Source organism: Pinus tabuliformis, chromosome Q (genome assembly GCF_031772625.1).
Source record: "Pinus tabuliformis cultivar Carrire ecotype Pingquan chromosome Q, CPIR1, whole genome shotgun sequence".
Classification (NCBI taxonomy): Eukaryota; Viridiplantae; Streptophyta; class Pinopsida; order Pinales; family Pinaceae; genus Pinus; species Pinus tabuliformis.
Window position 1 is genome coordinate 589717758 of NC_142296.1, and position 72089 is coordinate 589789846.

Here is a 72089-nt window from a genome sequence, read left to right on the forward strand (position 1 = left end):
CCTTGGGATAATCTTTGAATTATCCAAAGGAGAATTGTAACTGTGTGATTTTCTCTTCTTTAGACTTAATCTCTTTTTGATGTGTAATTTTAAGTTGCTCAAGCTCTTGAGATAGTTGGTGTCGTCTCTAAATGTACTGTTGGTCAATTTTTTGCTTTTCTAGATTGAATTATTCTTCGAGCTGCTCATTCTTCTATTTCTCAACTGTTAATTGTTCCTAAAGCTGATTAACCTTTTGCTGTTATGCTGCCAATTGTTCTTCAAGATGATTAATCTTTTGATCCTTTTTTTTGATCAATTGATTCACTTTAGTTTCCTTATCAATTGTAGCAGCTGTGTATGCGCTTGCAAATTGAGATAACTTAGTCAAATCCTCAAAAGGATTGACCTCTAAATCTTTCCATATGACATTCATAAATTCAGATTGAGGAGCTGTGGATGATGTTTGATCTATTTTCCTCTTTTCCCTCTACCTCTTGACTATAGCCCTATGTTTTGGGTTGTAAAACACATCCAAGGGTGGAATCTCCTTAATATTCAATGTAATATCCCCTGAAGGATTTTCAGGGATTATTTCTATCTCTTTTCTAGTTGTTTCTTTGTTGGGCATATTTTCAATCACAATATCAGGAATAATGGGCCATTGTGTTTCAGGAGGTGTAGATGTGATAATGTTTCAAGGATCATTCTGACTTTTGATATGTTGATCAAATTGCTCCCACTCTTTAATCAATATGGGATCAATGTGAACATCAATGTTTAGTTGTTCACTGGCCTTATCACTTGTCTCAACTTATTCAGAAACCTTCTCAATTACCTACTCTTTGCTGTGTTCTGTGTGTTGAATAATTGGTGTAGTACTTAAAAAATCCATAGGTACTATCAGTAACCTTTGTGTCCTGTATTCAATGAATTTGCTTATTTTCTCAACACTCAATTTGAATTTTTCCAAATGACTTACTGTTGAGAATAATTTTGCTGAAGCAAACAAGTCATCAAACTCATCTTCCTCATGTAAGAATTTATTAACTTTCATCTAAGTGGTGAAATCGAAAGCAACCTTCTTTGGGTCATATTGTCTTTTAGGGATAACGGCTAGTCTTAGATCCTTTCTCTTGTTTGCTTCTTTCTCGGCCTATTTAAAATCATGTAATGAGTAGGTGCCACAATGAAGAGGAAAGGCAGGCCAAAACTATTTCTTGGAGTGTTTAAGATTTCTAGTCATCCCTTTTTCTACTATCTGGTAGGCTACCTCCCTGGCTAAAAGCTTATATGGAATGTAAAGTGGAAGGACATGAGGATATGTAATACTACCAAAAACCCTAACATAGGTAAACATATCTTCCCCGAACCAAATGCCGATTGAGGTTAAATCAATGCTAGCCTCGTTAGACAACCGAGGAGTAGGTTTATTAAAGATGGCTTGATGGACGGGTAAAATGAAACCATGGAAACTCTTGTATAAATGATTCTTATATTTAGACTTCCATAAGTGTTTATGGTAAATATGAATGGGATTTGGGTCCTAAACGGTCCATTTCTAACCTAGTATGGGAAAGTCGGAATTAAAACAAATTTTGTCAACTATGTGAGCACTCATATGGAATGGGGGCACGACTCGAGTAGTGACAAATCTGTTCTTTCCATAATTTAGTATTTGACTAGCTATTTTGTCTAATAGGATAGTTTCCCAGTCCATGACAAAGTAGTTTATCACTGCTTCTATCAATGGAACCATCTCAATAGAAAACATAGCAGAATTGGGGCTTCTGAAGAGTCTACACGTCATAACAGCAACATAAAAATATGGAGATGCCAAGGATTCCACAGAACACATACCAGATGATTCATGTTCGTGCTTGTTAGGAAAATGTCTCCATTGCTTGATAGGGTTTGATTCAATGGCATTCTCCTTGGCAAAAGCTTCTAGGAATTCTTTGTTGTAGTGTCGTTGGGGATCTGGTAGGTGATACATTCTCTTGACATCTTCTGGTTTGAAGGATCCAAACATCCTTCCATCAGCTGTGAAGAAAGCTCTATCCATTATGTTAATGCTCTCAATTACCCATCTTACCATATCATTATATGGTAAAATATTTGCACGGGCCGCTATTCAATGGAGGAAAGAGTTGGCTAAATCATTGAGCGTGTTTTCTGATTTATTAGTTCCATCAGCTGTTGCTTCTTCCTCTATCTCTTTCGGATCTTCATTTTCAAGCAAAGTATATATGCCTTCCCACGAGGTCTTGCCAAAGCCTAGACAGGTGGTATCTGAGATTAACGCCAATTTTCCTTGTCCTTCTTCCACTGTAAGGGGAACCTTTGCCTTTCGAGTTCTCTTAGACATCTTAACTGCCTACGTGATTCTGGATTTACACTACAAAATGAGAAAGAGGAGCATGATAGGTGAAAAACTCTGAGAGGAACCAATACTACTAATTACAGACTAAAAGCAGTTATGCGCATCAAAAGATCTCATATAGTACATAGTCACAAAGGATGAAATCCTTAAAGGATTGTAACCATAACTGCCTCTAAATGCATTACCGTATCCTCATAACGTGAAATTTAATTCCAAATTAATATATGTCACATCAAAAGTTTTCCAATGGTCCTTTTAGAATCATTGTCACAACCCTGCGATTTTGCGATTAGCAATTGTATTATTTTAATACGTGTATAGCCATCGTATATCGCAAATCAGGAGTTATAAGCGCTATGTGCAAAAGAATTCCTTGTATTGTTGCGATTGCGATGAGTAATGAGCTGGCATGTAGAGTTGGCGGGTTGGTTTCAAACTTGGAAAATCATGTTTTTCTTTATACTTGGTTTAGCATTATATCACAAGTGCTCATAGTATATGTTACTTATTTCTATTGGGAGCACGGTATGTGATATGCGATTGAAATAGTCACATTGCATCGCAAAATTTCAATGGAATCGTTTCAACGTTTTCCTATAGATTGGCATGATGCAATATGCGATAGCCTTATTGCATCGCATGGTTTCAACAAAAAGCCTTAAATTACCCCTCAGAATTACTGATATGCGAAATGCGATAGTTATATCACATCGCATGCTAATAAATGGATTTTTCAATTTAAAACTTTGCGATGAGGCATTTTTGATGACTTTGATCGCATCACAACTTTTCAAATGGATGTTCATTGGTCTTAACCAATTGTGATTTGCGATGAGCAATTCCAAACACTCATAAAGCAACTTTTATATGAAAAGTATGGGAAATATATTTTACTCAAAAGGTTTTATTACTTTTTTTTATATCCTAAAGGGGGCCTATTTATTATTTACCATATTTATACTAAGATTCAAAATTTGAAATGTGGGGGGGGGGGGGGGGGGGGGGTTTGTATAGCACAACAGGCCTCAAATCAACTCTGTAAGTTCAGGACCTGAAAAACTTCCAAAAATAGTAAACTATGCTACCATTAAGGAAACTGAAAAAAAAAACTAACTGAACGATGGGGGGGGTCCAAGTGGAATAGGTGGATGGCCACCAATATCCACCTAGATTAGTGCAGCCAAAAATAGGGATGGCATGCTTTCATCCCTCTTCTCATAGTACATTTCCCACTAGTCCTTGACATGGATGCGGCTTTGAGAAGAGAAAAAGCAATCTTTTCCCGGCTGGAAAAATCATGAACAGAAAAATATCCTTCTAGTAGATTTAAAAATTTATCTATAGGATACGCATCTATCATACCCTCAAATATGGGAATGTCAAAGTTAACTTGTACCTTAAAGGTTTTGGCACTTCCAGAGTAGCTACTGGAAGTATGTACGTTTCCCTTGGGTAGTCACTCAAGGATCTAGGAAAATTTGTCCATCATCGCATTCCTTTTTCGCTTGAGGGACTGTTCGAGCAAGATTTTGAAAGGATCTCCTACCCCCTCATCTTTATTTTCTTCCCCCATGCGAGGCTATCGGGATTTACAAGGCTGGTCTTGCAAAGGTTTGACCAGTTCAAGCCCTAACTCCTTATATCCCGACCTCGTTGGAGACATGCAAAGAAAAATAGACAAAGAGCAGAACCCTCTAATACCACTATTCTGAATTTAAACAAGAACACAACAAATTAAATATATAACCATAAATACAAATATGCACCAGAAGCAACACTTCATTTCATTAATATCAAATACTGAAATATGCTTACAAACATAATGGAAATAAGACTAGCTCGGGTGATGGTAACTTATCTCTGAGAAGATATGTGGTGGTTACATGCCTCTAAATTGTGTTACAATGAGGGTCTAAGGCCTATTTATTATTGAATAACAATAGAAAACCTGAATGATCCAGAAACGTAACCCTAGGAGATGAATTGCCAAAACTATGGGCCCTATTCGGGTAAATTGGTACATCAATTTCCTGGGGTCGTAACTTTGGCATACGATCTCCATTTGGCTATTGTTTCAAAGATCTAAAAGAATAGGTTGGAAGTAAATGTGTTACACAATTTGGGACCTTTTTTCATCTCTCCATTTTCCCTAAAAAATGTTGTTTTGGGCCTCAAAATAGATTAGGAAGTTCAGGACCCAAAAAACGGTAAAAATAGTAAACTGTGCCACAATTAAGGAAATTGAAAATCCGTAAGAGATAGTGTTGGGGGTCCAAGTGGAATAGGAGGGTGGCCACCTATATCCACCTAGATTAGTCCTTCCCCCTTAGGAAGCAATGGCCCCGATTGCGTTGACTGCCTCCATGAGAAGGGGAAACTTCTATTGAACTTGGTCCCTAGTGAGCCACTTACCTTGGTGCAGGGGTTGGCCATCTTTGACAACTTGATACAGTTGGATACTCTATTAGTGAGTGTTCTTAACTTGTGTGTCCATAATTTGATCAGCTATGGCATGTTCCATGCAGTCTAGGTTTAACTTTGTTTGTGTGCATTTTTCTGCAATGTCTAATGTGTCCACCAATTGTGGGAAGTATGGTTGAAGGTGGTCCACATTGAACACTAGGTGGAGACCAAGGAATGGGGGAATTCTGAGCTCAAAATCATTTTCTCCCACAACCTTGTTAATGGTGTAAGGACCATATCGGAGTGGTCTGAGCTTCTGATGGGTTCCTATAAGGTGTTCTTTCTGCAAATGCAACCAAACTTTATTGCCTACCTAAAACTTGTGTGGCACTCGATGTTGATCACGTTGTTGTTTGTACTTGGAATTTGACTTCTCCAAGATGTCATGAACTTGTTGGCGAATGTGTTGGATATGTTCAATAAATATGGTCACTTTATGAACCTTAGATACTACATGTGTGGATTATGTCTGCGTAGTCACATGAGGCATGACAACATAAATCAGACACAATGGTTGAAATCCTAGACCCACTTGAAAGGGAATGTGACCAATCAAGCTATGGAGAGATCTATTATAAACTGTGTTAAAAATATGGAAGACTCTCATCCCAGGTTCGAGGATGCTTATACATGTACATGCAGAGTATGTGCACTATCATATTATTGATGAACTCCATCTGGCCATCATTCTAGGGATGGAAGGTAGTCGATTTCATGAGCTTGGTGTCCAATAATGTCCAGAGGATTGACTAGAATTTGCTTAGGAACCTACTATACTCATTTGATATAATGGTCTGCCAGATACCAAAATGTTCCCATACTCATTCAAAGAAGAGCTTGGAAGTGTCCTCTACTACAATACTCTTCTTGTAGGCCACCAATATAGCCATCTTAGAAATTATTTCCATGACCAAAAATACACAGTCATTACCATACTTGGTAGAAGGGAGGCCAGACATATAGTCTATGGAGATGGATTCTCACAACTGGCTCGGAGTAGGCAGAGGAGTGTACAAGCCTTGCTTCTTGATGGTTGGCTTGATGATGGCACAGGTAGTATAGGATTTCATATATTTCCTAACATCTAGTCAAAGTATGGGCCAATAAAAATACTTTTGTAGTACAAACATAGTTTTGTCCAAACCAAAGTGTCCTGCAACCCAGCTGTAGTGCACCTCCAAAATCAGCTTGGAATGCTTGCTTGAAGGAGCACAAAGGTGGCCAAGGTAGCATAATAATGCATCTTGGAGGTGGAAATCAGGAACTGTCTTTCTAGATGCTAGCATCTGGCATGTCGAGATGAAATTTGGATCATTTTTGTATAGTTGCCACCATCTGGAGGTCTTGCAAGCACAAGATTTGAGAGAAATAGTTAGTGTTGCAACTGGGGGCCGACTAAGGCAGTATAATTATTGGTGCTACCCTTTTTGCATTTAAGGTTAAATTGGAATTGTTGCAAATATGTAGACAATTTCTGATGGTGATAGTTCCGCAACTTCCCTTGTGTCTGTATAAACTAAAGAGGTCGATGATCAAGGTGGATGACCCTCTCGTTCACCATAATGTAGTGCTTCAATTGTTGGCAAGCCTGCATGATGGAATACATATATTTATCATAGGTGGGGTACTTACGAATTGTATCAGAAAGTGCCTCACTATGATAGGCCACTGGATACCTGTGTTGGGTGAGGACTACACCAATAACATAATCTAAGGCATCTATCTTGATTTCAAATGGTTGTTGCATGTCTGGTAGTGTGAGTACCATTGCAGAGCAGAGGAGGTTCTTTACCACAAAAAACACCTTCTATTGGGAATCGGACTACGAAAATTTTTCTTTCACCGCGGCCTTGGTAATCTGACTCAAAGGCCAAGTGATATGGGAGAATCCCAACAAGAACCTCCGATAGAAATTTGCAAAGCCCAAAAAGTTGTGAAGCTTTGTTAGAGTGGTCGGGGTTGGCCAATCTCAAATGACTTGGAACTTGGTTAGGTCCACATGCACGCCACACTCATCTAAGATGTAACTCATGTATTGGACCTGACTCATTCCCAAGGTGCATTTCTCTAAGTTGGCACACAATTTCTGATGTCTAATGGTTTTAAGGACATGCCAAATGTGTTGCAAGTGTCCTTCCCAACTCTTGTTGAATATGAGGATGTCATCCAGATAAACCACCACGAGCGAGTTGGTGAAGGGATGCAAGATGTCATCCATTACCCTCATAAAATTAGAAGGGAAATTTTATCATCCCAAAGGGAATAACCAACCATTCAAAAAGGAATTCCTTGGATTTAAATTCGGCCTTCCATACAGCTATGGGCTCTATTGGAACTTGGTGATAACTAGACTTCAAATCGATCTTGTTGAAATAATTTCCCCTTTGAGTTGGTCCAGTAGTTCATCAATCCATGGGATTGTATACCTATTCCTGACAGTGATTTTGTTTGGTGACCAATAATCAATGTAGAGCCTCTAGGACCTATCCTTCTTCTGTACAAGTGCAATTGAGTTCCCACAGGGCGAGGAACTTGGTCAAATGTGCCCTTTTTGTAGGAATTCCTAGATTTTCCACTCGATCTCTTCATTTTCTAGAATGGGGCAGTGATATATCCGCCCGATGGGTACAGGTGCTTCGGGATATAGATCAATTGAATGATTGACCTAAAAATGCAAGGGTACCCCTATGGGTGAGGAGAAGATGTCCCTGTATTCTTCCATGATTGTATCCACCTGCTTTTGTTGCTTGGAGGAACCCTTACCAAGGGCCATGGATGTTCCTACGACCTTCCCCTTACTTTGAGAGAATATAAGAAAGAAAACAAATTTCTAAGTCTGGAAGATGACCTTACTCCATTACTTAGCAGAGATCAAAGAGATAGCAGCAAGTGCGGCTACCTCTAGTATCCTGTATAAATTAGTAGCCAAATAAATAATAATAAAGTGAGTTATAGACTCATATATAGCATGGTGCTTCCATAAATATGTTTTTCCTAATAATACATCACAAAATTCAAGAGGAGAAACAACACAATAACTCATCTGTGAATGGCTTGATGTTGTAGGGAAGGTGACACTACTCACTGACGCAGAAATCTTGTCCTTGGTGAAGCCACCTAATTGTATATGTCTATTTATGTGATGTAGTCGGTAGGCCTAGCTACTTCATGACCTCTTCTAAAATGAGGTTATTTTGGCTCTCGTTGTTGACAATGAACTGGATTGGAGAACCCTTCACCCACATTTGTGCATGGAATGGGCACTCCCCCTCTTTTGGATCTTCAAACTCAGTCTTCTAGATCTTGGTTGTGACCCTAGTGGCACTGGGTTCTGTGTAAATGATATGCTTCCCTTTGCCACTACCCTTGCTGGGTTCTGATTGAGAGTTGGAACTTGTGTTGGACTCGGAAGCCTTCAACTCGGCCATTAGTGACTACCTGGTCTGACACTCATGTTTTGAGTCAAGCTCTTATGGAACTCACACCAATTTTCCATGTCCTTCTTTATCTTTGTGGTATTGTTCTTTTATTGTGGCTTCAGCGAGTTCTCCCGGGTTGCTTGGCCTTGGCCTTGTCCTTTTCTTTGTGGTTTTGGGGTGCCTTTCCCTCGCTCCAGATTCACAAATCCAAATTCTCACTTTTTTTGTTTAAGTGTCTGCTTGATCTTGACAGCTTATCGGTATGCCATGCTAAGAAAGGAGATGTTGAGGAACTACATCTCATCCCAGATGTACCTATGTAGGTAGCCACAATGCTTGAGTACCAAATGTTTCTCAAAATCCTTGATACCCAACTTCATGTGAAGGGTATGAAAAAAATCGGTAAACTCCAACACGTCTTGGTCCCTTCCTTGTCGCAGTGTGGCCCATTTTATGTATTTATCCCCATAGCTCCTGATAGTGTAGTACTGATCCTTAATGGCATCGTGGAATGAACCCCAAGTTGGTGTGGCTAAAAATAGGGAGGGTGTGATTTCATCCTTCTTCTCATATTAGGTTTCCCACCAGTCCTTGTCATCGGGGGGGCTTTGAGAAGAGCAAAAGTAATCTTTTCCCAGCTAGAAAAATCATGAACAAAAAAATATCCTTCTAACAAATTTAACCATTTATCTATGATGTCCACATCTATCTGACCCTCAAATATGGGAATGTCAAAGTTAACTTGTACCTTAAAGGGTGTGGTGCTTCCAAAGTAGCTTGTGTAAGTAGATGTGTCGCTCTTAGGTAGCTGCTGAAATATTTGGGAAAGTTTATCCATCTTCGCATTCCTCTCTCGATCAAGGGTTTCTTCAAGAAATATTTTTAAAGGATCTCTTGCCCTCTCATCTTTCTTTTCTTCCCCCATGGGAGGTTTTTGGGATTTGCGAGACTGGCCTTTTCAAAGGTTCAACCAGTTCAAGCCCTAACTCCTTATATCCCAACCTCATTTGGGACATGCAAAGAAAAATAGACAAAGAGCAAACCCATTTGATACCATTGATCCAAATTTAAATAGGAATGCAAAAAATTACAGATATAACCATAAATACAAATATGCAGCAGAAATAACACTTCATTTCATTAATATCAGATATTGTAATATGCTTACAAACAGAATGGAAATAAGACTAGCTTGGGTGATGGTAGATTAACTCTAAGAAGTGATGTGACAGCTACATTCCTATGACCTTTGTTACTATGAGGCTCCAAGGCATATTTATTATTGAGTAACAATAGAAAACCCTAAACATCCAGAAACCTAACCCTAGGAGATGAAGCACTGAAACTGTGGGCTTCATTTGGGTAAATTGGTACATCAATTTCCCAGGGTCATAATTTTGGCATACGATTTCCATTTGGCTATCATAATACCTGGTTTCTGTTAGGGTCCTATAATTTATAGGATCTCAAGGTGATTGTGTATTTTATCCTAGAAATCTCATACTATAAATATTTTTCAATCTACAAATGATTTTCGAAACAAAAAAAGAAAAATTGAATAAAATTGAAAAGAGGGTATAAAGAGAAAAAAAAAGGAAAACAAAAAATATTGAAAAAGATTAAAAGGCTAAACCCCATCAAAAGAAAGAAAAACAAAAAGAAAATAATACTGAAAGTGTTGCAAATATAAATGCCAGTACTGATAGATATTTTTCTTCATGATTGATAAATAAAGGTTGTGTGCGGCTTGTTTAAAATGCCACAATGACTAGTTACTTGTTTAATCATATAGTATAATCATGGCTAAACATGTTTTTAATTTCTGTAAATTAGACTAGAAAAAAAATATTTTCCAAATAGTTTAATCTTCGCAAATCAATATTTAGGTAGAAAATGACATTGATTCAACTGTTTAATTTGAATCCATAGGAGAAATAAGTGATAGGATTTAGGTAGTTTTTCATTTTTCATAAAAGAAAATAATTGTGGGTTTGCTAGTCTAAATGTACCCCTATAGAAGAATAAAAATGTTAGTTTAGTTTAAGGGTAGGCATAAATAGTTGGTTTATAAATATACTTATGTGCCCTTTACCCTAAGTTTTAGTGACTATGTAAAGGAAAGGCACGATGGGGATAAAGTGTTTCTTACATGTTTTATATTTCAAACTTTATCCTAAGTTCAAAAGAAAGAAATCAAAGGCACATATGGACAAAGTTTGTTTTTTCGTATATGGTTAAGGGGGACCGCACTTAAAGCTTCAAGATTCTCCAATCTCCATAATCGATGACCCTTATCTTTTTTTGTCCCCCCTCTCCATCCTACCTTCACCAAAAAGGGGGGTGGTTTGAAAAGATGATATTCTCTGCTAAGTCCCATCGATATGTGTCACCTTCCCCTCATTTTGCACCCCCCTACCAATAACGCTTACCACCTTCTACGCCCTCTGAAATCCATCATCCCCTCATCCACTTTACTATGTCCCTACCCTGACACTTCTACCACTCATATCGTGCCACATTTCGTTGTCGTTTCCCAATTAAATGCTTTCTTGGTAGAATTACCATTAGGAATTCAATTTTCCTTCTCGGTTGACTGTTACAGATCCATTTGGGCACATCAATCCCATCATCTAGATCAGTGTTTTAGGTCTCATCAAACCCTAATTTCAGTTGCTACATGCCATAAATAAGTCACCCCTTTGAATTCCTCCTTCCCAGATAGTTTCATGACTTGAAGACATCCAGAAACGGCCTCTAGGGGTACTAGCGCAGGTATGCCCATGTAAGGGTGCATTGCAGAGGAGTTAAGTCCATGCTAGGGTTCTCTTTAGAGCACTTAGGCTTCCTTTCACCTGCGTTGGGTGAGTTTGAGCAAAATTCACATAGGGTTTGGGGAATATTCTTATCTTTTGGAGTCATCTAGAAGGTTCCCTCACTTATCAACTCCTTTGAGCTCGAAAATGGATGAGGAATGTGTTAAGATGCATCCTATAATCTCATCCCTTCCTCCATTGAACTAATTCTAAGTATGGAGGGCCATTCAATGCCACCATTTATGACAAAACCTCCTTCATATCCCTATAAATTGACCACTCATCTAAGTGATCAGGGGTTGGATTATGTTGAATTTTAAGGAGATAATGTTGTTGTGAGATTTGGCTTTGAAGCAAGTATTGTAATGCTACAAGTTTTTCATGCTTTTGATTGATGTGGATGGGATCCAAGCTGAAGGAATGACTTTGAATCAGACACAATGGATGTAATTCCTTCTTCTATTTAATAAAGTGTTTGAACCTTTCTCCCATATGTTTGTATTGTTTTATAATTCTTATATGTGTGAATGTGTATGATTCCATTCACTTATATTCAATAGATATTTTCCTTTGATCGATTCCTTGTTTTCTATTGTGTTTACAAGTACTTATCAAGAGCATTAAATACATTAAAGAGTGACAAGATCGATACAAAGGAGACGAGAGGAAAGCGGAACTACAAGTAGGTATTCCCATCTTCGCATCTTATCTGTTGCTTATAGGGAAAGACTAAAATAATTTAAACTGTTGTTCTAGATATGGCTACTTATCTAGGGAATTAGTATTTATCCATAGATACCAAATTATCCAAAACAAATTGGTGACTTTGCTAGGGAATATCCTCTTTCCTAGCAGCTTATCCACCTCCTAAGACATCCTTGCAGACCCTACTTGTGTTCATAGATTGTAATTCAGCTCTTTTGCATTGAAAATTTGGTCAAAACTATGACAAATTTCCTTTTGGAATGGCTCACTATCACCAACGCAGGCTTGTGAGGGACACAATGTGCTACAGAGCAACCTTGTCTTAGGGAAAATGCTCTGAAGTGCACTGTCTCCCATTCAGGGCTGCGTTGATCCTCCTAGGGTCTGTTTCCCACCTTTGGAATGTGTTTTTGCCAACTTTTCTTTGTTTTTTGTTTATTGATTGATCAATGAATGTTATGCATCAAAGAACAAGTTTCTATCTCCTTTTCTAGCCCTTCTTTGACTTGATTTATTAATGTTTCATAAAAAATTTCTTTGTCATTATCAGTCTATATTCAAAGTTAGAATATAGTTGATTAATCTTTGTTCGAAAGAAAGTGTCGTAAAGTCTTCTTTTTCTTTGAAACAAAACTGTCGTAAAAGTCTTCATTATTGTTAAATATTGATTGATTGTATGTGCATATTTCCTTTGTTCATATTCACATTAAGGAAATCGAAAAGAAATATATGCATGTTGCATTGAAAAATTTTGTGTGTTCTCATAGGAATAGTGTAGGGAAATTGCATTAGATTGTGCTCTTTTCTCTTTGATCAAAAGAAATATGATTGCTCTATCCTTAAGTAGCGAGGATTTTCATCATTAAATTGAATGGAAGGAATGCTTATCATGATAGTTTCATTCCTAGGAATTTCAGAATACATCATGTCGTGAACTTGAAAGGCAAATTCCTAAGCAAGCTCAACTTAAATTAACATCAATTTACCAAATGGAGCATTGTCATTAACGAAGACATTTAGTGTTTCTAGGCTAGAGACGTGTTATGGTGTCATAAAACAAAGCAGTTGTCGCTAACTTGTCTGTAATACATCCCAAGTGCGATACCTCATTCCACGTAGCTGAGTATATTGTAGCTCATCCACGTACCTTTAGGAATATAGGGCAGTGTTAGAGTACATAAAGTATATGGGAATTCTCTCACTATGCGGTTTTGCATTAGGCAATGCTTATACAGACTGGGCCTCTACATACCTTTGGGTATATATGGGAGGAAAACACTAGGTTGCTATCCATCCTTAGGTAACGAAGTCGGCCATCTCGTACACTGTGATACACCAAACACAACATTCAGGGAGATTGCCTGCCCGTACTTCTTGGTTTGCCAGGAGGTATTCTGCAGTTCATAGTTGCTTGGTAAACCTTTTGCCTAGCTTAACCCTTTTTGTTTATTTATTTTTTGAAAATAAAATTAATCAGCAATTGTGGAGGAACATCAACCCTTACCCCATCATTCGTGGAGAAAAGCGAGTAAACCGCCTTTACTGCCCGAAGCTACACATATTCGGTCAAAGTGATGTCACTTAACTGAGTCAAGTACATCAAGAACTCCTATTTCTTCATATGAATTACCTGAATCATCTATTTCGGTAAGTACTGAGACTCCAGTTACTCCAACCATTTCTGGTACATCCGTTTCTGAATAATAAGTTTCACAATTACATGAGGACAATGGCACTGATCCTAGTGAAACAGTAACCGAAGTCATTCAACAACAAGTTGATCCTCAACTTGAAGTTGCTCAACAATAAATTACTTCTGAACTTGAATCAATTCAACCAGAAGCTAATCCAGAGCCTATCATAGTTCAAACAGAAGTTACATTTGAACCTGAAGTTGGTCAGGAACCTCTTTCCGAAACTGTTGTTCTTTTACTCAAACATCTGGACTTCGAATTTGAACATTCAAAAGTTGTTAGTTTACTAGAAGACGATCAATCGGTTAGCCCTTAGACATAACTAACTATTGAAACTTCCACTTTATCAAAACTAGAAGTATTTTACATACCAGATGGTGAAGTTCTTCCACCTGGTTTAATTGTTTTCGAGGAAGAATTGGAAGAAGATTCTACACCTGGAACCCCATTTCACTTTGGAATTGGGCTTTATCTTTACCCTCATACTCCTCATTTACTGTTCCGTTTCATCCTGCTTCTTTTCAAGTACCCATCAATTCTTTAGGAAAACTTTAGGGTTAGTTAACTATGGAAGAAAAACCATCAACATCACAGACTGTATCATCTGATGCAGCTACGGTAGAATCCTTTGTCACAACCTCTTCAATGTTTTCTACCACCCCTGAGTCACACCTATATGGTGAATCTTCCATCTCGGTTGGTTACCAATCTTTATCTAGAACCCACTCAGGGGTTGTTTCTACACCATAGTCATCACCCATGTCCTCAACCAGAATTTTACTTGGTGCTTCTTTAACGGGAAATCAACAGTTTGATCGTACATATCAATATCAAGCTGGGAAATCTAGTCAACAAAGACTATCCATTAAATACTGTATTGTCGCCATATGGAGAGAAATATCCTTATTCACCTTATCCTCCCAATGGAGGACCATCATATGGTAGTATCCCGTAGTATTCAGGTCAGCCTAGAATTTGAGTTTGTCAATGGAAACCAACAATGCCAGTTCAACCAAGGCTTGTGTATCCAACACAACCAATGAAAACTGCGTCAGCTATTCCTACTACACCTATTGTTACTACTGTACCACAGTCACAAGTTCAAATTGTTGTATCTCAACTGGTACAAACTAGTCCTTCTACCTCGCAACCACAAGTTTCGGGTCAAGAAGTTCAAGTTGCTCAGGTTTTTGTACAAAAATCATTTGTGTCCAAGGTTCAACAACCTCATGTTCATATACCCTTATCTGGATTGACTCAGGCTTACACTGGTATAGTTATTCACAACCTGTCCAACCTTTCATTGCTGGGCAACAACAACCATTAAATCAACAATAGTTGTACCAACAACAACAACAGTTTATTCAACAACTGTGGCAGCCCCAATTTCAATAGCCTTAATTCTAGAAATTCCACCCCAATTTGGACATTCCCAATAGGCTAAACCTGGGTTTGGATAGTATCAATCTTACCAAGGTCCTGGTCAACAAGGTTTTGTAGGTTATGGACAACCACAAATTAAACCTAGTTATCAACAACCACCTTATGTCGATTTGTTCAACAACAACCTTATCAAGGTTACCAAATGTAGATGCCCTATGTTGGCATGCGAAGACCTATTTCTTAGGCAATTCCATCATATCCTAGGTATGCTCAAGCTGACCTGAATCAATAGTTGTCGTTTGTAGCAACTTTAGAATTACCAAATTTAAATCGGCTCACTAATGATCCAATCTTATATGCACCTTAGTTTTCGATGATTCCACATAAGTTACCTTTTGACATTTTGAAATTCAATGGAAATCCTAGAGAAGACCCATCAAATCATGTCATGACCTTTCATTTGTGGTGTTCGTCAAACTCCTTAAATGATGATTAGGTTAGACTCCGTCTTTTCCAAAGAATTCTTACTGTTCTTGCTGCTAAGTGGTACATTTAGTTACCACGAGCTTCTTTCAACAACTTTACGACTTTAGCCACCACATTTCTGACCCACTTCTAGTTACCTATCAGATACGAGACTGGAACGAAACTCCTAACCAACTTTAAATAGACTATTGCTACCCATATATCAAAACATATTCATGAGTGGTGGTGTCGTCGTTGAATGGTTAAATCATATGTTCCCGATTAGCTTTTGGCTGAGTGGTTCATAAAATTCTTGTTGCCATCAATCAATGAGGATGTGGCAAAAGGTGGAGTTTTCATAGAAGAGCAAGTAATTGCTCGTGCCCAATATTTGGATTTAATTTACACACAATCTAGCACACTCTATGACAAAATTCCCAATGCATCCTGACTATCTTTCATTGTTCCTCCTCCTCTACAATCGAGTAAGGACTCTCATGCCAGAGACTGTGTGATCGGTTCTTTGAGCATGCAAACGTCAGGAAGACCATCTGGTCAAAATATTTCCATTACCAATCAAACTACCAATGCATCAGAGAACACTCTTTCTTCTGAAGTTAATGTCGTGTCATCTGATAAAGGAAAAAATCAAAAACAACTAGGAAGCAAGAAGAAGGGGGAAAACAAGAAGAAATAAGATAATTCACCTCAAGAGAAATCATCTGATTCCTCTACTTCGGTGAGGAAACCTCGTTATCCATGTCTAATTTGTAATGACGAGCATTTCACAAGCGATTTTCCACACCACTCAGAAGTCTCTAAACTTCTAAAGACTTCTAACACATCTGCAGTGTTGACTGATCTGTTTCCAAACCTGGAGACACATTTGGTTGCGACAGACCATGCTTCCACATCCCAAGTACTCATGTTATCCATCACAAAGCCACAAAACAAAGTTTTGGTGTCAATGAGAAATAAATATTACGAAAATCCATCGTTATCGTCGAATAATCAGGCCACTAATCAACCTAATCCTTTGACTTCGACTTCATTAGAAAATATTCCACCACCTATTGCACCAGAATTGACAATAAAACCACATAAGGGAGTTGTGCATAAATCGACATTTAACCATCAAGCTCAAGAATATAAGAACTATAACATAGTGGAACATATTGCTCAATCACCTTTTGCTATTTCGACACTCGAGGTGTTACAAAGCTATCCCTCATAGAAGTAGGCTTTACTGTCAGCAATTGGCAGAATAGACCCTACAGATTCCAATCTTGTGGTTTTTAACCATGTGGGATATACACCACAGTTACCAGCGCAGTTAGCTTTCCTAATACAAGTAAAATATCTCAATAAGAATATTCACCGAACTATTATTGATGAGGGGGCATCTACTTGCATTATGTCAATGAGCTGCTGGAAAACACTTGGTTCACCGTCATTGTCACGATCACCAACCACATTAAAAGCTTTTGATGGACGAACATATACTCCTTGTGGGATTTTGAGTAACCTGCAAATTGAACTAGGGGGAAAAACAGTTACTGTTGAAGTTGAGGTAGTTGACGGAACCCATGATTACAACATTTTACTAGGAAGGCCATGGGTATATGTTATGGCTACTGTGGTTTCCATGTACTTTCATACTATTGCATTCCCTCATAAGGGTGGAATCACAATTATCGATCAGTTTGCCTTCTTTTCATCTAGTTCACAGGCTACCAAAAGCATTATGTTGGTACACAGACCCCCACTGTCACTTCAAAGTGTTGGAGTAGGTCTCTTTAAATATCCTTCCCTAATGGGTACTTTTACGCTACCGTCACCATCTGATTTGGCAGAAGTGGCAAGAGTAGAGACTGGCAACATGATTTCCTCCACCTCATTTGATTTAAGGAGGATTACCAACAATTCTGAAGTTTGTAGTAATACTGAGGTTATGCCACTAAGCCCCATTGAGCTAGCATAGCAATCAATTTTTCTGGCTGGTGCAGAAAACCCAAATCCACTTTCACCAATTGTATGGGTAGACCATTCATTAGAATATGGTACTTCTTCAGATCCTTGCTCACATATACATTCCACAGATGAAGGAATCGTCCAATCAATGATGATAGAAGAAGAACCTTGTGAATATTATCATCATCATTTCCATATTCCAAATGACATCAAAGATTATTCAAATGAACTAAACCACCGTTTAGTTGTTGATTTCCTTTCGAATTCAATTTTCATAGACATAATAAAATCTGAGCGTAACTTGTCAAATATTGAGGAAACAATTTATATTAATATTTCGACCAAACCTAATGTTGTAGAGAGCATTCATGTCGACAGATATTGTTCTCCATTAGAACTTGATAGTTACCGTACTCTCTTTCGTGAATTTCAAGATATATTTGCATGATCTTACGAGGAGATGCCAGGCATTGACTCTAGTATTGTTGAACACGAAATAAAAATGTACCCTGATGTCAAGCTAGTACGACAACAACTTTGACCTGTTCATCCAAAGAAAGCCACTGCAATTAAAGCAGAAGTTGAAAAACTTTTGCGTGTTGGTTTCATTTACCCTGTACCTCTTACTGACTGGGTTTCCAACATTGTTCTTGTCATGAAGAAACAAGGGACAATTCGAGTGTGCATCAATTATAGGGATGTAAATCAAGCATGTCCAAAGGACAATTATCCTACTCCTTTTATCGACCAGATTATTGACGAATGTGTCAGATGTGAAATATTCTCATTTATGGATGGTTTTTCCAGCTACAAGCAAATCAATATCCACCCACAAGACCAATCTATAATAGATTTTATTTGTCCATGGGGCACATTCACATCTAGGAAACTCCCTTTAGGTTTGAAGAATGTAGGGTTCACATTTTAGAGGGCAATGAGCTATGCCTTCCATGACATCAAGCACATTCAACCTTATCTTGACGATTTACCTGCTCATTCACGAAAGCGGACTGATCACCCACAACATTTGAAAGCAATATTTTTACAGTGCTGACACTACAAGATATGAATCCATCCACAAAAATGTGTGTTTTCTGTTGGTTCTAGTCGATTTCTTGGATTTGTAATGTCTAGAGAGGGGATTCAACTCGATCCATTAAAGGTTCAGGCAATAATTGATTTGCCTCCACCTTCAAATATTTTATAGTTACAAAGACTCCAAGGGAAGGCTAACTTTCTGAGGAGGTTCATTCCTAATTACGCTAAGATGGATAAAAGTTTTACGTGTCTTTTGAAAAAGGAGATACCCTTCCATTGGGAATAGGTTGCACAAGCTTCCTTTGATGCTCTTAAAGATACCTTGATTAGAGCTTCATTAATGTATTCTCCAAATTATCAAAATGACTATTACCTGTATCTCGCCACTGTAAATACAACCATTGGCATGGTTTTAGTCCAAGAGGAAAATGGGATTGAACATCCGATTTATTATTTGAGCTGCAATCTCAATGATACAGAAAGTAAGTACCCTGATGTCGTTAAAATAGCTTTGGCAGTTGTGCAAGATGTTCAAATATTTCACTATTATATCTTGCTTCGGAAAACCACTGTCATTTTGGATTGCAACCCTATGAAATATATTTTGTCACGTCAATTGCTGGGGAGAAAATACTCAAAATGGATAGTCATTTTGCAAGAGTTTGATCTAGAATTCATCAAGTCCAAATCAAAGAAATCTCTAGTTTTTGCGGAGTTACTTTGCGACCTTCCCTTGACCTCCATTGATTCAACATCTGAACCATCAATTTTGGATGAGTCTCTGTTTCTGATATTGTCATCTGACCCGTGGTATGGAGATATACTGATCTATCTCCAGACCCAAACTTTCTAGCCTGATACCTCTCACTCGCAACAATGATGTATTTGATACCAAGCTAAAGATTATCTGATCATTGGCGACACTCTTTATGATCGTGGTATCGATACGATCTTACGGAGGTGCCTCATGCATGAGGAAGCCGAGAAAGCATTGAATGATTGCCATTTAGGTGCCTATGGTGGACACTTATCTGGATATGCAACTGCACAGAGAATTCTTCGTGCCAGTTACTTTTGGCCAACTATATTCAAAGATTGTATTATTGCTGTCAGAAGCTGTCATGCATGCTAGATATATGACTGAAAAACCAGATTACCACCTGCACCATTGCATCTAGTCATTGTTGTTGGACCATTCGCCAAATGGGGCATTGACTTCATGACATGTAACCCCAGCTCGGCCAGGGGGCATGGATATATTATAGTCACTGTTGACTATTTTACCAAATGGGCTGAGGCGATGCCAACATTGACCAACAATGGTGAAATGGCTGCTCTTTTTTTAACCATGTGGTTTCCCAGTTTGGTGTACCACAAGCCATAGTTATAGATCATGGTAGTTACCGATCATGGGTCACATTTTCACAATCACATGACAGACGAGTTGACTACTAAGTTAGGACTGTCACATGATATTTCTACCCCTTATTACCTGCAAGTGAATGGACAAGTTGAGGCCATCAACAAAGTCCTGAAGTGGATGTTGCAGAGAATGATAGGGGTTCATAAGTGAAACTAGCACTTAATCCTATACTTTTCCTTGTGGGCATATCGAACCTCGGTGAGAAATGCAATTGGATTCACACTGTTTCAGTTGGTGTGTGGTTTGGAAGCAATCTTACCGATATAATGTGAAATTTCATCTCTCAAACTCGCAATTGACCTGTTACCCGACACTTCTGAAGAAGAAGCATGTTTCTCAGAATTAATCCATTTGGATGAAACCCGTCATAATGCCACATTAGCTAACAAATCACATAAGAAATGAAGCAAGGCACAATATGATAGAAATGTCAAGCCTCATATCTTCTCAGAAGGAGATCTGGTCTTACTTTACGATTAGGAAGTTGATAAACTTAGAGCAAGGAAATTCAAACCAATGTGGATGGATCCTTATATTGTCAAGCGTGTTCTAGAAAATGGTGCCTATGAGTTAGTAGATTATGATGGGACTCCATTGTCGCAGCCCCGAAACGGGTTGTACCTCAAGCGTTACTATGCTTGATTCGGTGTAGTAAATCTCACTGTATATATGCTTTCATTTCATGTGTGTGTGCGTCTTTTAGAGTTTTTATCTAGTTAGCAATCTGCTTTGCATTTGTTGCAGATGTCAGAGTCTTCGGAACCTTTGGTTGGTTACGTCGATGGTGCTAGTCATAGTACACAGAACTTGTCTTCTACAGCATGGCCTTTTTTCGCTCCAAGTGGCGAGTTAGTGAGTTTTCAAGGGATTTGTATCAGTCGATCGAAGAACAACGTCGTTGAGTATAGCACGTTTATTGAACTTCTCTCTGATCTAATTTCACTTGGCATTCGCCAAATCATCGTTAGGCTAGACTCACAACTTGTTGTATTACAACTAACAAACATTTATACTATCTGAAATCCAACAATTTTTTGTATGTTACTTAGAGTTCGTATTTTGGAAAGGCATTTTGAACACATTCATTATCAACATATTTCCAGAAGTCTTAACACATTAATTGGTTCTCTAGCGAATTGTGTTAAATAGACATTTACGACACATGTAAAAGTAATATTTTCAATTCACATCATCAGTTGAATAGGATTGCATATAGCCACAGAAAACTCTGAAAGTAAAATAGATAGGTGTTTTAATTTTGTTTACAAATTTTGTGTCCAGGACACATTTGGTCATCTGACCCAAAACCTCAAAGTGCATGCAAAACATCCTAGGTAGATCTAGTGGTGCTTATGACAATAGGTCACAACATGTGCTATCATGCGCAAAAGCCTCACCCAGCCACTAGGAACACTAATAGTGTGGTGCTACAACATCATAGGTAACTCCTCAATCCGGACATCTGGAATACCAAGGGTTAATCCCTCTATGTGATCCTCCAACTCTACTAAGGTCTCGACCAAATCTAAGTCCTGGAGAACTACTCTCCCAATGTTTCTCTAGATTGGCCCACCTGCACCCTGTTGGTGCCCCACGGGTTGAACAGTACCCACATTTGCATGCATAAGAATGATTTTAGTTTAGTCTTGGAAACATTAAAAACACAAAAAACATGTAGAAACTTGAAAAAATCAAAAAACACTTTTGGTCAAACAATTTACCCATAGCACCCCATTGTGCTCCAATTGGTAGAATCAAATTCAGATCTCCATAGAAATCCATCCCTGAGTATGGATGCTCCTCGATGACAAGGTGTTGTCGATCAAGCCAACTGAGGAATCCAGTGGAAAAAATGATTGTCGACTGACCCGCATGTCGAGCCATCAATTCAACCCACCTCTACATACGTGGATCTCTAGGACTAGCTATACCTAGTGATACATGTTGTGGTTGCATCAAATGGATTCTCTCTAAGGTACAAGTGATTAAGATCAAACCATAGCAAAAATTCTTCACCTTACCACTTTTTACCTTAGTTAGTTGTTCTTTCAATGAAGAAAGAATAGCCTCACACTAGTTGAAAACTTTTGGCTCTAGACACTCTAGTGCATACTGCATATATGATTTGTTCGCTAGATGTAGTGTCACACTGCCAGCCAATTTTTCGATTGTGAAGAGGATCGTCTCAAAGGAAAATCACTTACATCCCTGATGTTTATTTTCCCATCCTTGCTAGGCTGTGTACCTCACCAAAAAAACTATCTAAAATAATCTCTCACTGATTCACCTCCACGGGCAAATCCAGAAAGTGAGATGGGGGCACCTCGCCTCGACAGTCCGCTAAGAAAGTAAATATCATCAAAAGTAATAGGGACCATCTTGTCCCTAATGTGAAAAGTATGATTTGTTAGGTCCCATGCATGAACAAGGAAATGCAGTAGTTCTATTTCTTACCTCATTCTGGACAACTTGAAGTATTTGAGTAACCCACACTTTTTGAGGGCCTCAACTGTACCTAGATTGTTTAGGGCAACCATGTCTTGTTCTTCGTTCTATCTTTCTTGCCATGTAATTTACATTTTCATCCGATGAAAGCCTAAAACACAATAATAATCTTAGTTAGGATCCTTTCCATGCAAAAACAGGACAAATTTTGGAGCAAACAGCTAAATCAAACTTGGGAAATTCATCCAGCACAGCCCAGGCACAGAGAGAGTGCACTACAGAGCATGTAGCCTTCTATCTGGGTGCTCTTCAGCATAGTTTTCGATGTGAAATCCTACACTGATCCCAAGGCAAAAAAATGAAACCCCATAGGGCCCCAAAAAAACCCTAAAACTTGCATGGAATGACAAAGAATGACCTGAAAGGAAAGAAGAGAGGTTAAGCTCCTACCTGGTCTGGACGGCTCAAGAAATGGTCCACAGAATCTCCCGCAATCAGTAGTTGATGTTCAAGGCAAAAAACTAGCTCAGAGCACAAAACTGAATGGTAAGTTCCAAATGGTAAAAATGTCATGGTAAAAACTTGTTTTTATGTTTATTTCATGTTCATTAATAAAGTAAAAATTAGTATTTGCCTATTTTTACCTATGAAATAGGTATTTTTATTCCATTTGGTGGTATTTTTTTGAGCAGGTTTATAGCTAACTTAGAGAATTTGGCGTGCTCAATTGTAAATTGTACCTTTGACCATAGAGCACACTTTTATCTCTTTTTCGAGCTCTGTTAAAAACGAAAAAGGAACCCCCTTAGATTCCTCTTTAAGCTCTTTTCAGACTCTCTAAACATGAAAAGATTTCCAAGTGCTTGTCCTTTCTAGCTCGTTAATAGATTAGAAACAACATCTCTCTTGTATTATTTTACGCTTTTTCAGGATTGAGAGATTAATTTATGAAAAATAACTTGTGGAGTTTTCTTTTTGTCCCGTTTCAAACTCTCTAAATATGAAAAGGACCGAGTTATCTTTGTTGTTAAACTCGTTAAAACATCAAATAGTGACAAACTTGTCCATCTAGACAAGACCGAGTTTCACCTTCGTTAGACTCGTTAAAACATCAAATAGTGATGGATTCACCCGAAGAGTGGAATTATATGACAAGAATATGTTATCCTCCTCAAGATTGATAAAAATAATGAGGTACTGGTCAAAAATGACTAGGGAAAAGGGGAAAAAGGGGAAAACCACTTTATGGTAGCAAGTCGCTCTTAAACATGACACTTTCACTCCATCATCATGAATATTTGGGTTGGGTTATTAGCTTGACGATTATCATACCATTGGTCTATCATACCATCCATCACTTTATTTTGGGTCAATGCTACCAATTCATTTCAGTGTCGCCGACATGTTCAAGAGAAGTCATCCAGTCAAAATTCATCCTTTGCAATACCATAAACCTTCATTTTCATGACCAACATTCCTAAACCTTGTGTTGTTACTCAAATTCCATCTCTAAAATCACTACACTCGTTTCGTGTCGTTGATGTGGGATACATCAAGGCCCTCCTGCGATGAGTCGCTTCTTTTCGACATGATAAAATTATCCAAGAAGTTAACATAGAAACACCCTTCCAGTACCTTGAGGCTTGCATGCATCAATGGTAGGTTTCTTACTTTCGGCAATAGGTTAGCATCAATGGCCTTCAACAGAAAGACTTTGTATGGTGTTTGACATCAAATCATCCATTCACACCGTGCAGAATGTACTACAGTACCTTGAGGATCATTATCGTTATCGGTGATTTCTCTTGCATCTGTTAATAGTTTACATCATTGGCTAGTAATCATATGGTGTCTTCCCATGTTCGACTTTAGATCACATATTCACATGGTTATAATTGTACTTGAGCGAATGATTGAACGAGATAGAAGACCCCCAATCTAGTTTCATCCATACAGGCTGCGATTTTAGGAGTACTAAATCATATATACAATAGCTTTACATTGATAGTCATTCCAAATCATGGGTCTATATCTGTAGACGAATATTTATGTACATGTAATGAAAGTTTATAAGCTGAGCATGGGTATGAATTCCCTCAGAAATTCATGTAAAAATAAAAAATCATGATATATGTATTGTAATTGATGCAAGTCACCTTCCACTTCGATACCTCCTCATCAGATCATAAAGCATTTCATTCAATATTGGCATTTTTCTGACTTCATGCTTTAGGGGGAAACTATTATAGATCCATTTGGGCTCAGTGTTTTGGGGCTCATCAAACCCTAATTTTAGTTGCTACATGCCCTAAACAAGTCACCCCTTTGAATTCCTCCTTCCCAGACAGTTTCATGACTTGAAGACATCTAGAAATGGCCTCTACAGGGACCAGTGTAGGTAGGCCCATGTAAGGGTGTGCTGTAAAGAAGTTAAGTCCATTCTAGGGTGCTCTGCAGAGCACATAGGCTTCCTTTCACCTGCGCTGGGTGAGCTTGAGAAAAATTCGCATAGGGTTTGGGGAATATTCTTATCTTTTGGAGTCATCTAGAAGGTTTCATCACTTATCAACGTCTATGAGCTCGAAAATAGATGAGGAATGAGTTAAGAGGCATCCTATCCTCTCATCCCTTCCTCCATGGAACTAATTCTAAGTATGGAAGGCCATTCAATGCCACTATTTATGACAGAAACTCCTTCATCTCCCTATAAATTGACCACTCATCTGTGTGATCAGGGGCTGGATTATGTTGAATTGTAAGGAGATGATGTTGCTATGAGATTTGGCTTTGAAGCAAGTATTGTAATGCTACAAGTTTTTCATGCTTTCGATTGATGTGGATGGGATCCAAGATGGAGGAATGACTTTGAATCAGACACAATGGTTGTAATTCCTTCTTCTATTTAATAAAGTGTTTGAACCTTTCTCCCATATGTTTGTATTGTTTTATAATTCTTATATGTGTGAAATGTATCTTATTCCATTCACTTATATTCAATCGATCTTTTGCTTTGATCGATTCTTTGTTTTCTGTTATGTTTACAGGTACTTCTCAAGCGTATCAAGTACGAGAAGGAGTGACAAGATCGATACAAAGGAGACGAGAGGAAAGCAGAACTACAAGTAGTTCTTCTCATCTTATCTATTTCTTATAGGGAAAATCTAAAATACTTTAAACTGTTGTTCTAGATATGGCTACTTATCTAGGGAATTAGTATTTATCCATAGATACCAAATTCTCAAAAACAGTAACCGTTCAACCTTTGATGGTCTCGCACGAAACATCCAACGAAAATTTCCTCTCTATCTTTAAAAGATTTGGAGCCATCCTCTTTCTCCCTTTCATGGGATTATTCTCCATAACTCACAGTTTTCTATAAAGCGACTAGTTGCAAAACAATTGTTGAACCATATCGGAATTGTCAATGCTCTACCTCCTTTCCCCTGATAATTCATTACCTCTAACTTTTTCAGGTAATATTTCCCTTCAATTACTATTGTCATTCACTGATCTAAATATGCATCCAAAGAGTAGAAAATAAGATAACCTCGTTAATCCATTAATCCCTCCATCCATAGACTTAGATCATATTCCTTTAGCTGATAGGGATTATAGGACTAGTGAAACACAGTGCGAATATGAAATTTTAGAGCTCTAATATTGGTTGGAGGACAAACATGCTGACAAAATAGATGATATTGGACTCTGGGATTCCAATCTTCCTCATTATATTTTCCCTCTAACTTTCCATGCCCATGATTCAACGGGAAATGCCAAGCTTGCTATGTCCCTAGCCAAAGAGCCATTATGACCCCATCTGGTGACATCCTTTTTACAATTACTGCCCAATCCATAAACCAGATGATGCTAGCTCTCCATGTGGAAAAAAATGCCCCATTTTCCTTAGAATCCCTCACCCAACTCTATCAAAAGCTCGATTTTTCTACAAGAGCCAAATTTTTTGAGATCTTCTTACCAGAAAATGCCCAATTACCAAAGAAGAACCCTCCATACCCTTCCTCAATCTTCCCTGATTAAGCTAAACATATTATAACCATAATTTCATACATTTTTGGTTATTATTCTGACCAGTGGGTAGATGAACCCATTATAGGCTTCGTTTCCATCTTTTCCACAGATAGGAAACCATCCATTTTGTTTAATTTTAGTCAATTCTTCGTTGATAATGTCCATGAGCAGTTTCTGAAATTTCCAATAGAACAGGTATTTAATTACACTTGAAATTTAATTTATATGTTTATTATCAAGCAAACAGGTTCAATTTTTCTATACTATAGCTAGATGAAGAGGGAAATCAACAACTTGTGATATTTTGGACTTCATTAGTAATGAAAGAGCAGTAATAATTCTCATACAAATAGTTTATTAAAGAGTTTTTTTACCCAACCATGAATGTTTTAAACAAATCACTACAGCCAAGAATCAATGAAGAAATCAAAAGGGTTTCACATTTCACAGATCAGATCAAGGCTATAGATTGGTATTTATACCAAAATTATACAAAAATCAGAGTATATGGATGTGAACTAGCACCATATAAGCTCCCAAAATACCTCACCATGAGGGTTTTTCCCTGGAATACATCAAACAATGGTTAAATTCAGATGATATTAACTTTGTGGTGGCAAAGAAGAAGTCTCAATTTTGGATAAAGAGACAGGTGGGAAATTTCATATGCAAGACCAAGTCAGTAGGACAAGAGGCAGACAAGTTCCTTAAAGAGACGAAATTTAGCTTGAGTTTTACATGGTCTTATGACCCTTCGTGTATCATTTCCAACTTGAGAGTAGAAAACAAAACTAATCCATATATCCATACCTCAAGACTTGAGATAGAAAATTATTCAAATCAGTCAGAGTAGTAGAGAATACATTGCAAGAAGCTAAAGAACAACTATTTTCTACTTCAAATTTATAGACTCCCACTCCTTAGGAGAAAACAAGTAAAAGACAAAGAGAGGATGGATCATCATCAACAACATGTAGTGAGGCCAAATATTTTAGAATCATTTACAGGAAAAGAGCAAAGATCACTCCTAGGATAGATGTAGAAAAGGAAATAGAAGACCAAGTTGCCATCATAATTGGAGATTCACCACCTACAAGTACCAAGTTTTTTGCATCTCTTACTAGACCTTCAATTTCACATGGTCAAAAGAAAAACAAAGCTATCTTCATAGAATGTCCATGAAGAAAAGGAAAAGAGTGTTTTTTATAGGTACCGAGAGATCAAACATAAGAATGAGATTCTTAAGAACAACACCTACAATCAGTTTTGGAAGCAGACTTCCAATTTACCGAGTATATTGTTATCAGTTTTTGATACAGAGCAGGGAAATATGCAGATGGCCTTCCTTTAGGCTCAAATTCCACATCCTAAAACATCAACAGATTACAAGAGTACTACATTTGAAATCAGCACCAAAGATATCCATCCCATTTATAAAATGGAGATGCATAAATAGACTGGTGAGATGATTTCTTATACGTTAACTAATTGTTATAGACATTTTTGGGCACTGCAACCCCAAGCATAAAATGTCCATAAACCAAGGGCTCCTAAGTCCCTAAAAGTGTTGTTCCAACCCCTAAAGGAACAAGGTCAACTGATTACAGCTTCTTCCAGAAGTTCTCCATGAAAAACTACTCAGAACTGGTCAAAACAGGATCATTTCACCTGCTCCATAGGCAAAGTGCGTTGCATCTCACCTAAGTACACTCTGTGGGTGCATTGCATTTCAAAAAGCCCTTCTATGGGGTGCGATGGGCGAGAAGAGACAAATGGCAGTGTCAATCTGCGAGGTGGAAAAGCATGGAATCTTCCAGAAACTTCTCCTGTGACACTTGTCATTCTGAATTCGACCAAGGATGAGTAAGAGATCATCAATCTCCAAGTGTAAGCAAGAACTATTAGAGGGAAGACACTAATCAAATCACAAGCTGACTCATCTCCTTGATAGATATCTATATATGGATCCCTCATCCCAGAGATCCAGAGGCTGGAATTCTGCATCTTGTAAGGAATTGCTGTTGGTTTCCTGAGGCAACATCGTAGTGTTGGGTGATCTAAGCTTTGCATGAAGTGAAGAAGGGCTTACCTGCTGAGAGGATGATGCTGGGCCAGAACAACTGGTTGTAACTCTCTTGGCTCTTTCTTGATTATCAATAAAGCTATTCAAGTTTTCCTCCATACTCTTGTGTAATCTATGTTTTGTGCATTTGTATGGTCAATCTACATCTGATGCTAGATTGTTTATGATAATAGATCCATGTTCTTGTATAGTGTTATGCTGCTTTGATTCTATAGGTACTCTGTGAAGCTGGGTATACAAGGGAGCAAGTAGCAAAGGACTATCAGAAGAGAGAGGAATCGAGCAAGGAACCAAGCGCAAGACAGAGGTTGGTCTCCTTTATCCTTCTCTCATCTATCTTTCATAAAGGAAAACGAAAGTAGTTTTACTTTGTTTGTTTCTAAGGTAGCTACCACACCTTAGTGGGATTAGCAGTTCTGCATAGACACTTTTCCCTGTAACAAAATGGCGACTCTGCTGGGAGCGACTAGTTTGTTTGTTTATCTACATTTGTTTATTTTATAAACTTACAGACGGAGCCTGAAGTTGAGCCAGGTAGCTTTCGAACTGCATTTGATATGCAAATGCAAAGTAGATAAATGCTGCTTCAGTCAATCTCCAGGTTTTGTTTATGAATTAAAAAACAGATTTACAAACTCTCTAATTGCCCTTGTGGTGGCTCTAGTAACCTCCTTAGATCTACCCCTGTTGTTGATTTACTGATTACCACTTGCTCAGCCAAAATCCCTAAACTGAACTGCAAGCTGTGACCCGGAGCCCAAGAAATGTCTCGTCTCTGGCCCAGCGCACTCTTTGTTCTGTGAATCTGAAATTCAGCGCACTTCCCGAGTGTAGTAGGTGGGCTGCGTTTCAAATTCACTGTGTTACAGGTGCACTGATCAGACTAGGCATTGTTCCTGAAAGTGGGTTTTTGTTCACTCTTTTCAAATCTATTCAAGAATTTTGCTGCCTGTAGTCAGTACACCTCTGTTTGAAACCCCTTTCCTTAATGATATTCTGCCTCATTTGTGCAAAGAACTGTAAATTTTTTGTGTATTTGTTGAGTCATTTTCGGTTCTCCTTTGCAAAAAAGTAACGTAATTGTACTGTCGTTTCTTGATTTGAAAGTGTCGCAAGTGTCGTTTTCAGTCATAGAAAATAGTTTGATTGCTCCTGATAGTCGATTACCTTGTTACTATTGTATTTGATCTGAATTAGTAGTTTTTCTAGTGTCGAAAGCAAGTCTTCATTTCCAAATTGCAAAGTGTTGTCATTTTCTTCATTTTGATTTTGAAAAGAAACTTGTTAGTAATTGTCACTAGAAAAGTAATTTAGATTTGCGCATTAGCTTTCTTTTTATCATTTACATATTAAGAAGGCTGAAAACAAATACATTCATGTGCATTTGCATTTAGACTATTTGATTGGTTTGATTTAGGGCAGTTCATATAGTGTGTGCTCTATGCTCTTTGTTGAAATAATTCTGTCTTTCTTTCCTTAGTAGCTAGGATTTTCATTGCACAAAGAAGATAAAAAGATTGTTTATCATCTTAGATTGCATTTTAGGAATTGTGTATATACATCACGCGGTGAACCTGAAAGGAAAATTTCTTAAGCAAGATCAACTTAAAATAAATTTAATGAACCTAACAATGCTTTGGAACCTAACGCACAACATCTAGAAGTCTAGGCTAGAGACGTATTCCGGCGTCGTAAAGCCTGGTAACTGTTGTTCTCACTGTTGGTTGGGTGATTCCTCCACTTTGAGACGATAAGTGCCAGTACGGACTTGTGCTCCCACGTACCGTCGAGTATATTTTGGGAGACCATAATAGGCTTAATCCTTTATCCATAGGAAGCCGTGTCTGCCGCCCTATCAATCGCAATGCACTGAACACAACATTCGGGAAGGTTGACTGCCGTACCGTAAAAAGTATTCTGCGGTTTTGCAATTGGTTTGGTAATCCCTCTGCCTAGATTTCCAGAGCAGTCCCTTTCATTCCTTTTCAGACTCCTTAACGAAAAAGGTCCATCTGAGCACTTGTCACTTCAGGCTCATTAAAAATCGAAGGCGACTAGAGTCATCTTTTGTTTTTTCTCGACTCTTTAAAATTGAAAAAACAAGTTGTGTCAAAGCGTCTAAAATTTATTTTAAATAGAATAATCATCACCTTTCCTACGTTGGTCTTAGGTTGAGAAAATGGAATCCACCAACCAAGGAATTCCCCTTGGAGGAAATCCTAGTCCCTTCTCCTCTTGGGGAGATGTTGGTGCACCACATATGGCCACATTGTCGCTTGCAGGATTGACAATCGGCTTGCCCGTATGGCTCTTCTCAACCTCTGTCGTTCAGAACACCGTAATTCCTAAACAATCAAGTTAGCAACTAGACGATTCCAGAGTTACCCCCCAACCCTCTACTTCCTCCAATTCTTCCTCTCCTCCTTCCTCTTCGCTTGATGAGGCTGGTAAAGCCAAAAATCAAGTACCAGAGAAGAAGAAGGAAAAGAAGAAGAAAGAGAAGAAGAAGAAGGAGCCAAAGGCAAAAAGGGGCAACCAAGCGTCATCTAGCGAAAATCCACACAGTGCACCGACCAGGCCTAAAACGCCATGTGTCATTTGCAAAGGAGACCACTATCATAGAGATTGTCCCTACATCCCTCGGATCTTAAGGGACTGGTCTCCTCGTTTGCACAACCCGGTGTCGTCAACCTCTAATGATCAAGTTGAAAACACACCGTTGACTAGTGAAAGTGAAGCCCATGGACAAAAAGGAAAATATAGATTTCCTTGTAAACTGTGTGAAGGCGATCATGCCGTCCACCGTTGTCCCTTCTTAGACGAGGCTAAAAGAGTTTTGGACGATCATCCGGTTTCACCATTACGACTTCCCCCTGGATATAAAAAACTCTTGCCAAGTCCGTCACTAGTTGAAATTCTGGCTGACCCGCCCAGGTGGTCGACCGAAGCGTCTATCATTGAAGACAAACCATCTGAACCCATACCAGATGAAAGTCAAAAGGTCGAGGCAGCAGTTGACTCGGTCTTGCCTTCAGAGGTTCCATCTTCAGATGATATAGTCATCGAAGAGAACAAGGATGACACCGTCCAAATTGTTTTCGTAAGCACAGACTCCGATGAACATGGGGGCAATTTACCCGTTCCTTTATCGTAGGAAGGAAGTTTGTCAGAGTCATACCCGGCCATCTATTCGGTCCCACCTCCAAGCAACCTAGTTGTTTCCTTTGACTAGAATCAACTAGGCAGACCCCGTTTACCGGATAGTGTACCATTCTGAATCATTGCTCAAATATGTAGAATGGTCATGGCCGGCACCATCATAGATGAAGGGGCTTCTGTGAGTATCCTTTCCTCGATTGCTTGGAAAGTGCTTGGTTCGCCATCGCTTTTGCCTGAGATGAGAAATCTAATAGGCTTTGACAAAGGAACCAGTCGACCGTTAGGGATCCTTCCCAATGTGCCCATAACATTGAGAGGGAAATCCGTTCAAATGAATGTGATGGTAGTCCAAGGACCCCTAGATTATAATCTACTCCTTGGACGAGACTATATTTATTGCATGGGAGCAATTGTCTCCTCACTCTTTAGAGTAATGTGTTTTCCGCACGAAGGAAGAGTGGTCAAGCTCGTAGACTAGCTTTCATTTCCTAGATCACACATAGCAAATAGTCATATACCATCCCTAAATGGTATTTTCACACAAGGAATGTCTCATCATTCCCTAGTCCGTCCACCTGATGAGTGCGAGTGATTCGGAGGAAATGACTGAAACCTAAGGGGCATGCACCCTAGTCTGCTTCGGCAGGAAAACTTTGGGTATAGGGTAGGTTTCCGCGAGAGATATATGACTAGTCTGTACTCCCATCCATGATTGGAAAAGGGGGTTAGACTGGAATAAGATTCCCTCGTCAAAGTTATGTGAGTGGAGGTGTCTGCACCGCTCACCTTTGTCTATTTCGGTAGACATCACCGAAGAAGTGTTTTGTTTGCAGTGTGAATAGAACAATCTTTGGTAACCTGAAAGAGGTAGACCTTTCCTGATAAAATAAATGTCTTGTCGGTAGATTTGAAGGGTGACCTTGAAACTCTATTTTATACCTGGGGGCATGCAAACCTTTTGGCGTGCAAGCGAAGAGCGATCATTTATCTTTTTTTTGGATTGGTCGTTTCCTAACTTGCATAAAGAAAGGATGTGGGGCAAAGATTTGAAAGTTGCTGTTTTTAAATGAGACATTCTTATTATATGACTGGATTAATTGAGCAGTTTTAACGCGGACTTCATGCTCGTTAAAAAATAAGCATAAGCAATGAGCAAATGTTTCCCCCAGCGTTTAATCTCAATAAAAAATGAACCAATTCATGGTAAATAACCATCGCGAATGTAGTACTTCAGCCTTTAAAGCCTTGGTCGTGTTCCCATTATCACCTCCACTCTGTATTGGCCGATCATTCACCTCCATTTGATTGTTTACCCCTTTTGAGGAACAGCTGCGAAGAGTGATCCTATTAGCCATCCTTGTAACACTGCCGTGATTGGAAAATTCCAAACCTTACCTGGAATCAGCTGCTACCTAATTTTATCACTCGTTCCTCAAAGACGAGTCTCCTTTAAGCTCTTTTCAACTGACTTGTAAAATATGAAAAGATTGCCGAGCCATTGGCCTCTCCCGCTCGTTAAAGGGACCAAAAGTGCTATCCCTCCTTTAGATTTGAATCTTTTTGGACCTAAGGGATTATTACACAAAAAGATCGAGCGATTGTTTTGTTCGGCTTGTTAAAAGTATCGAAAATTCATCCCTTCTGTATTGTTTTATACTTTTTCGGACTTAAGGGATTAGATGACTAAAAAGGATTTTTAGAGTTTCCTTTACGTTCCTTTTCAGACTCTCTAAAATTGAAAAGGACTAAGTTATCTTTGTCATTAAACTCGTTAAAACCTAATAGCGAAAAACTTGTCTATAGACGAGAACGAGTTTCACTATCGCTAGGCTTGTTAAAACATAGCGATGGGTTTGCACGAAGGGAAAACTATAGAACAAGCATATGTTATCCTCCTCAAGCTTGACAAAAATAAAGAGGTACTGGTCAGCAATGACTGGGGAAAAATTGGGAAGAAAACTTGAAGAAACTTTGCTGGTAGCAAGTCGCTCTTGAACATGACACTTTCACTCCACATCCAAGTCGAGTTGGGTTGTTTCATTCACCGGTCACATCACCATGGTCCCATCACACCATCCACATTTGGGGTTAATGCTACCAATCCATCACGTCAGTGTCACCGATATGTTCAAGAGAAGTCACTCAGAGAATTCACCTGTGTCTCACCCGCTGCAATACATTTACGCTCCATTCTTTCATGACCGCCACCCTGAACCTTATATCACCAGATCATTTTCACCTCCATTAAAATCATTTGCTCCGTTCTGTGTCATTGATGTTGGATTCATTAAGGCCCTCCTATGATGGATCGCTTCTTGTCGACATCAGCTCATTATCCAAGAAGTTGATCTAGGGACACCCTTTTCAGTACTTTGAAGCTTGCATGCCTCAATGGCAAGTTTCTCACTTCCGGCGACAGGTTTACATCAATGGCCTTCAACTGAAAGATTTTTTGTGGTGTTCGATGCCAAGTCCTTTATTCACACCACGTGAATTGTACTGCAGTACCTTGAGGGTCATTATCATTATCGGTGATTCCTCTCGCACCTGTTAATAGCTTACATCATTGGCTGGTAATCAGGCGATGTCTTTCCATGTTCGACTCCAGAACATCTCTCACATGGATCGACTTGTACTTTGAGTGAAGATCGAACGAGATTGAAGACCCCAGATCTAGTTTCATCCATCCGGGCTGCGATATATATTCAGGAGAATAAAGATATCAAATGTACATCATTGCTGCACAGGTAATCATCCAATCAAAGGGATGATAGCTCTACCAGAATCATCAGTCTACACTCAGACGATTGTCTGTCCTATGTACATGAGAATGAATTTATAAAGCTGAGCATGGGAATGCTCGCCTCAGCTAGATCATGAAAATATCATGAAGATAATGTATTGTATTGTATCTTATTACAGGTCTCCTCCCAGCTTGAAAGACCTTCGGATCCTCATGATAAAGCATTTCACCCGACATCAAAAAAAAAAAGATTAATGACCTCATGCTTTAGGGGTCAACTGTTATAGACATTTTTGGGCACTGCAACCCCAAGCATAAAATTTCCAAAAACCAAGGGCTCCTAAGTCCCTAAAAGTGTTGTTCCAACCCCTAAAGGAACAAGGTCAACTGATTACAACTTCTCCTAGAAGTTCTCCATGAAAAACTACTCAGAACTGGTCAAAACAGGATCATTTCACCTGCTCCATAAGCAAAGTGCGTTGCATTTCAAAAAGCCCTTATATGGGGTGCAATGGGTGAGAAGAGACAAATGGCAGTGTCAATCCGCGAGGTGGAAAAGCATGGAATCTTCCAGAAACTTCTCCTGTGACACTTGCCATTCTGAATTCGACCAAGGATGAGTAAGAGATCATCAATCTCCAAGTGGAAGCAAGAACTATTAGAGGGAAGACACTAATCAAATCACAAGCTGACTCATCTCCTTGACAGATATCTATATATGGATCCCTCATCCCAGAGATCCAGAGGCTGGAATTCTGCATCTTGTAAGGAATTCTGTTGTTTTCTTGAGGCAACATCATAGTGTTGGGTGATCTAAGCTTAGCATGAGGTGAAGAAGGGCTTACTTGCTGAGAGGATGATGCTGGGTCAGAACAACTGGTTGTAACTCTCTTGGCTCTTTCTTGATTATCAATAAAGCTATTCAAGTTTTCCTCCATACTCTTGTGTAATCTATGTTTTGTGCATTTGTATGGTCAATCTACATCTGATCCTAGATTGTTTATGATAATAGATCCATGTTCTTGTATAGTGTTATGCTGCTTTGATTCTACAGGTACTATGTGAAGCTGGGTATACAAGGGAGCAATGTTGGCATTATGATGCATGGGAGATTGTTGGCATTATGATGCATGTGTTGTACTTGATGGCAAACAACTCATAGAAGATCAACTCACTTATATATATATAGATGAATCTACGGAAGAGATATCAGATGACAATTCTCAGTATGACAAGTCCAAAGGGGGAGATTGTTGGCATTATGAGACAAGTGTTGTCCTTGATGGCAAATCACACAACTGATAAATTATAGTGCAGCAAATTTATTTGATAAATTATAGTGCAACAAAGTTTCCTTCATGTAGAGAAAAGTTCACGCACTTTTATGCAGAGAAAAGTTTATTCCATGTAGAGAAACGTTCACGCACTTTTATGCAGAGAAAAGTTTATTCCATGTAGAGAAAAGTTCACGCACTTTTATGCAAAGAAAAGTTTATTTCCTGTAGAGAAAAGTTCACGTACTTTTATGCAGAGAAAAGTTTATTCCATGTAGAGAAAAGTTCACGCACTTTTATGCAAAGAAAAGTTTATTTCCTGTAGAGAAAAGTTCACGCACTTTTATGCAGAGAAGAGTTTATTTCATGTAGAGAAAAGTTCACGCACTTTTATGCAGAGAAAAGTTTATTTCATGTAGAGAAAATTTCACGCACTTTTATGCAGAGAAGTGTTTATTTCATGTAGATAAATGTTCACGCACTTTTATGCAGAGAAAAGTTTATTTCATGTAGAGAAACGTTTACGCACTTTCATGCAAGAGAAAAGTTCACACACTTTCATGGTTGGTTCATGGTATTAGTCCGATAGTTTTTGATTCTATGGTTTTGGTCCGTGGTATTGCATCCAAAAGTGTTGATCTCACGCACTTTCATGGTTGGTTCATGGTATTAGTCCGATAGTTTTTGATCCTATGGTTTTGGCCCGTGGTATTGCATCCAAAAGTGTTGATCTCACGCACTTTCATGGTTGGTTCATGGTATTAGTCCAACAATTTTTTGATCCTATGGTTTTGGACCGTGGTATTGAGAAAGGACTAAGGCTATAAAAGAGGAAGGAGATCATTTGGCAAGGCATATTTTGATTAATTGAATATCTGATAAAGTGCTAGATATGGAATACAGTGATTGGGTTATGGTGCAGATCTAGATCTGAATAAAGAAGGAACCTGTGTTGGCATTATGATTCAAGTGTTGTCCTTGATGGCAACTCACTCAGAGGATGGTACAAGTGCTCAGAGGTTGGTACAAGTGATGACATCTTAATCAGAAGACAGATCTCAGTACAGCATGCCAAGGAAGCTCATACACGCCGTTTCGTTAAGCCCAAGTCGCGTGTACACGCTAGTTCGATTCATAAAAAGCGCGTGTATGTGGAAAGGTTCCTTTGGTCCATGGTGGTTAGTCCTTGGAAGTTGTGCCTATGATTTCGGACCATTGTGTCTCGACGGGCGTGTCGATCCCTAGTTTTGAAGTTGATGGTATTGTGTTACTATGGTTTTGGCTCTTGGTATTGAGCTAGGCCTAAGACTATATAAGGAGAAGAAGATCATTAGGCAAAATCATCTTTCGACAAGGGCTTGAATATCTAAGAGTGAAAGAGATCTGATTTGCAGGTGTTGGGTTGCTTGATCTAAGCCAAGGAGAGATCACATTGGTTGATGGAAGACTAGATCTAAGGATAGATCGGGATCTAATGGTTTGAAATGCACTATCATGATATGGTTGATTATGCTTATTTCTAGATCTGCATATTGTCGCAATGCTATGTTCTGGGTCTAACTAATGTCTGGTACAGCTGCAAATTGAGAAAGTTTATTTTTAGATCTGTACGCAGGTTGGCTTCGGTAAAAGTGCGTGTATACGCGGGTTTGGCTCCTTGAAGTAGCGTATATCTTTTGAAGCTTGTTTTTGGGTTTACAGTGGGGTCTGACAGTTATTGCAGAGTTCTGTAGTCTGCTCTGTGTTCTGGTAACTGGTGATTGACAGGGTTCAGTGGTTCAGTGATTCAGAGTTTGGTTGTTTTATGCTTCAATGATCTGTTGTGGAAATTGAATGAATTGTGGTCTTCAGATTGTAATGTTGTGCTTCAGGAATATTCAAGTCTGAAAATGTATGAAAGGTGATACCTGAAGAAAAGAAGATTGTAGGTCAGCACCTACGTACTAGTATCTTGGCTAGTACAAGAACAAAGGGGGTTGGAGCTCCCTTCCAAGGAAGTTTGGAGAACGAGAGAAGGTTGTAGCCTTCTGCAGGTTGTAGCCTGCGTACTGGTATAAGGCTGCACCAGTACAAAAGATTGTAAACTGAAGTTTCTTAAAGAAAGATAGAGATAACTTGCAGCAGGTGGTTTTCACCCACATTGGGTTTTCACCCACATTGGGTTTCCACCTTATATCTTGGTGTTCATGTGTGTGGCTTTTGATCCGTTCTGTTATACTGCATCTGCTTACTGTTAATGTGCTGAATAATGTCCTGATGAACTTAACTGAAGAATAAACTAACTAAGTTATGAGTTTTCTGCTTATATGCTGTTTTATTTAGTCACAGTAGCGTGTACACGCTGTTTTACTTAACTGAAGTAGCGTATATGTTTCTGAGCATTGAAAAGGTTTGATTGATCTGATAATACTGATTCACCCCCCCTCTCAGTATTATTTCCAACAATTGGTATCAGAGCAGGTCCTTCAGGAAGCTTGATCGCTTGAAGGTAGATCATTCATCATGAGCAACTACGAGAAAGAAGCATCAATCAGGCCACCGGTTTTTGATGGAACAAATTTCAATTATTGGAAGGTAAGAGTTACTGCATATCTTCAATCTCTTGGTACAGAAGTTTGGAACATTGTAGAAACAGGCTATGCTTTTCCTTCAGCTACTCCTACAGATCCAGCTGAGAAAAAGACATATGAAACAAATGCAAAAGCAGTCAGTACTCTATTAGGAAGTATATCCCAAACAGAATTCATGAAGGTCATGCACTTCAAATCAGCAAAAGAGATATGGGACAAAATGATCACTAGCTATGAAGGAGATGAACAGGTAAAGGAAGCTAAACTTCAAACTCTCAGGATTCAATATGAGACTCTCAAGATGTATAATGATGAAAGTGTGGCAAATTATTTTCTTCGGGTAGACGAGATTGTTAATTGTATGAAAAATTTGGGTGAAGAAATAAAAGAGACTATAGTAGTTTCAAAGATTCTAAGATCATTATCCCCCAAGTTTGAATCTAAAGTATCTGCAATAGAAGAAAAGGAAAATCTCAAAGTTCTCACTATGTCTCAGTTACATGGAATTCTAACTGCTTATGAAATGAGAAAGGGAGGTCCATCAGACAGAAGGGAAGCTGCTTTTAAGGCATCAGGAAAAGAAGATTACTATGAAGCAAGCCATGTTCCAGAAGAAGAGGAAGAAGAATCAAATTTTGTCAGAAATCTTCAAAGGGGTGCTGGAAGGTTCAGAGGTAAGCTACCTTTCAAATGCTTTGCTTGTGGAAGAGTAGGTCATTATGCTGCAAAATGTCCTAATAAAGATAAAGGAAAAGAACCTGCTAGATGGAATAAGAAACAAAGTGCAAATAAGAAAAGCTACTACACCCATGAAGATAGTGATGGCTTATCAAACAGTGATGAAGATGAACAAGGTAATAAATATAAGCTATTAATGGCATTTGAAGATGATGATTATGAGGATGCTGTAGATGTGGATAATCTCTATAATGAAATTACTAGACTCAAGAGATGCATAGAAGAAAAGAGTGTGATCATTGATACTTTGCAATTTCAAATTGATGAAAAGGAAAAACATCTTGAAAAACTAGAAGGTGAAATTGTTGGTCTCAGAAAAGAAATTGAGAAAACAAAAGCTATTAATCTTAAGTTTGTCAAAGGATCTGAAACTTTGGATGAGATTATCAATGTGCAGCGGTCTCCTCTAAACAAGACAGGTTTGGGCTATAATGGAGAAACCTCTAAAGCATCCACCTCAAAGAGTTATCTTGATGCAGCAAGAAGAAATGAGCAGAAGAACAATGAAGATAATCAGGTAAAGCAGGGACGAATTACAAACAGAAACTATCAGGGACAATCCTTCTTAAGGGTGAACAAAAGCTACAACCAACCACAGGTAAAATCTTCTCAGTTTGGCACAAGAATAGATGAAAATAGAAATTACAATCAGTTGGCTGGTAGATTCAATAACCGCAGAAGCTTCTTCAATGGACAATGCTTTTCTTGCCATAACTTTGGTCACAAAGCAGCTCAATGTGTTGCATATAAAACAATCATGACTAGGGAAGCTCAAAAACAAAGAAGTATGACAAGGATTACAAAGAGGACCTATAACAACTTTTCGGTTCTTGAAAATGAAGTTGAATGTTCTATTTGCAATAATTTTGGTCATAAAGAATCTGAATGCAGGAGCAGGTTTCAGGAGAAAAAGGAACAAGCCACGAGCACCAAAAAATGGAGAATAAAAGAACCTCAGACAGAAAGATGTGGGATAGCGTTTTATGCAGAAGGACAGGAAAATCTATGGTACATTGACAGTGGATGTTCGAAACATATGACAGGTGATAAAGAAAAACTTGAATCTTATTCTACTTTAGAAAAGGGAAAGAAAGTTTCTTTTGGAAATGATACTCCTGCAACTATAAAAGGAAAAGGTATTGCTCCTTTGAAAGAAAAGGTCAAGGCTGGAAATGTTTTGTATGTTGATGGATTGAAGCATAATCTTCTAAGTGTCAGTCAGATGTGTGATCAAAAAACCGAGGTTATTTTCAGATCGAATGGATGTCTTGTTCGTGATCTTGATACAGGTAAAACAGTTCTCAAAGGCAAAAGAACTCCAAATAATCTGTACATATTTGAAGAAGGACAACAACAATGCTATCTTAGCAAGGATGAAGAGCACTGGCTATGGCATCGAAGGTTGGGACATCTAAGCTTCTCACAAATAAGAAAAGCATGCAAATATCAGGCAGTTCGCGATCTTCCAGATATCAAAATTCCAGACAACACTATATGCAAATCTTGTCAGTTTGGAAAGCAAACCAGAACTAACTTTCCAGAAAAGGAAGGATCAGCTAGCTTGCCTCTTGAGCTAGTCCATACAGATGTATGTGGTCCATTTAGGAAAAGGACACCTCGAGGAGAAGAATATCTGATATTATTCATTGATGATTTCTCAAGGTTTGTTTGGTTAGGGCTTATGAAGCACAAAGATGAAGCATTCGAAAAATTCAAATCCTTCAAAGCATTGGCTGAAAATGAATCAGGACACAAAATTAAGTGCCTCAGATCTGACAGAGGTGGGGAGTTCACATCAAATGAATTTTTCGATTTCTGCGATGAACATGGGATAAGAAGAGAATTCTCTACAGCTAGAACTCCTCAGCAAAATGGGGTTGTGGAAAGAATGAACAGAACTATCCAACAAATGGCTCGTGCTATGCTCGATGAATCAGGTACTCCTGCAACCTTCTGGGGTGAAGCTGCACATGCTGCTGTTATCATTCTTAACAAAACAAATGTCCGAGTAAACAGCACTCAAACACCTCATGAGCTTTGGAGTGGTAAAACTCCTTCCGTGAAGCATTTCAAAATCTTTGGGAGCAAATGTTATATTAAGAATACTGATGAGCAACTTGGCAAACTTGAACCTAGAGCAGATGAGGGCATTCTTCTTGGTTATTCTCCACATAGCAAAGCATACAAGTGCTACAATAAAAGACTTGGCAGAATTGTTGACAGTATTGATATAGTGGTTGATGAGAAGGGATATATTCCTAGGCAAGTTCATCATGAAGACATTGAAGAAGATGAAGGTTACTCTCAAAGGCGAAATGATGAAGAAGAAGAACCTCAAGAAGAAGAAGAATCTCAAGAAGAACCAGAGGAGCAGACAAGAATAGAAGAGAAGACTCCATCCAGATATGTCCAAAAGAATCATCCAGAAACTCAGATTGTGGGGCAGAAAGAAGCAGGAGTACAAACAAGAAGGACACTTGCAGAAGCTTCAAGCTACTTGGCTCTACTCTCCTCCATTGAACCACAAAATGTGAAAGAAGCATGCAAAGATGAATGTTGGGTCAAAGCAATGGATGAAGAACTTGAGCAAATCGAAAGGAACAACACTTGGGAATTAGTTCCTAGACCAAAAGATAAGAATGTAATAGGAACAAAATGGGTCTTCAAGAATAAGTTAAATGAAAATGGAGAAGTAATTAGAAACAAGGCCAGACTTGTTTGTAAAGGGTATGCACAGCAAGAAGGAATAGATTTTGAAGAGACCTTTGCTCCTGTGGCAAGACTAGAGGCCATCCGAATGTTCCTTGCTCTCTCAAGCTTTCAAAACTTCAAGGTATTTCAAATGGACGTGAAATCAGCCTTCCTAAATGGAGACTTAGAAGAAGAAGTATATATTGAGCAGCCAGATGGGTTCATTCTTGGAAATGATCCAAACCTTGTATGCAGATTGAAAAAGGCACTCTATGGGCTCAAACAAGCTCCAAGGGCTTGGTACTATCGGTTGGACAAATATCTTCACCAACAAGGCTTTTCAAAAGGATCAGCAGATAGCAATCTCTATATAAAAGTTGAAAATAACAAATTGCTAATCCTTGTTGTTTATGTAGATGATATTATTTTTGGCAGCAATGAAGAGACCATGAGTCAAAACTTTGCCTTGGTTATGCAGAAAGAATTCGAAATGTCACTTCTTGGAGAATTGACATATTTTCTTGGATTGCAAATCCAACAAAATGAAGGAGGTATCTTCTTGTCTCAAACCAAATACCTCAAGCAGATCTTGAAGAAGTATGGCATGGAAGAGTCAAAGCCAGTATGTACACCCATGGTTACAGGATGCAGCCTCAGTGCAAATGATGAATCAGCAGCAGTTCACCAACCCACTTATAGATCCATGATTGGGAGTTTGCTTTATTTGACAGGTACCCGACCAGATATTACACATGCAGTAGGAATGGTTGGAAGATTTCAAGCCAACCCAAAGGAAACTCATCTTCAGGCAGTCAAAAGAATCTTCAAATATCTTCAAGGGACCCAAAACTATGGCTTATGGTATCCTAGAAATACTGATCTCACTCTTCATGCTTACACAGATGCAGATTGGGCTGGAAGTGTGGATGATAGGAAAAGCACAAGTGGAGGTGCTTTCTTCATGGGTTCCAGATTAGTATCTTGGTTCAGCAAGAAACAAAGTTCGATTGCCTTATCTACAGCTGAAGCAGAATATGTGGCTGCAGCATCTTGTTGCACACAACTTCTTTGGATGATGCAGACCTTGCAGGACTTTCAAATCACTTGCACTCCACCTGTCTCTATCTTATGTGATAATACAAGTGCAATCAGCATTTCAAAGAATCCTGTCATGCACTCAAAGACCAAGCACATACCAATCAAGTACCATTTTCTTCGGGAACAAGTGCTTGAGCAGAAGGTCAAGTTGGAGTATGTTCCTTCTAAGGAGCAAGTTGCTGATATTCTCACAAAACCACTGCCCAGGGAAACTTTTGAATATCTCAGACAAAAGCTGGGAGTAGTTGATGCTTCATCCTGTTGTTGAAGATTGTTTGTTCTACAGAAAAATTGGTATACGCAGGTTACGGAAGGGATATGAGCGTATACACGCGGATTCATGTCGGGTAAGTCGCGTGTATTCTGGACGCTTGTTGCAGAAAGAATATCCGCGTACATACGCTGTTTTATACAGGATAAAACGCGTATATGAAGTTCTGAACAGCAAGGGAAAACTCTGAAGTTCTGAACAGCAATAGGAATGTCAGAATTCTTCACGCACAGTTTCAGGGAGTGCAACAGGCACAGGTTCAGGGGGAGCAGCTCAAAAGTCTCATAAAGCATTGTTGGCATTCAGATGTTTTGGTTGTTGGTTTCAGGAGAAGGAGCTCAGAAAGAAATTCTGATTGCTGATCTAACAAGCTGTTTATCTGATGCTGCTGGTGTCTTTCCTAAGTCTTGGTCTAGATCTGTTGTCTCTATGTCATGTATCTCTCTTGTCATATCTCTTATGGTGTCAAGGTCATGTAACGGCCTATGTTGGTTTCCCCACTATGCCTGGGATGAATGCTGTAATATAATTGGTTGTTTCTGATATGTCCCCTCTTGGTAGGGAGTATGGATGTATGTATTGAGTCTTTTGGTGATAGGAAGGTCCCTTATGGTGTATAAATCTTGGTTCTTGTTGAAAAACATCTTTTTCAGATCTGGCCTACTGTCAGGGGGAGCACGAGTCAGCATAGCCAAGCAGAGGTATCAGCATGTCCTCAGGGGGAGCACAGCCCTTTGCTCTTGATGTCAAAGGGGGAGAGTGACTTGGTGTGGTGGTTGCCATCAAGTCCAAAGGGGGAGATTGTTGGCATTATGATTCAAGTGTTGTCCTTGATGGCAACTCACTCAGAGGATGGTACAAGTGCTCAGAGGTTGGTACAAGTGATGACATCTTAATCAGAAGACAGATCTCAGTACAGCATGCCAAGGAAGCTCATACACGCCGTTTCGTTAAGCCCAAGTCGCGTGTACACGCTAGTTCGATTCATAAAAAGCGCGTGTATGTGGAAAGGTTCCTTTGGTCCATGGTGGTTAGTCCTTGGAAGTTGTGCCTATGATTTCGGACCATTGTGTCTCGACGGGCGTGTCGATCCCTAGTTTTGAAGTTGATGGTATTGTGTTACTATGGTTTTGGCTCTTGGTATTGAGCTAGGCCTAAGACTATATAAGGAGAAGAAGATCATTAGGCAAAATCATCTTTCGACAAGGGCTTGAATATCTAAGACTGAAAGAGATCTGATTTGCAGGTGCTGGGTTGCTTGATCTAAGCCAAGGAGAGATCACATTGGTTGATGGAAGACTAGATCTAAGGATAGATCGGGATCTAATGGTTTGAAATGCACTATCATGATATGGTTGATTATGCTTATTTCTAGATCTGCATATTGTCGCAATGCTATGTTCTGGGTCTAACTAATGTCTGGTACAGCTGCAAATTGAGAAAGTTTATTTTTAGATCTGTACGCAGGTTGGCTTCGGTAAAAGTGCGTGTATACGCGGGTTTGGCTCCTTGAAGTAGCGTATATCTTTTGAAGCTTGTTTTTGGGTTTACAGTGGGGTCTGACAGTTATTGCAGAGTTCTGTAGTCTGCTCTGTGTTCTGGTAACTGGTGATTGACAGGGTTCAGTGGTTCAGTGATTCAGAGTTTGGTTGTTTTATGCTTCAATGATCTGTTGTGGAAATTGAATGAATTGTGGTCTTCAGATTGTAATGTTGTGCTTCAGGAATATTCAAGTCTGAAAATGTATGAAAGGTGATACCTGAAGAAAAGAAGATTGTAGGTCAGCACCTACGTACTAGTATCTTGGCTAGTACAAGAACAAAGGGGGTTGGAGCTCCCTTCCAAGGAAGTTTGGAGAACGAGAGAAGGTTGTAGCCTTCTGCAGGTTGTAGCCTGCGTACTGGTATAAGGCTGCACCAGTACAAAAGATTGTAAACTGAAGTTTCTTAAAGAAATATAGAGATAACTTGCAGCAGGTGGTTTTCACCCACATTGGGTTTCCACCTTATATCTTGGTGTTCATGTGTGTGGCTTTTGATCCGTTCTGTTATACTGCATCTGCTTACTGTTAATGTGCTGAATAATGTCCTGATGAACTTAACTGAAGAATAAACTAACTAAGTTATGAGTTTTCTGCTTATACGCTGTTTTATTTAGTCACAGTAGCGTGTACACGCTGTTTTACTTAACTGAAGTAGCGTATATGTTTCTGAGCATTGAAAAGGTTTGATTGATCTGATAATACTGATTCACCCCCCCTCTCAGTATTATTTCCAACAACCTGAGCGCAAGGAGAAGGATAAGTTCTATTGATGGGTCAAAATCTTAAGGCTGGAATAGTGGTATCTCTAGATGATTTTGATCTGTGATATGTGGTGCATGCTTGGTCTATAAATCTGATAAGCTGGGTTAACTAATATCTGAATGTTTGAAAGAATGAATTTATAGATCTATACGCAGATCTATTTGATACTTGATGGATCGGGATCTTAAGGATTGGAATGTTTATCATTACCTGGTTTGATAGACTAGATCTGAATTATTGACGTATGTTTTATGAATGGTATGATCTGGGTATGTCTGATGTATGGAACAGCTGCAAAGTTATAAGGAAATATTTGTAGATCTGTATGCGGGTTGGATTTGGTGAAAGCATTGATTCAGTATTGGGTAATTCAGAGATTGATGATGCTAGTATTGATTGATTATGAGCTTCAATGATATTAATGGGTCCAGTATGAAAATTGGATGAAACGTGGCCTTTCAGATTATGATGTCGTGCTTCAGTGTATCCAGTCTGAAAATTGATGAAACGTGGTACCTAGAGGAAGAAAGAGAAGGTTGTAACCTTCGGTAGGTCCGCACCTACGTACTAGTACATCAGGTAGTACAAGAGCCAAGGGGGTGGTAGCTCCCTTCTAGTAGCAGTTGGAAAACAAGTAAAGGTTGGAGTATCTCAGCAGGTAGCAGCCTGCGCAAAGGGGGTTGTAGCTCCCTTCCAGGAGAGTCTGGAGAACGAGAGAAGGTTGTAGCCTTCTGCAGGTAGAAGCCTGTGTACTGGTATAAGTCTGCACCAGTCCAGATCTATTGTAAAAGGTATTTCTTATTAAAGAATATTGAGATGACTTGCAGCAGGTGGTTTTCACCCACATTGGGTTTCCACCTTACATCATGGTGTTCATGTGTGCTTCTTGTGTGTGATGATCTGTTCTATTTTACTGCTCATATGGTTAATAATGTTCTGATGCACTCATTAAAGATCAACTAACTGAATCATATGTTTAATGGATATATACTTGTTGCATCACATATGAATCTTAATATGGAAAGAGAAAAAGTTATATTGATCTGATAATACTGATTCACCCCCCCCTCTCAGTATTATTTCCAACAATTGGTATCAGAGCAAGTCCTTTGGTAGAAGCTTGATCGCTTGAAGGAGATCCGTGGAACAATGGGAAAGAAGCTTAAGAAGAAAGCTCATAAGAAGAAGAAGACATCTCAGAAGAACTATGACAGTGGGAGAATCGATTGGGGATTAGGTATAAGAAGCTCTTCAAATTTAGATTCAGATTCAGAATCATTTCAGAATGAAGATGAACTATCAGGTATGAATTTGCTATCCTCTGATGTTCCAGCTATCTATCCATTTGGAAAAGATGGAAGTGATAACGAAACAATTGAATGTGCTCTTATGGGTGAGGAAGAAGGATATCAAATAGAAGCAGAATTTAACAGGCTGACAAACAAAATTAGTGAACAAGAAAGACTTCTGAACATAAAGAGTGGTGCCCTCAAAGAAGCTGTTACTAGACAAAAGGCTCAACGAGAGTTATTCAAGGAGAAATATAAAAAATTGCAGGTTGAAGCAACATCTCTAAGAAATGAAGTCAATGAAAAGAATACAACCATCAAGAAACTCAGAGATAGATCCAGTTACTATGAAAGTCTTGAAACCACGATCTGCTCTCTAAAGGAAGATCTTGAAGAATCAAAGAAGCAGAATAAAGATCTAGTCCAAGATATTGAAAAACAGGGAAACGAAGTTATCAGCTTAAAATCTCAGCTAGAATGTGCCTTCAGAATTCATCAAATGCAACAGGATCTGAATGAAGAACAAGAAAAGGAGATTCTCAAGCTAAAGCATCAATTGGAAGAAGAAAGGAAAGCTGAAGAAGACATGAAGAAGCAATATCTAGAAAAAGAAGAACAACTTCAGGTTGAGGTAAATATCTTGAAAAGTAAATTAGAAGAAAAGGATAAGCTCTTATGTTTTCAAGATAGTACTAAAGTCTTGGATGATATTCTTAATAGTCAAAGATCTCCTGCTATCAAAACTGGTCTTGGCTTTCATGAATCTGTTGAAGGTGAATCTAGTTCACAAGGTGAGGCAAGGAACTCTAAAGGGAAATCTAAAATGATCAACAAGGAGATAAGAGAGATGAAAGGTCAATCTCATCATCAACCAAGGAAAGAAATTATTCAAAGAAAATCTTTTACTCCTCCTATGAATAATGTTGAATGTTATGTATGTCATAACCTTGGACATGTTGCAGCCAGATGTAGAAGAAGAAGGGTTCAAGATCATCAAACAAACAGATCATCTCAGTCAAGGTACTTTAATGGATATTGCTTTGCTTGCAATATGTTTGGTCACAAAGCTGCTGATTGCTACCAAAGGAATATGAAACATGTAAGATGTTATGCATGTAACAAGCTTGGACATATAGCAAAGGAATGCAGGAACAAAGCACGGACATCACACCAAAAAGAGAAAACATCATCACACTTGAAGATATGGAAGAAAAAGGAAGTTCAGTCAGAAAGTGGCGGCACAACACATTATACAGACATAACAGAGGGAGCCGGAAGTGTAAAACCTCAATCTCCTACACAAGCTTGATAAAGGGAAGTTGCATATATACGTGAATTTGTTACTACACAGTCGCGTATATGATTGTTTGAAGAAAGGCAGTAGGGACAGATTCAAGAAAAGGATCAGTTATGATACGGTTTATTATTTGCGCTGTTTGATAATGGTTACAATTTGCTGATGATATGTGGAAATGACTTGATGGTTAGAAGTGTTTTGTTTCTAACTTGATAATGATGATGTCTTGATACTTCTTGTTGATATGCATGATCAGATCTGACAGTAAACAAGATGGCACAGGTTTAGGGGGAGCATATGCTTTTAATGCATTGTTGGAATTATGGTTAATAGTCCTTGGTGATGATGCTTATATGGATAAATGATTCATCTTGCTATGATATGGTTATGAGTTGTTCAGATGATTCTTGGGGTTACATAGTTGATATTTAGATCAGATTTGTGGTTGATTCTCTAATGGCCTTACATGGTGATCTTCATAAGGATAAGGAGAAGTACATAGCTTGAATTCACATCTTCTTTACTTGATGATGAGTCACTCATATGATGTTGTCATCATATGCATAAAGATCATATATTACAGTTATGATGCAGGATTCCTATTGTTCTTGGCACATATATGGATGAGGATTGTTGGTTGGATACATGGATGATTATTCAAAGTTGCATTGTTGGAGACTTGATGATGATGAGTTCTTACCTATATGATGATAGGTTGTTTCGTACATATGTTGATTGATATTCCCAATTGATGATACTTGGTCCATGCAGATCTGGATGGCTATGGTGTTCCTCACATATGATAGAATGATTCTGTATATACATAATTCTGTTCAAAAGGATGAGTTGATATGGACATATCTTGATGATTCATGCACTAATACAAGTTGTTGGTCTAGTTGTTGTTGACAGATGCTATGGAGCAGATCATACAGTGTTGTTGCTGATGTTTATCATGATCTTATTTAGGTGTTTGGTCTCTGTTATAAATGTCATGTATATCATTTGATGTAAAGGTCATATCAAAACTCATGATGTAATAGTGTGTCTCTATCTATTGTAGTCATTTGATGAGATCTCTTCAGGTCATGTAACGGCCTATGTTGGTTTCCCCACTATGCCTGGGATGAATGATGTTATTCTCTTATGTTATCATATGTAAACTTTTGGTATATCACCATTGTGATGGGAGATAGATGTATGTATGAGTCTTTGGTGATAGGAAGGTCATTTATGATGTATAGAGTCATGTTCTTCTTGTAGAACATCTTTTTGCAGACCTTGCTTATAGTAAGGGGGAGCATGAACAACACACTTCAGCAGAGCAGAGATTTCAGCATGTAGCATGGACAGATTGGTACACCTTGGCATATACAAAGGGGGAGCTCATTCAGAGATTTCAGCAGGTACTCAGAGGAAGCATGGACAGAGTGGTACTTCTTGGCATATACAAAGGGGGAGCTTATTTAGAGATTTCAGCAGGTACTTAGGGGGAGTATGGACAGCAAAGGAAGAGAATATCTTGGTCCGCCCTTTGCCCTTGATGTCAAAGGGGGAGAGTGATTTGGTATTGTTGCCATCAAGTCCAAAGGGGGAGATTGTTGGCATTATGATGCATGTGTTGTACTTGATGGCAAACAACTCATAGAAGATCAACTCACTTATATATATCTAGATGAATCTACGGAAGAGATATCAGATGACAATTCTCAGTATGACAAGTCCAAAGGGGGAGATTGTTGGCATTATGAGACAAGTGTTGTCCTTGATGGCAAATCACACAAATGATAAATTATAGTGCAGCAAATTTATTTGATAAATTATAGTGCAACAAAGTTTCCTTCATGTAGAGAAAAGTTCACGCACTTTTATGCAGAGAAAAGTTTATTCCATGTAGAGAAAAGTTCACGCACTTTTATGCAGAGAAAAGTTTATTCCATGTAGAGAAAAGTTCACGCACTTTTATGCAGAGAAAAGTTTATTCCATGTAGAGAAAAGTTCACGCACTTTTATGCAGAGAAAAGTTTATTCCATGTATAGAAAAGTTCACGCACTTTTATGCAGAGAAAAGTTTATTTCCTGTAGAGAAAGTTCACGCATTTTTATGCAGAGAAGAGTTTATTTCATGTAGAGAAAAGTTCACGCACTTTTATGCAGAGAAAAGTTTATTTCATGTAGAGAAAAGTTCACGCACTTTTATGCAGAGAAGCGTTTATTTCATGTAGAGAAATGTTCACGCACTTTTATGCAGAGAAAAGTTTATTTCATGTAGAGAAAAGTTTACGCACTTTCATGCAAGAGAAAAGTTCACACACTTTCATGGTTGGTTCATGGTATTAGTCCGACAGTTTTTGATTCTATGGTTTTGGTCCGTGGTATTGCATCCAAAAGTGTTGATCTCACGCACTTTCATGGTTGGTTCATGGTATTAGTCCGACAGTTTTTGATCCTATGGTTTTGGCCCGTGGTATTGCATCCAAAAGTGTTGATCTCACGAACTTTCATGGTTGGTTCATGGTATTAGTCGAACAATTTTTTGATCCTATGGTTTTGGACCGTGGTATTGAGAAAGGACTAAGGCTATAAAAGAGGAAGGAGATCATTTGGCAAGGCATCTTTTGATTAATTGAATATCTGATAAAGTGCTAGATCTAGAATACAGTGATTGGGTTATAGTGCAGATCTAGATCTGAATAAAGAAGGAACCCGAGCGCAAGGAGAAGGATAAGTTCTATTGATGGGTCAAAATATTAAGGCTGGAATAGTGGTATCTCTATATGATTTTGATCTGTGATATGTGGTGCATGCTTGATCTATAAATCTGATAAGCTGGGTTAACTAATATCTGAATGTTTGAAAGAATGAATTTATAGATCTATACGCAGATCTATTTGATACTTGATGGATCGGGATCTTAAGGATTGGAATGTTTATCATTATCTGGTTTGATAGACTAGATCTGAATTATTGACGTATGTTTTATGAATGGTATGATCTGGGTATGTCTGATGTATGGAACAGCTGCAAAGTTATAAGGAAATATTTGTAGATCTGTATGCGGGTTGGCTTTGGTGAAAGCATTGATTCAGTATTGGGTAATTCAGAGATTGATGATGCTAGTATTGATTGATTATGAGCTTCAATGATATTAATGGGTCCAGTATGAAAATTGGATGAAACGTGGCCTTTCAGATTATGATGTTGTGCTTCAGTGTATCCAGTCTGAAAATTGATGAAATGTGGTACCTGGAGCAAGAAAGAGAAGCTTGTAGCCTTCGGTAGGTCCGCACCTACGTACTAGTACATCAGCTAGTACAGGAGCCAAGGGGGTGGTAGCTCCCTTCTAGTAGCAGCTGGAAAGCAAGTAAAGGTTGGAGCATCTCAGCAGGTAGCATCCTGCGCAAAGGGGGTTGTAGCTCCCTTCCAGGAGAGTCTGGAGAATGAGAGAAGGTTGTAGCCTTCTGCAGGTAGAAGCCTGTGTACTAGTATAAGTCTGCACCAGTACAGATCTATTGTAAAAGGTATTTCTTATTAAAAAAGATTGAGACGACTTGCAGCAGGTGGTTTTCACCCACATTGGGTTTCCACCTTACATCATGGTGTTCATGTGTGCTTCTTGTGTGTGATGATCTGTTCTATTTTACTACTCTGGTTTACTGCTCATATGGTTAATAATGTTCTGATGCACTCATTAAAGATCAACTAACTGAATCATATGTTTAATGGATATATACTTGTTGCATCACATATGAATCTTAATATGGAAAGAGAAAAAGTTATATTGATATGATAATACTGATTCACCCCCCCCTCTCAGTATTATTTCCAACAAGCAAGTAGCAAAGGACTATCAGAAGAGAGAGGAATCGAGCAAGGAACCAAGCGCAAGACAGAGGTTGGTCTCCTTTATCCTTCTCTCATCTATCTTTCATAAAGGAAAACGAAAGTAGTTTTACTTTGTTTGTTTCTAAGGTAGCTACCACACCTTAGTGGGATTATCAGTTCTGCATAGACACTTTTCCCTGTAACACTGATATTGCCATTTCATTGTCTAAGTTGTTGGTTTCATATGCCAACATGTAGTCCCAGTTGAAATGGAAAAGGTATCCTCTTTAGAAAAGGACAATAGGATCAAATATTTGGAAGATTTGGTAGCCAAGATAGGATATGATCCTAAAGATATAAATGTTGCAGAGGAGATCGTCAAGAAGAAAATTTTTGACATTGCAGCATTGAGAAAGAAGTTGAAACTACGAGCAATAGAGGATCCCTTAACTAAAAACATTGAAGAAAATGAAACACAAAAGGCTAACATGATGAATCTAATCATAGAGCAGAATATTTAGATCAGACAAATGGAGGTAGAAATGGAGAAAATGATCAAAGAGAAAGAATAGAGTCAAAGGATGGCCTTAGTCCCCCTAGCTGCCATGCCCATCACTCAGTGCCTAGCCTCAAGAAAAACAGTCGCATGATATTATTCAACTCAAACTACAAGCGTTGAACAGGTCACAATGACACTGGAGAATATGTCAATCCAATTAGAAGAAATTAAGACATTATAGGGGAAAATCAAAGCTCTAGAAGAACATAATGCCAAAATTGAAGCTTCTCATCTAGTTGAAGTGCAAAAATGACAAAGGCTGCTAGAGAGGTTACAGAAGGTGGATACGGATACATTTATTGGTCAGGCCTTGTCCCACGCCAAGGAAACCATTTGGATGGGTATTCTGGACTCCATGAATGAGATTTGACCATGTATCCAAATCATTTTTGAACAGAAAGAACTGATATAAAAGGCCACTAAAACCATTCTTCAAGTAAGGGAAAAACTGGGAGACATGCCTTCAGAAGCTTCCAACATCATCAAGTTCCTGAATTCAATGTCTAAATATGAACTTGAAGAGCTAGAAATTAGTGACAAGACTGCCACCATCTTGGAAGTCAAAAAGGTTTTGACTAAAAGAAATCTCAATGATCAATTGGAGGAAAGGTGTGAAACACTAGAGATGGGAGTGAACAGGGTTTTCAACAAGATTGAAGCTTTAATTCAGAAATGATTGCCCATCATATATGTCATTAATGATAAACTCAATACTCAATAAGATTATGTTTGAAAGATGAAGGAAGTGGCTAGAAGAAATATCAAATTCAGTGGTATAAAAGGAAACATGACAGCGAGAGCATTCTTAGAGACAATGGGAAATGATTTCTTCATCCAGAATGAGGTAAAATATGTCTTCATAGTAAAGCCAACATTTTCATAATATACTAAGGTTGATGAGATTTACCGGAGGGTAATTAAGTTAACCTTTCCATATGAAAAAAGGTGGGAGGAATTGTGCTATTTATTGGATTAAAGTAACTTGGATATAGTAAGAATTATCAGCCAACACATCAGCCAACACAACACAGTTTTAGGCTAATTCAGTGACCGAATCCACCAAAACAAAGCCACCTCTTCATGCAGTTGTCCACCTTTCCTATCATTCTGCAAAAGATCAATTTTATTATTTAGGATAATGCTAATAATACACTGTTGGTTGAGACAACGATTTTGTAATTATTTTGTAATTATTTGTATAAATACTTCACAATTTGAAGTATTAAGGGTTGATTGTTGAATATAATTTTCCTTTGCGAATTGTAATTTTCTAGTTGCTAGAAGCATAAATAATACAAGGACATTCTTCATAGGATTCATGTGGTGTAAGAAATGGTGATGTTCTTCTTTAGTTTATGTGTTTAATCATTGTCATTTTCTCTTTTATTTCTGGAAATCTTAATTACATAACAGAAACCATGATGAATAGGATATGTTGTACATAGCACCCTATTCTCGTTGTTAGTAATTTTCATGTTTTCTACTAAAGTCAAACTAAGGAATCCTCCGTTGCTCCTTCATTTCTACTGAATCTCATATTTCTTCTGTCCCATAACCCGTTTAAAATTTTGAAAGATTCGACTAGTGCAACCTAGCTTTCCCTGTGAAACTCCTTTAAAGTTAGATGAGGATCAAATTAATATTTAGACTCCATATCCCAATGGAATTGTAACAATTTAATCAACCAAGAAATCCGATAAAAAACAATCAGTACAGTAATAACTAGCCTAAAATTCACATCAAAGATAGATAAATTTTATAGATAGATGCCTCTCTGAAGCTAGCAGGGCTAGATCCCAATTTCCAAAGTGGTTTTGATGTTGTCCTATGTGTTTACTCCTCAACCTCAAAAATACAAAATGACAACATAGTGGCGACCATACTTGGGATGAATACTATTTAAATTCAAAATATTATTCCCTTGTATTCAATAAATATTTCAATTAATCAAAGCTTTATATCACAATGAAATACATGATCTGAGGTTGTAATATTTGTATATATTTGAGTGTGATATTAATTTTGAATTTATTAGTTCCCTGATGAGTTTTCAATAGATCTAGTTCTTAAGAGAATTTTCACTAGAGCTCACCCAGACCCCAACTGTTGATCTAAAGATGATCTGGGTTGTCATTGATGTCAACCGAAGCAATGCCAGGGGCTACCCTGATATTGCAAGGTAATTTTGGCTTGAAAACTTACTCTATTTTGAGTCAAGGATCTCCTAGATAGATTCTACTCATCAATATGTTTCCGTTGATATATGGCACGCCAAGTAATTCTTCACGGTTTGAGAGATATTCATGTTTGAAGTTAGTAACCCTAGTTAGTGGGCTAAAACCATATGGGGTTGTGGCATGGCACTCATAATTGGTTTTGGTCATTTAATAGTCAATAATTAATAATTTTTTTAAGCTCCTAAAATCCCTCCAACACTATCAATAGAATTCCCTCTCAACTCTATAAAAAGAAATCTCATATATCCTCCAAATGAACCAATCGTGGAATTTTCGCTATAACTTCATTTCTATGAAGTGTTAGATTCTAAAATGAAAGATCATTTGACTCAAAATGCTGATGAATTTCATGACCGAATTTCAGATCTTGGTTTGCTATATTGTCAGAGATATGATCTGTGGAAGTTGGGGGTTTTGCAGGCTCCCTAATTTCATCTCAAAGAAATGACATTGGGAACATCACCATAACTCTCTCTCTGAGAAGAGGATTGGAATTCTGTAAAAGTAGTAGATAGTACATGGATTGTAGTTTTATGTTTATCCATTTTAGAGTCGAAGGAGGAAACAGTGACACGTGTCATGCCATACAAGTTCACTCTACTGAACTAGTCCATAATTATGTCATTGTGAGAGATTGGGCATAGCTTTGTCTTGAAGAGTCACAATCGGGTCAGACCTATGGCATTGGAAAGAAGAATCAGAGGGATACTACATGACCAAATATCACATATTGGGGATCTGAAATCATAGAGATACATCAGATGAAACAACGTGCTCCTAGAAGGCAAGAAAAACTAGATCAAGTGCTGTCAAGGGGTGCAAAGGACCGGACTTTCTAGGGAAGCAAAGAGCAAGGTGTAGCAAAATGATGTAGAAGAGGTAAGCTACAGGTAAGTATCTTCTTATATGCATGTTCATTTCTTAATTGCATTAGGTTCTTTGTATTCTAATTTGTTGTTTATGTTTAGCACTAACATATGCTCTGCAGGATGAGGTAAGTTTTGCTATTATCGTGTCATGGGTATTTCCTTGAAGACCTTTTACAGATATTACATATTCATCAAGAGAAGACTGAATGCATAATATAATGTTCTGAAGAGTGAGAAAGGGTAGCATGACAAGAGCAGCAATCAAGGTGCAAAACAGCAGCAAGAAGTTCACCATATGAAGTCTTCAAGTGGGAAGCACTACATATAATCATTGTAAAAGTATCATTGTATAGAGTCATTGTAAAGGCATCATTGTAAAAGTTGTACAAGTGTCTATCTACCAAGAGTTGAAGATGCGGCATTGGGAGGTCTAGGATCATCATTAGGTGGTTGGGTCATAGTTGGTTTATGGTCTAGTGCGTCTTCTTCTTCTACATCATTCTATATCATTATAAAGTGGACCATTTTCCCTGGTACGAGAGTCCATTCTTCTTTCATTCTTCTATAGGGTTGTAGGGTGGTGCTAGGCTGGTGCATGAAGTCACCAATAGGTTCAAGCCTGTGAAAAAATTAGGGTGGTAGGGTGGTTCTAGGGTGAGTTGTAACTCATTGGGCATTGGGGCATCCGTTCAATTGACTACTGAAGAATCTTGGGCATTGGAGCTATTTGGTCAATTTAGTGTCCTAAATTTCTCTACATAAATTATCAATCCGGGTATCGTAAACTGATAAAGTGTAGTACACTATATGTGCTAGATGACCCTTCTTACTTCAATGTTTTTGAGTTTTATGTTGTTTTGGGGTTTTTGATCCTTTAATCCCTAATGATTTACAATCTAACAAAAATATTAAATCTAACTTCTGTAAACACTACTAAGAACCTAAAGAAATGAGAATTAAAAGAGCTTAAGTAAGATCTAGAAGCAAAGCTTAATCAAGAAATGAAAACAGAGTTTCTATTTCTCATCATATCATCATTTCCAAATCATGAGCTACAAATTAAAAAGTAATATCGCAACTACTATCTATGTAATTATAAAAAAAACAAGACTAAATGAAAACTGAAAACTGAAAGTGAAATTGCAAGTATCTATTAGGGAAACAAAACTAAATGAAATACTAAGACTGAAAATGAAATTACAACTAATCTACTATGGAAACAAAACTAAATGAAATAATAACACTGAAAATGAAATTGCAACTATCTATCTATGGAAACAAAACCAAATGAAGTGCTTAGTTACTCTTCCTCTCAATTTTGGAAGACAAACTTCCTTGGGATGACATTTTGAGGAATTTTGTACTTCATTATTCTAAGAGAAAATAAATGAAAAAACACATAAAAGACTCATTGCATAAATGAAATATTCAACCACTTAGTTTAAGATAAATCATCAACTAGAAGGGCTTTTTAGAAACATTCACCTACACCATGAGTCACTAAACTAGTAATAAAATGGCAAGAACAGTAATGGTACTGATCACTTTAATTGACAACCTAAAGACTAATGAAACAACAAATAAAACAAGCTACTCTACACTACTGAATTCAACTTCTAACTACTGATAAGAAATTAGAAAGAGATTAAGAAAAAAGAAATTATTCTGTACTGAAAGAAACTATTCTGCATTAGTGAAGAAATGATGCATTATAAACAAGGTTAATATGAAAATGATTATGAACACTGTGAGAAGGAATGGTAAATTTGAAATTTGAAATAGAAAAGACAAAACAAAATGAAATGAAACCTCAGTCAGCATAGGGGCCCTCTGCAACTACTCAGGTTATGCGTACTCAATCAAAACTCCAAGAAACACTTTCAGATGTTCATAAAACACATGGTATTCATATTAAAAATAGAGAATGAGTTTTCAAAATTACAAAGCAGTAATATGAGCTTAATACATCAGCAAAATCAAACTTTTTGAAACTAGTTCTGAGTTCTTTACACAGGTATTTATAGGAAAGTTATACAACTGTTTATGGAGAAAAATAAGCTACAGCTAAAAACACGTAGAAAACAGGCACACAGGATTCTCTTACTCGGTTGTTGGAGACATAAATCTAAGGTGTTGACTGTTGGATTCGGTTGCACAGATGGCTGTTGAAGTCTGTGGGTTTAGGAAGTTGTTTTAGATCCCATCACTGTGAAACGTGTACAAAAAAGAGTCCTATTTGCCTTAGGTCTCTACGTTTGACTTCTCCTTTGACCAGAGTCTTGTACCATCCTCCTCATCGACCTGGGCTAGGTGAATAGGACACAATCCATGTCATGATGTTTTCCAAGCTGCCCATGTAGTTATTTTCTCCTTCTGATACTTGGAACCTATAAAAGAATGGAAGTAGCTAAGGAACAGTTGATTAGCTACAAAATAGACTACGTTCTGTACCTAAAAGACAAAAAATTATTCAAACAGCAAAACATAAAAGCATAACATGTAAATCACTAAAAATTTCTCCTTAAGGAAATATATACTGGTTATTGATGAGAGGGATGCATTTCTTCATGGAAAAACAAAGAAGAAGGGATGAGAAAAGTTGCTAAGGAAAGGGTAGTTTTGAGGCTCAACATACCCCCACTACAAGACTATTACATGTCCCCATGCAATCAAAATTGTTATCTTCCTCATCCTACTGCATTTGTTCTGATACTTCAGCCAACACATCCAACTTCCTCTTCTTGCTTTTCTTTGCACCAACTGCCATCCTTGGCTTCCTCATGAGAAATCTGTACTTGAGGTTAATAAGTGCCCTGTTCAGCTTCTTATTCTTCCTTTTTAGTTTCCTGTTATTTTTGTACCATAAACCCAAGTGAAGCATAGTGTTGTCATGAATAGCTCTATCCAGCTTATTTTGTTCCTTTAAGGTTTCATTTTCTCTTTGGATGTGCCTATTCAGAATTTCTAGCTCAAAGATCTCCTGTTTGAGGGAGCTAGTTAGAGTTTATTGTGAGGTAACATGATGCTCTGGATTAGCTGAGGTTCCTGGGTCTGCTGAGGTACTATTTTTCTCTAATGACTCTATAATCATATATTTGTTGTTGAATTGGATCAATTCTAGGAGAAGCTCTCCCTGGACTGCCTTCAAAGTTTTGTCGAGGAGAGCTCTGTGGACTTTTCTCATTTGGAATATTATCAGGGGACTGAGCTGGAGTTTCTTCCTCTAAATTTATAAACTGGGCCTCTTTTGATTTCACCTTCTTCACTTTGCCTCAGAGTCTAGAACTCCTCCTCAAGTTTTGGAAGCCTATGGTTTCCTCTTTTGTATCCTTTTTCCTCTTTTCTTTCTCCTTATCTTTCTTGATCTGCTCCTTGATCTTGGTTAGTTTTTCATAAAGCAGCTGTTCATCCTCTTTAGGTGATGAAGGTTCAGGAATATCCCTATTTATTTCTTCAACCATTTCTTTCATTTTTCTCCTCTGCTTAGTTTTCTTTCTGATCTCTGTTAATTTTTCAGAGATTGGTTCTTCATCATTTTTCTGTGCTGAAGTTTCAGGGGTGCTTTGAATGGTGATATCAGTCTTCTTTCTCCTACTCCTTTTAACATGACTTCCCTCAGACAAATTTGGACCATCTTGGAAAAAATTCCTTACCAAGAAGTCCTCCCATGTATCCCCTACACTTCTCAAATGAAATTCAACTAAAATATTCACTAGTCCATGGTGATATAGAGTGGTTTCTATTGATTCAACTTTCTTTTGAACATTAGTTGCCATTCTTCTCAGACTATTCAAAAGGAAAAGGGAAGATTGAGGGTTCCATTCTCTAGAAAATTCATTAGCAATCTTATATGATAGACATACATAGATCCAAACCTCCCTTCGCATGTAATAAATTTTTGCAGTATTAACAACATGCTACTCCATTTGTTTTTGAGTGCAGAGATTGGAATCCCTTTTCTAAAAACTGAAACGTCCATACCTAGATTTTTAAGAATCACCTTCCAAGATTCATCATGAAACTCTTTGTTCTTAAACCACCTTTCTATTGCTTCAGTTATGAAAGACTCGGTAACTGCAAATTTGATGTCACCTATTTCCACTTCCATTCCGTCAAATGACCTGGCAAAGGATTTAGTGATTTCCTTATGGTAACCATTGAATTTTTCAATAAAACACAACCAACTAGCCTTCTGTAACATTCCTTTCAGCTGTGGATAACCCTCCATGTATTTTACCCCTACGGGTTCAATTCTAACTATAAGCCCCATAACCTCTGTTTTCGGCTACCCTTCAAAACTACTCTCACTGTCTGAGAAATGAAATGACTGCGTATATGGTAATAAGAAGATAGTGTATACAAAAGAAGAATGATTATGGATATGGAAACAAGATGATAGGGTATATAGGAACAAAATGACTGTGAATATGAAACAAAATGACTATATATACAGAATATATGGAAACAGAGTAGTTGTATACACAAAAGGTGTGGAAACAAAGTGAACGTATTCACAAAGTATATGGAAAAAGAGTGACTATATGCACAAAGTGGCTGCGTAAATATGAGATAAAAACCTAAGAGTTGTCATGTAATAAATGAATAGTGAGGGTTTGAAGAGTCGTATATAGATAGGTCATGTTGTTAATTTGACCGTTAATAGGTGTAGTTGTAGAAGATCAGTTAAGTACAAGTTATGGAGTTTAAAACAGAGATCAGTTATGAAGGAATCATTGGACCATTTGTCATTGAAGACAGAAGATATGGTGGAGACATCATGGTGGTCAAATCACATAATGATTAATCAAGGAGACATGTGATCATACATGTTATACAAGCTTATGTTTTTGAATTTCTTTTTGAAATAAATTTTTGTTTTTACCTTTGGAACCTTACCTTCCGCTTACTAATATTTTGATGTTTGCTCCACAGGTGCTTTAGGCATGATTGGTCTTCAAAGTTGATTTTTCTTCAATTACCTGCATACAAGATTTTATTATGAACTGGCCACTTGTGCTTGGACTAATAATCAAACTGTTGTTGCAGAATCAGATTAGCTGCAAAACAGGATCAACTACAGAACGAAATCAGTTGTAGAATGTGGAACAACTACAGAATGTGAAAAAAAGAGTAAAATATGGCTTATGAATGAATGAAATGGAAATGGCTGTGTAAGTGAAAATAAGACATGATGATAAATGAAAAATGAAGATGAAAGAAATGCTAGAAATGTTTTTTTTTATTGGTGAAATATGGCAATGGAATGAAGTGAAACTGTAAAAGTAAAACAGAGTGAAATGAGATGAGAAAATGAATTTTTCATAATGCAGAATGACTATGGCTTTTTGTCACCACTTTTTCAGAAAGAAAATGGAAAATATAGGGTGTTAGAAACTTCTGATTTTCACCCTGTATTTTCTGTATAAGCATGACAATCAGTGATTGGTTTTCAACCTTATACATCTTTTTTTTCATTTTTTTTTTCTTTTTTTTTAGATAGGGAAAACAAAGACTAAGTTGGTGGAGAAGAAGGATTCTTCTTCACTAACTTCATTTCAGAATTGTTATGGAAGATCTTGATGAACTCCTCCTTTGAGATTGGTTTTTTATATATTTTCAATCTATGACCATTCACAAGAAGAGGAGTTTGGTGTTCATCTATTGTTCTGATCCTCACTACTCCATTACTTAAGACTTTTTCAATCTCATATGGCCCAAGCCAATGAGTTTGAAACTTCCCTTGAAAATCCTTAAATTTTGAATCAAATAACAGTTCCCAATCTCCCTCTTGAAACCTCTTGTCCTTGATGTATTTGTCATGCCATTGAGCCCTTTGTTGTTGGACTAGACCAGTTCTTTGAACTGCCTCTTTTCTGATTTCATCAAGTTCATTTAATTGCTCCAATCTATGCTTTTGAGCCTCTGATAATTCCATCCCTAACTAGACTGCCATATTAAAAGTTCTGATTTGGAACTCTATAGGGAATAGGACTTGTTTCCCATAAACAAGTTCATAGGGTGTATGTCCCATTGTGTTCCTCCATGTAGTTCTATAGGCCCATAAGGCTTCAGGAAGCCTTTCTACCCAATCTCTTCTATGTAAATGCACAGTCTTGGTGAGGATTCCTTCAATCACTTTATTTGTAGACTCCATTTGACCATTTGCTTGTGGATGATAGGGAGTAGATTTCCTATGCTTGATCTTGTACTCCTCCATAAGCCTTTCCATCATGTTGGATGTGAATTGAGATCCCTGATCTGTCACAATTTCTCTTGGAACACCAAAATGAGTAAAGATGTCGTAAAAAAGAAAATTGACTAAAAAAATTTTGTTAGCGAAAGGTAATGCTTTGGCTTCTACCCATTGGGTGACATAATCGGTAAAAACCAATATATATTTTTTCTGTTTAGATGGAGGATTAATTGGTCCAATATATTCTAAAGCCCACTTTTCAAAGGGTTCGATAAGTACCTGAGTTTTTAATGGCATTTCGTTTGAGGGAGCAAGTTTCCCTACCCTTTAGCAGCTGTCACACCTTCTGACATACTCTTTAGCATATTTGAAGATGGATGGTCAATAATATCCTAAAGAAAGGATTTTATAGGCTGTTCTCTTGTCAAAAAAATGTCCACCACACGGCTCATCATGACATGCTTTGAGAATATTAGGCATTTCATCTTCCCTGACACACCTTTTGATCGTAAGATCTAGCCCTGTTTTATACAATTCATTAGTGATCCATGAATATATTGCACTTTCTTTAATAATTTTTCTTTTCTCTCTAGGAAACAAATGTGAAGGTAACTTCCCTGTAACCAAGTAATTAGCAACATCTACAAACCAAGGAGTTTGAGTAGTTACTGCAAAAATATATTCATCAGGAAACTTATCTTCAACTGGAGAGTCTTCTTTGATATTCTGAATCCTGGACAAGAAATCAGCAACTGTGTTTTGTTTTCCAGGTCTATCTAGCACAGTAATGTTTAATTATTGCAAAAGTAAAATCCATCTTGTAACTCTACCATTAGTAATAGGTTTATTCATCAAATATCTAATTGCAGAGTGATTTGTATGGACAAAGGTTTCATAGCATGTTATATAATGTCTGAACTTATTAATTGCATGAACAACAACGAAAAATTCCTTTTTAGTCACAGTATAATTCAACTCAGTGGGAGTCAAATTCTTACTTGTATAGTAAATGGCATAAGGAATCAAATCTTTTTGTCCCAATACAGCTCCTAGAGCTATATCTGAAGCATTTGTGGAAATGTGGAAAGGAAGTTTCCAATTTGGACCTCTTAAAATAGGTGCTTCAAATATTTTTCCTTTCAAGGTTTCAAATGCTAGTTAGCAATCAGGATTCCAACTGAATTCACAATCTTTTGTAAGAAATTTGAAGAGTGGAGATGCTATTTTCGTGAAGTTTTCTATAAACCTTCTATAGTATCTTGTAAATCCTAGAAAACTTCTAACATCATTTTGGCAATTTGGAATTGATAACTTAGAGGTGAATTCAAATTTATATTTTTCAACTTTAATCCCATCTCCCGAAATGTGATGTCCTAACACAATACCTTCTGTAAACATCATAAAACATTTTTCATGGCTTAGTGAAAGGTTTGTTTCTTTACATCTTTTAAGAACTTTTTCCAAATTTTCCAAAGCTTCTTCAAACATGTTTCCATAGACTATAAAATCATCCATATATACCTCTACACAATCATGTATTATATCAGAAGAAATTCCTAGTACTACTCATTGGAATGTTGCAAGAGCATTACATAACCCAAAAGGAAGCACAATAGGAAAAAGTTCCCATGGACAAGTAAATGTGGTTTTATCCTAATCCTCAAGTGCTACCTAAATTTGATTATAACCACTAAAACCATCCAAGAATGAGAAATACTTCTTACCTGCTAATGTATCTAACACTTGATCTATAAAGGGAAAAGGAAAGTGATCTTTAAGGGTTGCTTTATTCAATTCTCGATAATCAATGCACACCCTCCATTTACCATTCTTTTTAGGCACAATTACAAAAGGAGAAACCCATTGGCTATCTAAAATTGGGTAAATGAAGTTTACAATGAGTAATTTTTGGAGCTCTTCTTTTACAATTTCCCTAAGATTTGGATTCATTCTTCTCTGAGGTTGTTTGATTGGTCTATTGTTTTCCTCAATATAGATTTGATGGATACAATTCTTAGGATCAATGCCTTTCATGTCGGTGTACTCCCATGCAAATGTAGCAAAATTTTTTTGTAAAGTTTTGGTTATCTCTTCTTGTTGTAGTTTCTCCAAGTTTTTGTTTATGTTCAATGTCCTACCTAGAAAAATTTCAATTGTAGAGCTACAAAACTCTTCCATAGAATAGAGAGACATCTTCCTAGATGACAAGTATTCAACATTAGATTTTTCTTGAACTTGTGCATGATCATATTCTGAAGATGTTTCAAAATTTTCCAATGCATTCAAAATTTGACTATCTTCACTAATTTCTGACATAGTAAAGAGAGGTTGAATATCATCTTCATCATCAATCCATTCCTTGTCATCTATTTCTGTGATTTCTTTTGCTGGAGGATACAAAGTAAATTTATTTTTTTAATTACCATCAGAAATATACATGTCACTAGATCTACAACTAATAAAAGCATTAGCTATGGCCAACCAAGGTCTTCCTAATATGAGTGGGTGTCTTCCTAGATTATTCTTGGGAGTTAAGATCACGAAATCAACAAGATATTCCCAATAATCCAAGGATACTGAAATATCTTCTAGCACACCATCTAGTTTGATTACTGATCTATCTGCAAGTTGCAGTAAGGTAGGTGTGTAAAGAATATTAGGAAGTTTAAGCTACTCCTGTTATACAAAAAAATGACCTCCTCATCAACTCAGAGGTGAAAGACAGCATGACTGAAGCAAAGAGCACAATTGCAAGCCTTGACTCCACACTAACGCTAGTTGTACACTGAGAACTTGCTTTATAAAGCTTGTTACCAAGCATAAGGGTGCGTTAGTGACCCTGCTAACTCAAGTTTTTAGACTAGGGGTAGCATTAGTGAAACCAAGAGAACTTCAGTGGGTCAAACCAACGAATCTGCTCACAAATATCTAGATATTTATCCCTAAATTTGCTCAAGAAAAGCAAGGGAATTCCCAAAAATCGAACTATTTGGTGAAATTCCAATCTGAAAAAGAAGGCAAATGGGAAATAGCTAGAAAACAGGGCAGGTTCAATGCTTTTTCCCTAATGAAATCTATGAAGAGCTTGGAAACCCTAAATCGATTGCTACATAAGCAGTGAGAGGGTCATTGTGAAAGAGGTCAGAGCATTTGAAAGGAAGGCTACTAAGTTGTTGTGAACTATCACATACTTGAAGAAGTGAGCTAAAAGAGAGAGAGAGAGAGAAGTGGAAGGGGCAAAGGAAGACTAATACAATGGATGGTTGTAATCACTCTTCCGTTATTAATACAGAACTGTAGTTTTGTTCCCTACTCCATGGTGTTGGTAACCTTTGTTTATTAAGTTGTTTATTCAATACTTGTTTAGATGAGTGGTTTAGTTGTATGCAAATAGATGTTCATTGTGCATTCTTATATTAGTTTTCAAGATTGTATGTTGTGATTGTGTTTGCCTTTCCTTTGTGCAGGAATTGATTTGGAGCCGGCTTTGAAGGAGTTCTTCTTGGCTGCATTGAGATCTCCAAACAAATCTAGAAGGAGACTTGAGGTAATCCTCTTTCCATACTTTGTTAACTGATATTTGATAGATGAACATGTGTATAACTTGGTAGCTTCTGCAGATAATCTTATAGTCTGTCGAAGGTCCCAGGAAGGCCTTTGAGGGTAGTTTTCATTCTCCATACACCGTGCATTTTACCCCATAGCAGAATTGGTGACTCCACTGGGGACTATACATCTAGTTCCTGGTTTACCCGGACTCTTCTCTGTTCTCTCTTCCTTCCGAGAGATCCCTATTCTTCAACAATCCTTTTTCTGATCCACCAAATATCTTGCTGCATCCTACTAGTATACATTCATCTCAAAAACTAATCTTGGAAATTCTCTTTGTGATAGATTTCCCACACTAACGCAGGTTTCTAGGCTAGATAGAGCTTTATAAAGCATTGTGCCTATGTACAGGGAGCATTAATTATCCTACTAACTCTCTGCAGCCACTACTACAGAGCGTTAGTCTCCATTTGCCTTGATTTCCAGTAGTATCTGTGGACCAAAAGGGATGGATGGTCTGAAATAAGATCTGTAACTCTATTATGTCAGCAAAATTCGTGTCCTAGAAATTTATTTTTAGGAAAACGTTTTGGTTTTTCTCTCTTAAGAAACATTTTTTTGAAAGAAAGACTAATAATTTGTATTCACCCTTCTCTGTTATTCATTGAGATACTGGGTTTCATCTTCGATGATCAGTGCTTATCAGACGAGGTAATTTCCCTATGTTTGTTCATTGATTCATTTAGTGTATTTTTTATATTTATTTAGGTACCTGAGTGTTATCGTTTGAGACTTTAAAGAATATCATGATAAAAATTTATTGATAAAATTAATGGTCACCGTGGCTACATCTGGCCCTCGTCATCACTCTAGACGATTGTTAAGACTTCCTCCACTCATTGTGGAAGATCCACAGAGTTCCACTGAACCAGATTCCCCATCTTTGGGGGATTAGTCTACTAGATCTCACACAGGATCTGTTTGGACAACCGACGATTCGAGTTTGCCGGAGGATTTCTTCACCGAGGGATTTCTTCCCCCCTTTAACCCTCCGCTCATAGATCCGTTGGAACCTGTCTTGGCTCTCGTGGTACTTGTACTTCTTGCTTCGGTAGTTGGAACATTTCCATCTATCTAGTCGATGACTAACAGGTTGTGGAACTTTAGGGACACTTTTGGTCCTTCACCACTCCCCCAGTCGACAGTCATCACAACATCGATAATGTGGAATCCCACTTTCCCATTTATCCCAAGTACAACCACTCACATCACACCCTCTATGAGTGGAACCCAATAGATGCCAGGTTCCACCCCTATGGTGCCAAACTGCATACCTTCGACAAGTGCCACATATAGTGCTCCATATAACACTCAATGTGGCACTATGGGCATGGTTCTCATTTACCAACAACAAGGTCAGCTGCCAATGTACAGTCCAAACCCACAGATTCATATACCTAGGGGGTTCCCAATATGCACATGCCGGTAGGGAATGTAACAGTTCCCCCTCCGTTCTCAGGCATGCATGGTCAGTCGTTAATTGACATGAGCATTCCCTATGTCAATCAAGGCCAAATGGTCAGTTTTGTGTCAGGCAGGAATCAATAAGGGGTTCCCAATGAGTCCATGGGAGCACCCTACTCACATACTCAAATGAGTCAAGGTGGCACCGCTTATACTGGGGGCAATTTAATACCCCAATATCAAAATCCTCATGGAAATCCACTCTACAACACCACACCTCAAAGAAACTGCTACACCACGCAACCCATGTACACCATGGGGAACCAAACAATGGGAGGAGCACAAAGCTGCTCGAGTCATCGTCATCACCATGGTCCGAGTCGGGGGCACCTAACTCTCTGTCTTTCTTAGCAACATTAGATATACTTGACTTATACAAGTTGACAAATGACCCCATCTATCACAACTTATAATGGCTGCCAATCCCACATAAAATACCAACAGGCATCCCAAAGTTTGATGGAAAACAAGGGGAGGATCTGGGCACCCATATCACCACCTACCATCTCTGGTGTGTTTCAAACTCTATGGTGGATGATAGTGTCTGATTACGTCTTTTTCCCCGCACCCCCACTGGCAATGTAGTGAAATGGTATATTGAGTTACCATGCACGTCAGTAAATACCTTTGACACTTTAGTGATGGAATTCCTAATGAACTTCTAGTTACCTATCCGGTATGAGACTGGGACAGAGCTCCTCACTTAATTTCATCAGGATACTGCCTCCCACATCTCCGATCATATTCATGAATGGAGACATAGGTAGAGGTTAGTAAGAGCTCCCATCCCAGACTTTCTCTTAACAGACTGGTTCTATAAGTCCTTACTCCCACAAATCGCTAAAGATGTCGCTTTAGGTGGTGTGGTCACAAAATACCAATCCACATGTCATGCCCAGCACTTAGATCTGATATATTCATAGTCTGGCACTCTTTATGACATAATCCCCAATGCTCCTAGTAACCCCAATGCTTCTGCCACTCAGCACCCCGGAGTTCACGCCGATGGGATTGTCAACGCAACCTCTGGGGCCACTATCAAACAACTTAGTGGTTCCATTTCTAAGCTAGTAGTGGACCCCTCTACCAATATGATTGCTCTTCCTGCCACTACGATAAACTCTGTGCAGTCTACACAAAAATCCAGTGGCAAGAACAAGAAGAATAAGAAAAATACCGCTCCTTCTGAAGAGCAGTCACCAAAGCAGCCCAACCCAAAACAGAAGGCCACTGTGCCTACTGACGAGGAAAAGGATAAAACCTCTTGATATCCATGCAAACTTTGTGTTGAAGACCACATGACTTGGTGATGTCTGCAGCTTCAGGAATGCACAGAATGCCTTGCCAAGATGGATTCTGGTAAGGCCCCCACTGTCCTTAGAAATCCTTTTCCCAATCAACAGCAGCAAAATCTTATTGCAAGCCGATCGCAACCCTCGCAAGGGGGCAATGATGGTTTGCAACATCCTTCTACTGGTGAAGGATCTTCTACCGTTTACACATTTGAAATGGTAGAACTCGCCACAAGAGCCAAATCATATGGAGCTCCTATCACTCTTGTAGCAGAAACATCCTCAAGTCAAAAACCACCGTCGCCTAACAATTTGCATATCGAAAGGCCAGTTGAGGACCTTGTAATTAGACCCCAAAAGGGGCAATTCAACGCACAACACACAATACATCTAGATGTGCCGCCCAACACTACAACATCGTAGAGGATTTGCCACAAGCACCGTTGGCTATGTCGGTGCTTGAAGTATTACAAACATGAACAACGCAATGGAAAGCTTTGCTTTCATCTATTGGAGGTATTGACCCAATGGATTCCATGAGTGCTATTTTCAACATCGACAAGTGTAAACCTACCCTTTCTCACTAGCTTGCATTCCAGGTGCATATAACTTCGAAAGGTAAAGGTATACACAGAACTGTCATCGACGAAGGTGCTTCTACCTGCGTCATGTCGGCTTCATGTTGGCTCGCCCTGGGTTCTCCAACCCTATCCCCACCATCAAACTCCCTGAAAGCTTTCGACGACCACACCTTTATCCCAAAAGGATACCTAGCCAGTTTTCCCATCACTTTTTATGGGAAAACTGTAATGGTGGACATAGAAGTCGTGGACAAGAAAATTGACTATAATATCTTGCTGGGTCGCAGTTGGACATATGCCATGACAGCCATTGTATCTACTGTCTTTAAAATCATCCTATTTCCATTGGATGGAAATTTTATTATGGTAGAACAATTGCCTTTCTGCACCCCTGATTATTCACCATTACCAAGTGGCTTCGTACCCCTAGTAGGAGGTGGAACTAACTGCTATGTTAGTTTATGTATCGGTCTACTAAAGGCTTCTTCCCTCATGGGATGTTTTCCTCTTCCACCGCCCAAGGTTTCACAGACGATCAACATGCTTTCATCTATTCCTCATGAACTGACTGATCTATGGATCCTACCAGCTCCTTTCAACCTTGACACATTCGGAGACCAGATGCCGCTGTCACTAGCTGAATTGGCCTACCAAGCCATTCAATCCACATCCACATCTACAGTCATGTTGGTTACTACCGACAGTACCTCCGCCCTTCCCATAACCACTACTCCTTTAGATCCATTCAATCAACTCCTTCCTACAGACGAAGCTGTTCAGGAAATCATGAGTTTTGGAGAGCAACATTGGGAGGATTGGCACCATCATGTTCTGATATCTAATTCAGACATGATGCCTCTTCAAATCCTGTCCCCTGACATACCAGAAATCGTTTCCTCTCCATATACGAACATCCAAACTTTGGATGTGGAAGGAAACATGGGCGACACTTCCAGGTCATTGCCCATCGATATTTCTGTTAGGACAGGCATTGTGGAAAACATCTAGATGAGAGCAAATTGCAATCCTGAGGAAATTGCGAGCTCCACCTGCCTATTTTAGGAATTCCATGATGTATTCAATGGGTCTCATGAGGAAATGTCTGACTTTAATCCGTCAACTGTCGCACACGAGATCCGGTTTTACGACAATGACAAACCCATTGAGTATCAGATCCCTTCCCTGGAAATAGCCGTTGAACCCATGCCTAGCACCACGGCCGAAGAAGAACACTTAATATACCTTAAATAGATGGATAAAACCCGTTGAGATGTCGACTTGGCACTCGAGGCTCACAAGTGCTAGGTACAATCCCGATTTGAAAAAGATCTTAAGTTTCCTCCTTACCAAGAAGGCGACCTTGTGTTGCTCTATCATCCAAAAGATGACCTCTTGGAGGCATGCACAATTCAACCCAAAAGGATAGGTCCCTATGTTGTGACGAAAGTCATCCCCATGGGAGCATATGAATTGCAGGACCGTGAAGAAGTCCCGCTCAAGGATCCCACTTATGGGCTCTATCTTAAAAAGTATTATGCCTAGTATTGCAGTAGGCATGTGCTTTGTAATTTTATGTATTCATAAGTTTCGCTTCTATTTTTTGGTGTGATTGGATTGTCTTGTTATTTAGTGGAGTACTTGTCTCATGCATTCTTCTCACAATGCAGATGTTGTCGTTACCTTTAGCATACGTAGGATACGTGGATGGTGGCAGTCGTCACACATAGCACATTGCATCAGCTGCTTGGGTCATTTACACACCCGAGTCGGAACTATTTTGCTCCAGGGGGTCTTTCTTGGTACCGCCACCAACAATATTGCCGAGTACATGTCTATTGTTTCACTTCTCATGGAAGCATCGTCAAGGGACATCTCCAATCTGGTGGTCAGGTTAGACTCCCAGCTAGTCGTTATGGAATTGACTAATGTTTATCACATTCGTAATACAATCTTGTTATGTCATTATCTAAGGGTGCGACTCTTGGAACGTCAATTTGAAACAATCACATATGAACATGTTCCTCAAGAATTAAATATAGTTGTTGATTCGTTAGCTAACTATGTATTAGATTTGCATTTGTCTCATTCTTTATAGAAGCATGCATGAAAAGTAAAACATTTACTGAGTTAAAAATTTGTTGCAAAAAACATTTAAAAATGCATTTACACCACCAAAATACCAAAAATGTCTATATATATATATATATCGTCATCCATTCTTTTACATCAAAATATTCCAAAACTTGGATGTTTTAAGTACAAAAATGTCTATAAAAGACCAGCTACAAATACTCATGTGTCTACGCCAAAAAACCTGCTAAAAAGAGCCTATTGATCTAGAAATTCTAAAACCACTCTAGCTACCCTTTGAAGAGGAACAAGAAAATGCTTAGGTACACCAACTATGTGCCGCTGCATATGAGCGGGAATCTCCCTCATAAGAAGGGGGGGACACCCCTATTCAAACCCTCTAAGTTCCTCAGAACCTCACAGAGATGGTCAGCATCGCCCCCTCTAGCAAGTAGTTGGCCTCCTTGTTGCACATGGCGAGGTTCACCTGCAGGTTGTAATGGCGCCACATCTATGTTAAGCATAAGAGTTTCATGTCAATACTTATTTCACCTATAAAAACATTACATAAACATTCAAAAGCTAAAAAATACTTAAAGTACTGTCAAAAATTATTCTCACCTTGAGGACCCCAATTAGTCCTAGGCGGTAGCATCAAGTCGGGGTCACCAGTGAAGTCCATGCCCTCATAGGCATAGTCATCAATAATCATAATTTGGCTATGAAGCCACTGGAAGAAGTCTTCATCAAATAAATGTTGGATCGGTCCTCCTCTTGTGCAAGGATTAAGTGACAACCAACAACCTTGCCTTGGCTCCCTCGGATCAAGGGGACCTAAGCACATCCTTGGGCACATGATAGGTACCCTCTAAAGGAAAAATGAGACTATGATAGTACCGTACCCCTGTGTTGGGTATGAGCCTTGCATGCTGTTAATTCTACCTTCAACTGGCAAAGCACTACTTCACACCAGTGGAACATCTATGGCTGGACACAGTCAACTACAAGCAACAGTTGTGCCTTTGTCACAACGTGGGGACTCTTTGACCCTACCAAACACACAATCAACCATAAAACTTCCCTCATAGATCGAGATCTTATCCTCTCTATCGGGACTTTGTTGCTTACTAGTCCACTCTCAGGGATGTAGTAGGATTGCACCAGCTCTGAGGTAGATCGTGGATCTGGCCTACCACTGGTGAGGTTTTCCTGTGCCCCACGGCATGATAAACCAGTCAAAAAATAGATGTCATCCCGGTCAATCGCCAGCACTTGATCTCCAATCCTGAACACTTTCTCGTGTTCATCCTAGCGCTAGATAATCCATCTCAGTAAATCCTCATGCCCTTTCATCAGCTCCAGCTTTGCATACTTTAGTAAACCACAGCGGTGCAATGTAAGTATGCATGCTAGATCATTTCGTATCAGCAATTCGTCATTATCATCGGCCCATTCTCTCCATATGTCAGTCATTTCGGCCTAAAACCTGCATAAAAGAACCCTTAAAACAGTTAAAATTGGGCAAAAACACTTAAGGAATCCATGCATGAGGGTTTTCACTACGCCCTTTAGCTCTAACGCTACCCACAGTGCTGCATAGGGAGGATTAATGCCCTCCAGTGTCTCGTACAGAGCGTTTAGCGCTCCCTACTGGCCATTTAG